General features: G+C 44.8%; 1 protein-coding gene and 1 non-coding gene across 2 annotated transcripts; both read left to right on the forward strand.

The window, feature by feature from the left end:
- Positions 1 to 1,978: 1,978 nt before the first annotated feature.
- On the forward strand, positions 1,979 to 58,403 carry DYNC1LI2 (dynein cytoplasmic 1 light intermediate chain 2). The gene is made up of 13 exons (XM_088458340.1): positions 1,979 to 2,087; positions 8,285 to 8,358; positions 8,796 to 8,912; positions 14,311 to 14,541; positions 35,887 to 36,056; positions 38,137 to 38,230; positions 40,807 to 40,942; positions 41,494 to 41,605; positions 41,691 to 41,750; positions 43,007 to 43,048; positions 46,348 to 46,465; positions 51,057 to 51,176; positions 52,891 to 58,403. The coding sequence occupies exons 1-13, from the start codon at positions 2,002 to 2,004 to the stop codon at positions 52,992 to 52,994; spliced, it is 1,464 nt and encodes a 487-aa protein (XP_088314466.1). The 5' UTR covers positions 1,979 to 2,001; the 3' UTR covers positions 52,995 to 58,403.
- On the forward strand, positions 19,840 to 19,942 carry LOC148474576 (U6 spliceosomal RNA). The gene has a single exon (XR_015872870.1). It is a non-coding gene; the product is annotated as a U6 spliceosomal RNA (small nuclear RNA).
- Positions 58,404 to 72,089: the final 13,686 nt, after the last annotated feature.

Raw genomic sequence — 72,089 nt, forward strand, 5'->3', positions numbered from 1 at the left:
TGTATGATGCAGTGGCAAACGCAGGATTTCTAGAGGGGGGAGGTTCCAAATGCCTGATTTTAGAGTGTGGCCAGTCCATGAAGAGGACATAATTATCACTTAACCAGCTTTGATATGCGTTATACAAAGTGTATTGTGTGTCATAATTCCAGCATATACAGGACCAGCGATCACAGTAATGAGCCATTAAATGCAGCAGTAGGGCCATCCTGCCTAAGCTGAATGCTTTTATTTCAGATGTGGGCACCAATCCAGAGCACTGGACCAGTTCCGGAATGACGCAATGTGGATGTTTGCGCAGTCGAGCAATTTGTGTTGATCTGAGAATGCGTCTGAATCAAGTGTCATTACCGATGTCGCTGGCAAATTGATTGACAGGCAGGGACCGTTGGTGGGCAGCAATGGGGAGGTTGCTACTTAAACGCAGGTGTGATGCGACCACTATCGAGGAGTGTCTCTGCCTGCGGCTGTGACCAGGGTTGTCTTAACAGCATTGTGGACCCTGGGCAAAGCAATGCACTGGGGCCTCTACCCACCCATTCACGAGAAAAAAATGTAAATGGTCAATAAAATTAAACCCTCCTGCATGCCCTTCAGACCTCCCACACATGCAGACTCTGTCTGACGCTGGCGGATGAAGTGAAATTGGGACTGAGGTGAGTACTCGTCACCGAGTGGGGGGATGGGGTGGGGGAGGTTAGATCAGAATACAGTGCACCGGCGGCCGGCTTATAAAAATATCACAAATTTACCAACTGGCCGCGGCTGCAGGGGGGTGGGTTGGCGGGCCCCTACAAGCTTCGGGCCCTTGGGCAACTGCCCAACAAGCCCAATGGAAGAGATGGCCCTGGCTGTGACCCCTTATGCAGTGAAAATTGCTCCAGCGTCTCAGTTCCCGCGGCTATTCTGCGCGACTATAGGGTTGCTCAGAAGTCTGATAATCGTCTGATCTGGTGCCGAACTGCCTCTTTGTACACAATCATTTGGATTTGCGAAGCCGCTGGTGGGCTTTCAATACAAATCATGACGTCTGCGACATTTGCCCATTTTCGCACAGCGTACATCTTTGAATCAGGCCCACAGTCCAGCGCTTGTTCAGGAGCACGCTTACAAAAAATGTTGATGGATTATCATGGAAAATGTCCAAATACTCCAAATTACTATGAGGTTTCATGTTATCTGTATTTTTTCTTATAAGGCATACTTGCCCAGTCTCCCGTAACAGTAGGAAGAGTTGGCACCTTCCCACATCCTGCCCACTTAGTCGGATTGCGTCATCTTAGCCATGCCCCTCTATCATGTGATGCATTATGTTATGGGGGGACAGTATGAAGCAATGTAAATGTATGTCTGTACTAATCCTGATATATTTTTGGATATGTTCTGAATGTGATTTATTATGGGCAGTACATGATGTACAGAGGAACAACTTTTCTTTGCCATGTAACTTATGCTGAATATTTAGTATAGCTTCCATTATTTGTTCCAAGGAATGTGGTCGGTGAATTTACATGAATATAAGTAATGAAGTAATCTGGCTATTTTCCATTCCATGTAACTTATGCTGAATATTTAGTATAGCTTCCATTGTGTGTTGCAAGGAATGTGGTCGGTGAATTTACATGAATATAAGTAATGAAGTAATCTGGCTATGTCTTGACAATAGCTCATGCAGTGACACGAGGTTGTCCAGCAGGTGGCAGTGTGGGAACAGGGCGTCTCCTCCAGCCATGACCTCACCCACTTCCTTCAGGACCCAGACCTTTAGCTGTCCCCAATAGCGCCTGACGATGAGCTGTTGACTTTTCTGACTAGTATTTAACATTAATACGCACATTGAGATATCAGCAACCGCACCCGGACCGTGTCAGGTAAACCTCTCCTTGTTTGCCTTCACGGGAGGCCGCCATGCTGGTCCCCGGCACCTCGCAGGGCCGCCTTAGATCGGGGTCCTCGGCAGCGCCGGGTGATGTCATTCTTTGTGGTGGCCGCAGTGGCAAGATGGCGGCGGAGAGGAAGCTGCTGGGCGCTGACCGGGGGGAGGCAGCGGGAACGGGGGGCGATGAAGACGAGGGGCAGAGCCTGTGGTGAGGAGGAGGTCTTGGCCGGTGCCGGCCTCGGGCGCTTGTACATGGCTGTAATAGGGACCTGTGTGTGTGTGGATGCCTCTGATGATTCTGCCCCTGTCACTGTCTAATGTGAGGGGTGACAGTATCCACCCAGACTGGGGCACATAACGGAGGAAGGTTCGGGCTGGGGCACAGGGTGAATGTTATTACCCCAAAACGGGACCTATCTATTGGTCTGTCTGTATCTGTGTGCGGACACCGGCAGGGAGTGCTGGGACTAGTAGTCCCACTACACCTAGGACCCACATCATGGCCGAGATCAATGTCCCTGTATGTAGAGGTCCACATGTCACTTAGCCAGGACACTACAGGGACATGTTCAGCGGATGACAAGTTGCTTCTAGCCTGGATCATTTATTGTGTGTGCTTATTCTGTAGCAGCACATGGGTGTGCCCATACATTGGTGTGCAGGTGCCCATACATTGGTGTGCAGGTGCTAGCTTAGAAGGTGTGAGCATGGGATGTCCTGCATTATTGCAAATGTATGAAATCTGCAGGAAGAAAATATACTTGAATTCTGTGTTCTATTACTCTTACATGGATTTTGCATACCCTCATTATAATGCTGGTTTATTGCATATATTTACTAAGGTTTTTTCTTGTGCAAATGCAATAATATATATTTTCCTTGTAAACACTTATGAGTGCTATGTCAGACAGTGTTATTAAAATAGAGCATTAATAAAAGGAGAAGGTGTTTAATTTCCCCTTTCTCACTGGTATAAGTTTGGTCAGTTTGAGTTGTCCCTGTTCTGTTGCTGGTGCAGGATAGTAAATCCTCCAATGAAGTGAAGGGCTGATGTATGACAGGGCTGTCACTTAGTCATGCAGCCTGTAACAGAGTGTTATCCTTACACATACCTCTCATATCTGCGTGTGGTCCTCACCGGCTGCTGGTACTGTCCGGGAATACATGGCTTAGGCATTTACTGAGTTTTCCCTGTGTGCACGGCAGACGATGTAATCCTACAGTGTCCGTACATTAATTACTATGTAACAGGGATGCTTCTACTGTCTGTCTTGGTTTGGAATTTATGCATTTTTATCGTTTATAGATAGAAACTTTAATGCATTGTTGTTTAGATGAATAAGACAAATTCAATTCTTAATTTGTCTTGTTCATCTAGAACCAGTCCTGGAGATTTACAAATTGTAAAGTGCAACATAATATACTGATGCTTTATAAGTAACTTATAATGATGATAATATGCCTATTACTAAAAGGGAGGGGGATTGTGTCTTATGCAGACTCTGGTTTGAGATGTCTTCACATTTTTCTATTAACTTTTAGGCGATATGTTGAGATTCGTTTATCGCTCTGCAACTTTTTTTTTTTTATTGGAGTTTCGTAGAAAACTTGTTTTATGCCTTGGAAAATACCACACCCTGGCTTCTCAAGCTGTGTTTAACCTGCTGTTTTTATTATTTTATTATTATTTTAATGTTTATATTGAATTACCATGAAAGTAACCTACAATAGTCATTTGCAAATAGAGAAGCTATTAAATTAGCAGTACTATAAAGATCATCCAGTTTTATAATCGCATTTGTAAATCAGAGTTCATAAATGGAGATCAAATAGTAAATACAATTTGTGAAAAAAGAGATCACCGATTGCAGATAGAAAATTCGAATAATCTTTCCATATCACACAACGTCCTCCTAAAGTTTTGATCCTTGCACAATCCACCTTCATAGATTGAAAGTTAAATGAGAGCGGAGCCACAGGACCAGGAAGCCAACCACCACGCCAAATATAATGACGCCAAGAGAATTTGAATGGGAGGAGCAGAGGAAAAGGGAGAAAAAAAACAACTTCTTAAGAGTCCAAGGGGATCGGAGGGTCATCCGATATCACCCGCAGACAGCACCATTGAGTTAGCTTCATTGACTCATGAATTCTGCGCCTTTGGTCCAGAGTTAAATTGGCGATATAACTTTCCCAGATTTTAAAAAAATGTAGACGTTCGGGCTTCTTTCTCAAGCATTGTCTCAATCCAGTCCGTGTTAAAGACATGGAAGAGTTTCTCCTGAAATAGCCGCAGTGTTGGAGGAGTCGCATCAATCCATGTTTGTAATTTTACCTTATGGGCCACAGCACTAATAATGACGTCAACCTTTTCGACACTCGCTGCCCTTCCAGAAGGGTCCCAAATATCAGCCACACATCTAACTTGCAGCCAAAAGGTCAGAAGAAGAATGCAATTCCAGGAGTAATGATATAGGTCCACCAGAGGGGATTGACCGAGTGGGCAAGAGGCCGGAGAGGACATCCCCCCCCTAAACATTGACGATGAGGGGAGAAGTATGCTTTATGAAAAATTTTCAAAAACATTTCTTGTTTTTTGGATCGATAGGAGCATATTCCGAGAAAGTTTTAGTGTTTTCAATAGAATTTACTCATCCCTGACCGCATCTCCATGTTGTATCTGATGTCTCAAAAATGAGTAGTGTTGCGAAATCGCCCTTTAGCTGCCGATTCCGATTGAAACAATGTGTTTAATGGGTTATCCTAATCCACGTCTGAGAACCACTTAGTTACAGAAACAACATAATGGTTAGCTAGCATAAAAGCAAAATGGTGAGCGTAATGGAAGCATAAGTAACGCAAAATTATTCCTTTATATGGATATGTAGCAAGATTACATGTACTGGACTGCATAATATAGCACTACCATACCTCAAAATGACCACATTCTACTAATATAGGCCATCATCCAAGACACAGGGCGGTATTCAATTGTTGCGCCCCTTGTACGCACCCGACAGGAGCTATTCAATTGTTTCTCCTGTTGGAGCGCGATCAGCTGCTGGCGCAACATTTCAGCTCGCTGCCCCAGGCGGGTGCAAGCTGAAATAGGCGTAAAGTGACATATTTGGGCGCCCAAACATGACTTTTTTGCAATCGCGCCCAGCACTTCGGCGGTAGCTGTTTTACGCGGCTAAACCCGACCACTTTGGGCGCGATCAGCGCGAAAAACAGCAACAAGTGAATAGCACCCCGCAATCTCCCGTCACTTTAGACGGGAGATCGGGCGTGCTATAACAATTGAATACCGCCTATATATTGCACAGGGATAAATAATTATTGCCAATTGCATTGCACTTACATATCTCCAACATTGCAATCTATGTATTGCAGAGAATTAAACCCTAACATACTTTGAAAATCACGTACTGCAGCTCATCTCTGTGCCAGTCACCTGTAACACACACTACCCCACGTTCCAACAACATTTTGCACAGAACTCAGGGGGGGAGATATACTAAGCTCTTGAAAGTTATAAATTGGTGAGTGATAAATTACCAGCCAATCAGCTCCTAACTGTCATGTCACAGGCTGTGCTTGAGAAATGATAGGTGCTGAGGTGGTTGGTAGTTTATCACGCTCCAATTGATCACTTTCCAGAGCTTAGTACATCTGTCCCAGGAACTCTGCTGTGAGACATCACAATTTACCATTGTGCCACCACTTTGTTGTTGGGGAGGGGGGGGGGGTCATACAGGATTAGGGGCATTTAGGGTCTGCTTCAGAGTTGTGCATGGAAATAAATGCAGACATTTACGCTTATATAGTGGCCTTTAAAAGTTGCATGCATCTACTTACCCTCCCTCAGGGGTGCCTAAACCTAACCCTCCCGGGGGGGGCGCCTCAACCTAACCTACCCCCTGGTGGTGCCTGACCCTAAACCCCCTTGCTTCCCCTAGCCTAAACCTAACCCTCCCGGGGGGGTGCCATGCCCGAAGTCCCCCGGTAGTCCCTAATCCTAAACCTCTCCCTGGCGGCTAAGTGCTCTGGGCGCCCGGCTTACCTACGATCGGTATGCCTGGCGTCGGGATTTCGGCTGATAGGTGTCGGTATTTAGTCGCCTATCAGTAGTCCCATGCCGGGATTTCACAGACGGGAAGCCGGCGGTCCGCGTTTCGACTGCCGGCTTCCGAACTACATCCCCCTCAATGCACTTAGCCTATGTGAAAAGGCCTATTTCTGTCTAGTTACATCCATTCAGCCGCAAGCATATATACGACTGAGATGTCTATGGTCCTGAATCTCCTTTAGTTGTGTACAGGGCCACAGAGTATGCACTGTGCTAAAAATGTGACAGCATGGCAAAGATTTAGTGCATCCCTAATTGTGTCACTTATACCCCTGTCAGACAGAAATGTCCCTAAAACCCAGCTTTTACCTGGCATTTGAGTGCTGGGTCGGTTTGCTGGTCCCAACCTGACCCCCCTTTCACACAGAAAAGCAATTTACCCGGTAATTTGCTGATATTTCTTCTGTGTGAAAGGGTCAACCCGGGTCAAAATTGCCCGGTCTCCGACCATGGTAAAAAACCAGGGTCGAAGTCCCAGGAATTTCGACCCGGGTTGAACCATCCATACAGGAAAAGGACCCGCGTTGATCAGCAAATTACCGGGTAAAAGTGCTTTACCCGGTAATTTTCTTTTCTGTGTGAAAGGGGTATTAGAGGCATTGCAATTCTGGGTATTTTGCTGTAAAAGGAACTACCTGTTACTGTGTTTTTTTTTTTTTTTGTGTATGATTTTTATTTTTCATCACACATCAACTATGTTTCAATAGTATCTTCCTAACAAAACTGTAACATTTTGTTTGTAGCATTTAAATTAGTGCTTAGTATAACTTGGCCACATGCAGGTTCAGTGCACAACTTGACGCTGCTCAAATGCCCTTCTGCTGGAGAAATGCCACAACCTCCCTGTGCGTCCGGGGCAAATCCCACATTGTGATCATCCCTTCCTTTTAACAACAATCACAGTGCACACAAAGGAACTACCTGAGCGCAATCATTAACAGCAAAGTACCAATTTACAGTTAAAACAGCTAAGGGTGTGCGGAGCTATGTACCACAACGGTGCAACTGTAATTTTTTTGCCCCAGGAAAGCAAAAGAGATTATCTGCGTTTAAAAAAGACCAATAACAGGCAGTCCCTTTAACCGCAAAGTACCCATTTCTGTTTTCTGTTTTTCTTTTTTTGCAGCTGAGATTTATGCAGAAGAATCTTTTTTTTTTTTTTTTTGGGTGTATTAAGGGCAGATCACTCTTTCATCTTGTATTCTCTTCTATTCTCCATCCAGCAGTCACCCTGTGTTCCCTCAAACGTTTATGGGGCTTTAGTGCTTCCCCAAGGATACCTTGAAGCGCCCCTCTCAGGAGGATGGGATCATATAGTTTAATGTCTGTGTAAATGTTTTTATTCCAGCTTTTCTTAGTTTGTAGTTTACTATGTAAACATTACTTGTAGTTGATTGTTTGCAGTCTTATAATTTTACTTTTTTTATTTCCTCTTATATTAATTGGTTCTATCCTTATTTTGTATTTGTACAGTTAGAATGTTTAGTAATACCCCTGTCACACTGCCATCAAATAGCCTGGGTTATTGCACATGAACGCGTTTCAAACCGGGTTATTGTGCAGTGTGAAAGGGCCCAGTTGAAGTAACCCGGGATGACCCGGCATTTCAACTCGGCTAACGAGCAGGGTTGACCACAAGTTCAACCCGGCTCGCGGTGTGGTGAGAACGGGTAACCCTGGCCCCATTCACTGCATAGGAAGAGCCGTCGCTTGGAGATGATCTCATCTCCAAGCGCCGACTCGGCACTGATGGTGGTGACGTCATCGACCCGGCATTATTGCCAGGTCGCCAGTCTGAAAGGGGTCTCAGGCGGGTCACACCCGGGATTGACGCGTGTACAAATCCAGGGTGCGACCCACCAATTGTGATGTGAGGGTTATAAAATTATTGTATTCTAAATTGTATATTGGTTTTCCCTCATTGTATAATGGTTACAATGTTACATGAGCTGAGGTCAGTAACTAAGGAAAACAGTTGCAATTCAGCGGATCATTAGATTACAATTGCTGTACATGGTTTATGAACTATATGCTGCGCCATTAGGACCTACATATGCTTCTGTGGTTTTATGGATTGGTGCAAACAGCAGCAAACTCTGAGATTGTGCTGAGTCTTTTTCTGCAGAGACTGAATGAAGATGTAGGAAGATAAAGCTGGCTATAGTAAAGCCTTATTAAATTCCCATGTGCCCGGTCATTGTATATAGCCCAGTGTGAACCTCTCAATGTTATCGGCATGATATACAGAAAAATAACCCATTTTTGTAATTGCCTAGGTCATCGATTCTCAGTGATGTGTCTGTTAGGGCAAAAACCAAGTTACCCTCTGGGAAAAATATCCTGGTATTCGGTGAGTGTATAGTAAAATATATCTAATGTCATTGTGTTACACATCATATAGATTTTGTCAACTTCCATACCATTATGATTAGTGGTCTTCTATATAGTTATAATGATATATTTACTTTGTCTCCTGGTCATCTTACTCTCCAAATTACAGACTGATTAGGCCTGGTGCAGGAAGCCAACTGCCCTTGAACTTCAACTCTTAACAGGCACTGCCTTACTGATCATGCTGGGAATTATAGTTACACAGCAGCAGGGGTGCCACATATTGCTAATACTTGGATATACAGTCATTACATGCAGGGGTGGACTTTAAATTACACCCATTACCCATACACCGTGGATGCAGATGTCTTGTGGGCTGGACATTGGTTGCCTACATTGTATGTTAGCAATCCTGCTTCCTGCATTGTGATGCTTAACACTCTTCTGTCTGTGCAGGGGAGGACGGCTCAGGAAAGACGACTCTTATGGCAAAACTACAAGGAGCCGAGCACAACAAGAAAGGACGAGGCCTGGAATATTTATATCTGACCATTCATGATGAGGACCGAGATGGTGAGTGATTGTCCTCTGCATATTATTTACAAGTTGATCACTCAGGTCAGGTTGTCAAAATAATTCTGCTCACCATGTTTTATTTGACCTCTAAGCCTGGTTTTTATCTCACACCCTTGCTATCTGCCTAGTACGCATAGATTCTGAGAGGGCTGCTCAGAAACACTAGAACCCCAGACCAACAGAAGTCCCATCATCCTCTGGAGTCTGGACCTGAACTGACCAGGTTAATACACCCATCAGTCTTCTGGTTTTTGGAGCAGATGGGTCATTGTAGACTTGAGCATGGAAGGAGTGCCTTGTTGGAGTGATGCAGGATTATAATGGTGGCTGCGAGCCAAACAGTGAGCATTTAGTGTGGTTGTCCTTATAACCTGCTGGACTGAATAAGCAACTTTCTGCACAGTCCCCATTACCTACCTTGTCTAAATAACAGAATAAGGGGTGGGCATTTTATCCTGATCAGCCGAACCTCAGCTCACATGTTTGGCTGTGCAGACAAAGATGGGCGCATTGTGACAGCATTAGCCCATAAAGGTCTCTTTTCGGAAGCTCTGCCCAATAAAAGGTAAAGTACGGTGTTAATGTAATGTTTATTGGGCCAATGGTAGCCAAAAACTGAGAACTGTCCAGCACTTTCCCTCTGCCGTTAGATGTGATTTTCTGCTGTCTGTGCCCCTCCTTCCTAATATAAAAATGCAACCGTTTACATCAGAGGGGAAGTAGTACTTCCCCATGTGTTTATTCCACCCAACTCCCATATGGTTTTTCTCTGTGTAAAGTATGAGCAATAGTTTGGAAGCCGTTGGCTCATATATGTCCAGTAATTTGTTCCCACTGTCACCAGAAAGTGCACTGATACTACAATAATATATGAGGGATCTTAAATGTCTTCAGTACTTTTTCTAACTGGGCTGTGCAACATATAGCCCCAAACTTCTGCTTATGTTATCCCTTTACTTCTTTGTTAGATCTTTGCATTTGTTTGTCTATACCAATGTTTCCCAACCTCGGGCCTCAAGGCACACTAAAGCTGGCCACACACTAGACCAACTTACATCCAACCATCCAACTAGTTGATTGGTTGGAATGAAAATCTGGGGAGGTATGAAAGCAAATGACAATCAGCAATTTGCTCCCAAATGCCGGAAAATGGACAAAAACTGTTTGAACAAATTGTTTAGATCAAATATTTAAGAAACTTGTCTGACGACCATTTTCATTTGTTCTCTGGCATTTAGGAGCAAATTGCTTATTATCAGTTACTCCCATACGTTACCAGATTTTCACTCCAACCAATCAACTAGTTGGCTGGTTGGATGAAAGTTGTTTAGTGTGTGGCCAGCTTAAGAATGACTTGAGGACCATGGTTGGGAACCCCTAGTCTATACACACTTTATTATATCTCACTATGTAAAATGAGGCTTTATTAATGCTGTGCATACACTATACAATTATATGGACGATTCGTCTACCATTGGCAGGTAATTGTGCTATGTATGTGTGCGACTGGTCCGAAAATATCGATCATTCGGGCATTCCGAACTATCCAGCATGTCTATCCGATGCAATATTTTGAAGTTACAGGTTGGCCGCACCGGCCAGTGTACGCATTGCTGCGACCAACAGACAAACATTTCCCATGTTCCTTCACAGGGGAGGAATGGGGAAATGTTTCCACCCCTGGGGATGAAAGCAGATATCTGGGCCAATACACTGTGATCTCTGTTGGGTGTCTTTTGGTCTGGCACACATTGTATCTGTCAATGTATGCCCAGTATTAATAATAATATTCAAAGAACTCTAATATTTGTTTCAAAGTGTCCCCTCCTTTGTCACCATTCTTAAATCTATGTATTCCTGGGTTTAACTAATACCCCTTTCAGACATACGACGGGATATTTCCTGCCCAGACCCGGGAATTTATCCTGTGCAAAATCCCGGGTATTTGGTTGAGACCCCCCCTTTCACACTACAGCTTCTACCCGCAAAATTCCTGGGTAGCACCATTCAGACATGAGCAGGGTTTTTCAGTTTTTAAGATTACCTGCCTCTCCTCTGCCCTTCCTAGCCTATCCCCTCTCCGGCTGCCTCTGATGATGTCATAATCAGGTAGCCGGCCAATCACAATGCAGCCATTTTATTTAATTTGTTTATTAAATTATTTATTTTATTACCTATTGGACCTTGTGGTCCAGCAGGAGTGTGGGCAGCCCGCTCTGGCAGAGCCCGCAGGCGGGTGTCCCCGGCGTCTGGCTGGGGTTCTCTGTACCTGAGGACCCGGCCAAGGTCGCTGACTCTGTCTATAGCACCACAGCCATCAGCGCGGTGGACGCTCTGCGCTGCTCACTCAATGTAAACTTCTGGAAAATTTCCTGGTCAATTTGAGGGTCGGCACTTTCCCGGGTAGGTACCTTTCAGACATACACAAGATCCTGGGAATTTGGCCGAGGCAGGCCAAATTCCCGGGAATCTCAGTTTATCTGAAAGGGGTATAAGTGTTTGGTTGCGGAGAACAGTATATCGCACTTCCATGCATGCTCTATGGAGACTGTATATGCAATATGTTAGCTGTATATACTGTATATTGCCACACATCTCATTTCATGCTTTCCAACAGTTTACATTGGATCCACTTTAGGGTTCATGGCACTTTAAGAAGTAGTGACACATTCTCTGTAAGTGTGACTCATACAAACCTATTATCGGCCACGCCATGTATAAGCCAGACCGTGTGTCTCATAGCTTTTAGCCATGCAGATATGGTGAGAGGCTACAGGGAGGTGACACAGCATTCTGCATAACAGCCATTGTTTGCATTGTCTTCTGCCACTGAAGGAGTTACTTAGCTGGTGTAATATATGTTTATTCTACGCTAATGGCTGTCAATCCATAAATTAGTGCTCTTTTTGGGGGGTTTTTTGTTGACAAGGAATTTACATAATTACCAGCATCGGTTCCTATTATTGTGAACCAGACTATTTACGTGGCTCACCGCCTCTCCACAGCAAATTGCCAGCTATTTACGGCACCCGCCGGTGCCAAGCAGCAGCTGCGTGACAAATTATGGTTGATATTGTCCAAAAACAATGAGAGCTTTTATAGTGAGATCCAGCTCGAGAGCCAGGCACATGAGCTCATTTCTGTTTATGTACATCCTATTCTGTGTGCATTTCCATCTGTGGGATGCCGAGAAAAGGACACATCAGGTAGCTTGCTTTGTCAGCCAATTGTAGTGATTTACACAACTGCGTGTGATGTACAGCTAACTGTGGGCCCTGATATCACCATTTACTTAAAAGTATGGATGATCTAAATCTTCGGCTGTGCTGTGCCTTTTCCTTCCCTGAAAAGTGCACCTGTCTTCTCCAATTTGTGGGCTGAATCCATATTCAAAAGAATTGAATTTACTAGGAGACCCCCCCCATGCTCGTATTGTGAGGTACGAGGCACTTTGAAGGGTATTCATTTAGACACTTTTCACCTCATTCGCCTGTTTCAGAGGCGAATCGTTCCGTGTGCATCCCCGCTTTTCGACTAATTAAATTGCAAAACAGTCGAAAAACGAAATAGGCGAATGCAGAACAGGCGAAAAGTACTGAAAGAATTGTGGAAATCAGTCTGTACCCTAGAAAAAGATGCACTAACATAGGGAATCAATATAGATGTGTACTAACAGTCCTAATAAAGCTATTTTGGGTACTTAAGTTGTGTAAATTCCTTGCTATTAGCGTCTATGTAAAAGTGGTGAAGATTAGCGTAAAGTGGTATTTTTGGGTAAAAATAAGTAGTCCTGTCAAATTTGGGGTACCTGAAACTGGGCGCTAGCATCTTTTTATGTTTCTAAAGTGAACTTTTTAAAAACGTGAAAAATCCACCTGCTGCATGCACCTGCAATCCCAAAAACACCTGACCCATCCTAGCAGCCCCCCAAGAACCCCATTTCACTAGGTTTTATGCTTGTCCCCCCACTTTTTCAATTTTCACCCCAAAAATGACATGTCTTTTTTCGGACGTTCTTAGGTTTTTGTTTGATTTTTTTTTTTTTTGCAGATTTATCCTTTGGGGGGCTGTCCCAAGGGTTCTGAGTAGTTTCCCCACTTTTGCACCCCAAAATAAAGATTTTTGCACTTCTTTTCACCTGCTATTCATTGGAGAAACTTTTTTGACGAATTCAATGCATCGAGTTTCCGCTTAGGCGAAATGGTCATGGAATTGAATTAGGCGAAAAGTTTTTAGACAAAATTTTTGCAAAAAAACCCCCCAGGCGAATAAGGCTTTTCGTCTCTAATCGAATATGGCCCTTTGTGTTTCAGTGTGACCTTATTGTTCCCCTTTGTGCTAATAGGCTTTTTTTTCTTGCCCGCAAAATTGCCGCACCCAGTTTATGGAAGCGATGAGTACACTTTTAGGTAATATGCCTAACCATACATGGCCAAATATAATAGGGTGGAGAGTAAACTCTGCCAATGAAATGAGTCCTAGAACAGGTAAACTCGCATGTTTTTCAGACTCCAAGAAACTCCCATGATTTAAACTCTCATCCAGATGTTTTCCCATTTGGAAAATACAACTCGGCCAATGTAATAGTGAGGGTTTACTGCTAAACTCTCACCCTATTACATTTGGCCCATAGATTTGTTTGATTAAACTATGATGTCTATAAAATCATACTAGTTACCATAAACAGTCACATGCAATGCAGGGCAGAGACACTTGATCCAGGGAATGAAAATGGATCTCTGGAAAAAGGAAGCTTTGTTCTTCAGGGTTCATAGGCTCCACAGGGAGACCTTGGGGTGTAGGTGGTGGATGAGGAATCTGGGCACCACGCTGTTAAAGCTCTCAGCTCCAAGGATGCACTGGTACACTCTCCCTATACCCTGAGCCAGAATCACCTCAGTTTCGTTGGTGCCCGGCTGGAGTTGGGTTACCATTACGCGGGAGGGCTGCTCAGGCAGCCCTAAAAGCTGTTTATTTTTTGATTTGTTTTTTTACTTTTTTTCTACTTGGAGCGCGCAGTAGCCGACTGTCCATAGGACTTCTGCGCTGCCGCTTTGTCACCCCTCCGGTGCCGCAACGCCAGTTCCGGCTGGGGATTTCGGCGGGCGTCCCGGGGTCCTTGCTAACCGGCCCCGTGGATGTATATGAAGCTCTGTAGCTGATATTGAACTACAACTCCCAGAATGCCCTGCCATATCACTTTTTCGATAGGGTATGATGGGATGTGTTGTTCAACAGCCATTTAGCCACAGAGTATGTGACGTTGTCCCTAATAGTAGGTGGAGCGATTATATCTCCAGCATGTATGCGATTGGATGGTATCCTCAGTGATTCGGCTCTGCCTATAGGCTGTTTGTGAAGAAACTAATGCTTGTGTCTGCGCTTCCTTCTGCAGATCATACCCGATGCAATGTGTGGATTCTGGATGGTGACTTGTACCACAAAGGCCTTTTAAAATTTGCCCTGTCTGCGGACACAATCCGTGACACAGTGGCTGTGTTTGTGGGGGACATGTCCAGGCCCTGGACCATAATGGAATCCTTGCTGAAGTGGGCCAGCGTCTTACGAGAGCATATAGACAAGCTGAAGATCCTTCCTGAGGAGATGAGAGATCTGGAACAGAAGAGTAAGTGTCCTAGGAAGCGTCTGGTGTGTACAGATATTATATTGGTGGCCTAGCCCATGGGAGGACAAAGTAACGCAGGATTCTGGAGGTCGTCTTTACCTAGCGTGAAGATTTGATTGGAATACAATCTATATATAGGAGGTGTACAGTATGGAGACACAGTCTTCATTTCACATAGATGAGGATAGTGCCAGGCTCCCTGCCTCATGTTAGGTATGTGTGGATAGTTTACATGAAGGGAAATAACTGTGCCACCCAGAGGGTTCTAAGCATGGGAGGCTGAAGCTTCTCTACAGGAAGATATCGGTTGTATGTTGAGCTTTACTGACTACCTCCAGGTATATTAGTAATGAAGTGGTAATAAAATAATACCAAGGCGGTATGGCTAATTGTTCCATCATGTTAGAGAGTCGCAGGCTTCAGCTGAGGTGAGCGACTGCAGGGAGGAGGACAGGCTGCAGATAGAGATTGGTGTGGGAGAGAGGGAAAGGGAGAACTGTAGAGCTGGACTCAGTCAGATACTTGTCCTTTGTACATGCAAGTAGTCTATCAGAAGGAGTGCGTTTTATTGTTGTACATTGCAATTCCCAAGCTGGAGACCGGTCATGGTTGGATTCTGTTCCTGTAAATCAGGGATGGGGGAACCTCAGGCCCGGGGGGCGTATAAGGCCCTCGGAATCATTTGGTGTGGCCCTCTGAGCTTTTTTCTGCTAGCCTCATCTGGCTAACGGGGCCTAGAATGGCACCCTGCAGCCTGAAGCTATGCAGCAGTGCCACCTTGATGCTTCAGACGGTCACACCGCTGCCCTTACAGCTCCCCGGAGCATCATCAGGATGCTACGGGCATTGCTGTAATCACCGGTGATTGTGGCCCCGCCTCTCGTGACACCATACGGAAAGGGGAGTGGTGTGCATCGGGCCCGCGAATAATGTTATATATATCAAAATGACCCTCGGCAGAAAAAAGGTTCCCCCCCCCCCCCCCTGCTGTAAATGTTTGTTGTGTGTCGTCTGAGGTGAAATTACATATATAAGAGCATTACACTTACAAAAAAAAAAAAATCCTTATTTTGGAAATAATCTCTTTATCGCTATCATTATCCATAGTTAGTGTGACCCCAGGGGGGACTTTTCCACTGTGACCTACTATTTATAGGAAACCATTCCCAAAAATTGTCTTAAATAGCTTTACATAACTTTCTCCTTCATCCACTAGGGGACACTGGAGTTCAAGACAGTGGGGTATAGACGGTGGTAGAGCAGAGCCTGGCACTTTAAATAATTCAGAAGTGTGACTGGCTCCTCCCCCTCTATGCCCCATCAGCCCCAGTTTTTAGAATGTGCCCGAGAGAGCCGGTCGCACATCAGGCTGTCTCCAGCCTTTTTCATAGTTTTTAATTTTAAGGTTTATTTAACAAGCATTGAGGACAGGCAGGCTGCTTACTGTGGCAGTCTGCCTGCTACGTGGGAGCCGCCGGGAGGGCACCACACGGCTACTGCAGCCTGTGTCCGGTGACCCTGAGGAGGGGGCAATAACAAATTGAGTCATCGGACTCTGCGAGGCCCGCCACTGCTGACACCGGCATGTGTCCGGGTTCCTCGCCGCCCCCTCAGCCCAGCATCCCGGCCGCAGCAGTCCGTAAGTATCCCACCACTCCTGACTAGCTGGAGTGGTGGGCCAAAAACGCTGGGCTCAGGAACAAGCGGCTATTACAGCCTCTTTCCCCCTGTCAGTAAACTGGCAGTGTCGGAGCTGCTTATGTGACCCGCCGCTGCACTCTGCAGTCAGCGGCCGGGTCTCTACTAGCCACTAATTCCCCCTCCTATTTAATGAGGGGAGGACCGTCTGGCAGTGAGTCACTATAGGTGCCTCTGTGGAGGAATAATTGTAGCCGCACCGGGGCTTGTACCGTAGAAGCTCCGGCGACGGCATTAACGGGGGGCACTTAGACACCGCTTCAGCGTGGCTGTCTGTAATCTAGCAGCCGCTCAGCGGCTGTCAATTATCACAGCGCCGGTGCTTACAAAGAACACCGGCGCCAAGTTAATCTCCCGCGCGGCTGTTATAGGCGCGCTTAAACAGAGTCAGGCTCTCCCTCCTCTTATAAAGAAGGAGACGCTGCACCGCTGACTACAGCGCTGACAGGACGTGAGGCGCGCAGTAGTCCTCCCAAAATGAAGATGGGAGGTGTAGCGCCAAATGCCCGCCATTAGCGGGAACGGTAACGAAGTTAGTGCTATTCCTGGTTGTGCGGAGGCGTGGCTTAGGTCCGGCGGCCATTACTACTCCCGGGGAGCAGGTGCCGCAATTGCTTCTAAGCCTCTCGCTTAGTTGGCGCGCAGTACAGCGCAGGTTTACGCTTGGCAGTGCAGAGAGAGGTCTGGGCCCCTGTAGAGGCTACACCCACTGTAACCTTAAATGCAATTCCGCTGCTGCAGCTAGTACAAGGCATGCCTAATGTAATATGACATGCCTACATGGGGAAGTGTGTGTTTATACATGTATGTATGTGCGGGGCCTTCCTGCATGTGTGTGCATTTGTGTGTATGTGTGTGTGCATGCATGCACACACGCATACACATATGTGTATGTATATATATATATATGTATATGTATGTATATATGTGTATATATGTATATAAAATGTCTGTTATTGCCAGTATTGTCTACTGAATTGATGGTGCAGTGGAATACGCTGTGCTGTGTAGAATCTGTTAAAAAAAAAATAAAAAAAAAATGTATATATGTATAATCCCCTGTGCATAGCAGTAGCATATATGGGCAGCGGCAGAATCTAGATAGAACCTAGTTTGGTCTCTATAATAGTATACTGCTAGAATAGACTATGCTGATGCATACTGAGTGAATTACAGACCTACGCACGCAGTGTAGCAGTCTTCCTGCTTACTGAGTTACGCAGCGGCAAGGTCCATATAGAACTTGAATGGTGGTCAGATTCCACAATGAATTGTTAGAAGAGAGAGCACTGCAAAACAGTCGGCCCCATAACTATCCTAACTGCTGCCCTACGTCATTGTGATGTTACTGTGTAGAGGATAGTTATAACCATTTTACGATTGTCTTATCTCAAGATGGCTGCAGGAGTCTGTTTGATTAAGTTTTAATCAGTACTCCTAGTAAAGAGCAGCACCTCTACATATCATGGGACCCGCCGGCACTATTATAGAGTGAGTGTCTGGGCCCCTGACACTAGCTCAGGGAGGAACATGCCGCAGCCTAATACAGAGGCTGTGTCCGTGTCACTTGCCCTCCGCATGATCTGCCGATTGATCTATGTCTGTGTCAAATAGGCCTGTATACATCAGTATACTGCACTGAGGTCGTCTCTTTGATTCCCACTTTGAAAAAGCGGGTTCAACTGGAGCTCAACTGGCTCACCCAATAAGGCGAGTACACCAGTGACAGAAGGGTCCCAGGATCAAAACCAGTCTGGGACATCACGCTGTTAAAATATCCAGGCCCCTATGCCGTAGCAGAATGACGGCCACACGCGGCACATGAGCAGTCTCCCTGCGTGGAGGTAAGCCACATGTATGTATATATTTGTTTGTTTGTTTTTTTTTTTTTTTTTTTTTTATTTATATACATAAGCCCTACTTTAGAACATATAAATATGTCTGGAGTGAAGTTTGTCCTGGGCTCAACCAAGGTCTTGGCTCAGTTCATTCCATGGCTCTACCTGTTGCTCATGTTAAATATTATTGTCACCTATTGATCTTGATGTAGGTACGCGTATAGTATCGCTTCTTATCCTTACCGTAAAGGCAGTGGAGGATCTGTTATCAGTTTTGTCTGATACCTAGCATATTTTAAAAGAAGGATCCTGCGATTGGAGACTGGACTCTCCTGATGCGGTAGTTTGGTACTATATCCATATACCGTATATATAATATGGTGGCTCTATAGCCTAGAGTCATGTCCTGCAGCTTACATTGTGATAGTCACAATTCCCTCAGGCATTGCTTCTAGTATGGACCCTATGCATGTCCTGGGGCCTTCTTGTATGTCCACACATGTATATTGTGGAGCAAACTATAGGACTCTAAGAATGCAAGATATATATATATATATATATATATATATATATATATATATATATATATTAGCATGCTAATCTCCTAGTACAGGAGTCTGACAAGTAAGTTTCCTATATTGGTGCTAACTCTTCCTTTCAAAGAGATTGCCTTCTCATGCAACTATGTTCTCTGGGTGTACGTGTGTATATATACTGATATATTCACATTCTTTGTATGAATATTTACTAATAATTGGGAAAACCTGTTTTTTAACCCTAACTGGGGTTATCGCTACAGATATATCCTTCTTTACCTGGGATAATTAAGGCACTCTATGTCTATGTACAGGTGCCTTTCTCAGTATAGGTTCTAGTACTCAAGATTATTGTTTTGTCAATATCTCAATTAAACAAGGCTATAAAGTGGCCCCTAGATACACTTCATATCAGTACATGGGGAATCCAGGTTCTACACCATCCTCAGGACCTAATTGTTTAAATTACAACAGACTGCAGTTACTGCTCCTGTGCCTGAAGGCCTAGGGCCACCCGCCGAATAGGCGGGGTCAGGCCTGGCTTGATTAGATGGGTGAGTATCAAGTAAATCCTTGGACCTGCGGTTCAATTTTGAATCCTTCACGTTGTGATCACTATAACTTTCAAGGGTCACTGGTGGGGATCCATCATCAAATATGTAATATTTCTGTGTGTATCTTTACCGGTACAAGGTCTTATTTAAATCCGCCTTTTAACTAATATGCACTTCACCATTATAAGTATGAATGTACTGATACACTAGCAGACCGTATTTAGGGTATATGTATAATCTCTATATGTATACACATCCCTAATGTAACAAGCTCAGGTTTAGAGTCCTGTTGTACAAGCTTCTTGTCTCCACTAACATTTTGCTAGTTTTCTACAGTATTTCCTAAGACAACATCGCCAGACTGAAGTCCGTGCTGTAGAGCATTGCTTTTAGCCCACTGAACTACTCTCTATACCTGACGTGACGGGTTGCTGTGAGAGGGAAAAGGTCAGTGACATTCTACATAGCGTCTAGAGGGCTTCTGGTTACTCACAGGTAAGCGGTACCTCACTAATTCCTCGGAAGAGGCTACTATTTCATGCAACCTGGCATTACAAGTCTCCCGTCCGCACCCTAGCTGCAGTCCTAGCAGCCATCCGCTCTCATGATCAGTTGGCTCTACTACACTTTAGAGCTTTCCTGGCGTGTGGGTGCATAGTTCCAACATTGAGAGTGCTCGCTTCAGCAGCACATTTTCTAAAAATTGGAACGATACAGAGAAGATTTGCATAGCCCCTGCGATGACACGCATTTTCGTGAAGCATTCCATACTTAATTGTCACTTTATTCTACTAGAATTTGTTGGAGTTATAAAGGACTGTAGCACTTCTATGGGCTAAGGCACTTCTTTACATTAAAGTGTGCGGTCATTCTGTTCTGCATTGGGAGCCCGATTCCTGTTCAGTATCTTTGAATATTTTCATCACACTGACAGGTACCTGATGGGTACTTTTATGGTTGTCCTAGTTCTCTAGCCTTGCTGTATGGGATGCTTCTATATATATTGGTAGCTCTCCCTGGGTGGCTGTTGCATCCGTGTTTTTTAACTGCCTGGGTATCCGGGTTGTTTTCATACTATGTTCGGGCCAGCAGTTTGTACTGACTACGCACTTCCATCATGAGGGATGTTGTCTGTTGTTTGGGGTCGTTGCTGTGGTTTTCTTTTCAGGCCGGCACAGGGCGTGTGCCGTATAGTCCCCGCCTGAGGCGCCCCATACACGAGTTTGAGACCCATCCCAAGCGGTAGTGACCTCCCTATAGGCAGGCAACTGATGAGCTGCCAGACACTCTGCCAGTGGTCTGGTATGGGGATTTATTATTGCAGGGTTTCCGTTGCTGTTTGATCTCTCTGTTTCAGAGTGGTGGTACTGCTGTCTGACTCTCTGAAAGAATTGAGACCACAATTCCTTTCAAAACCGCCTCTGCCTCATACCCCGTGGGATCTCTATTTGTTGGAGACTTCCTTCCGCTGGTTGACAGCCTTGTAGTAGTTGGGCCTCGAGAATGGTCCAGGGCGACTGTTCGGTCTTCACTTTTTCCTCCCTGTATACTCTTGTTAGGAGTCTGTGGACAGGATCAGCTCTGTATCTGTAGATTGGTATTCTTATACGTATGTCTATATGTATTCTGTCCAGCACTGCTGGAGGTCTGCTGTCGGCGACTTATACAGCTTCCTATGTTCGACTATGGTTCGGACTTGGTCTGTTTTCAGCTGGGTTTATGCTGCTTTTGATGTTTTCATCTGCGGGTGTTCTTTCGCTAGCTGTTGTTCCATTCGAATTATGCTGTAAGTTGTGGAATTTCTGTGGTTGTTTAGCAGGGAGTTTTGATTGTCTCTTCTGCTCTGCGACACTTGATCCTCAGCTCTTGCCTTTCCATTGAGCCTACGGTTCTTGGCGATCCGGGTTTTCGGTTTTGCCAAAGGGTCTGCAAGTTCTCCGCGCTTCCCACCCGGGAGGTTGGCTTTGGGACGTCCCCACTGTCTTGAACTCCAGTGTCCCCTAGTGGATGAAGGAGAAAACAGGATTTTGGTACTTACCGATAAATCCCTTTCTCCGATTCCACAGGGGACACTGGACGCCCGCCCAGCGCTGCGTACCTGCCGTGTTTTTTTAGTTCCTTATATGGTTGTGTGACTGCATGTGTTCCCTGCAGTGGGTTCCTCGGTTCTCCTTCAGTCGGTATTGTTCCGTTCTGTGTTCATCTCCTTCTCCTCATTTTCCTATTGTCCTCCGTCTCCTCTCGGGCTCAGTTCTTAAACTGGGGCTGATGGGGCATAGAGGGGGAGGAGCCAGTCACACTTCTGAATTATTTAAAGTGCCAGGCTCTGCTCTACCACCGTCTATACCCCACTGTCTTGAACTCCAGTGTCCCCTGTGGAATCGGAGAAAGGGATTTATCGGTAAGTACCAAAATCCTGTTTTTATTAGATCCAAATATATTTTGCTTACAATGTGCACAAAGACTCTTCCATAGCAGTCTGTTCCCACCATTCAGTTATAATGGCTGATCAGATGGTTGCGCATGATAGGTTGTTGTCTAAACACTCATTATTTAATAGTGGGAACTATAGCTTAAGGGCTATTCCTTCCCCATGGACTGAGCACCAATCAGCATAACTGAAGCCTAGTTTGTCTGCACCACAAATCTTAGCACGGAGGCTGAGCAGCCGGACTACTTTCAGATTCTCTGTGAGTGTGGTCATTAGATGACTGCAAACACTGCATGATAGGCGAGATAGGTGTCCTCTTCCAATTGTTTTTACCAAGGTGCCTGACAGTGAGCTGAACAATGTTATCTGATTGGTATTGGGAATCGCGCTCGTTTTGTAGACCTGGTGTGACATCAAGCCGCAGTATGCGGAAACCCAATTAGCCAATAAGCACAGTAATAGGAGCGATCACCAAGTGAGACTTTGATTGCTGTGCAAAGCCCCTGTAGGGAGAGTGGACACAGTGCACAAAGTGGCTGCAAGTCGGCAAGACTGAATAAAATAAATGGATATTGTGTGTAATAATAATTTTCAGGATATTACCATATATTAGCACAGGGCTCGACAAATCCCGGGGGCCAGGTCGCCATGGCTACCAGTATTTGGAGTGAGGGGGGAAAGCAGATCCTCATCAGCTCCGGCGGAGATTCTCGCCTATAGTATTGCGGTGTTTTCTTATCATGCACAGGAATGCATGTGCTGAGTGTCGCCTGCGGTGACTGCTGTGCCTCTGTCCGTCCCGGCCTGCACTGACGATGACTCTCCATCCTGGCCTGCTCTGATCCCCTGCTGTCTGTCCCAGTCTATGCGGATCCTCCTGTACGTCCCCCGGCTGTATGCTGTCTCCTATCTCCGGCTGCATAGAGCTCTCCGGTAGTAGGGTCTATGCGTGGCCAGGGATTGCGGAGCGGCTTCAGAGGGATAGTGGTGTGACCACGAGGGGAGGGGGGGTTTTGTTTTACTTTCTGGCACCATTGTTTTATGTGAAATGTGGTCCGTTATTACTGGAGGGTGGGGGGTGGAGCAGGGGAGCTGTGCAGAGCAGTGAGGGGGCCTCCATGTTACTGTATCCATTCAACTGTGACCATTTTGTGGACTAGTATAATGTGTGTAACAGAGCTGTGCGCCTCACTCCTGTAATTTTGTTTGTGGTGGGCGGTGATCTGGCTCCTACACTTTCATCCCGGCTCCTAGATTTTAGAAAAAATTGTCAAGCCCTGTATTAGCATATAACATTTTTACCAGGGCCGTAGCTAGGGTAGTGCGGCCGGTGCCATCGCACAGGGCACCACAGGTCAGGGGGCGTTTGAGCCTGTCAAATCTCTGTTTGTTATCATTATCACTTGTAGCTTCCTCTTATTTCATCCCCAGCATCTCCTGGCCTCCCCTATCTCTTCCCTGGCCCTTCCCCATGAGTACATTCCCCTTTTTTGGGTGCATTATGTCCCTTTAAAAAATGAGGGGGGCGCCAATGCTCTTTCTGGCACAGGGCACCAAAAAGTCTAGTTACTGCTCTGATTTGTACGATTGTTTTTGTGCTTAATGTCAGTTGAAATAGAAATAATGCTTTGTGTGCTGGTCCTCGTTGGATGGATCAGGCCATAGGGAGACTGTTAGGTTTCGGTGCTTTGTGCCTGTAAGTAAGAGGTGAGAACCAAGACATCTGAGCGGGCTTTCTCTATTGTGGTGGGATCAATCTTTCTAGTTGCAGTGGTATTTACAAAAGGAGATTGTTACAGGTATAATCATTACTCCCTTATAATGGAGAGCTACCTGTAAGCATAGGTCTTGCTGACCTACCAGAGGTAAAAATGTGGCCTCATACACCTATCCTTTTTGGAGCCATATGGCACAATCCGCGGGTAGCGATCCCCATGCTGTGTACTTTCATCCATTGTGCGACTTTTCCATCCGTTTTGCACCTTAGGTTGCCTATAATGTACTAGGTACTTGTGATTCAGCCGCACCAAAACATTATTCCTAAGGTCCATGGCATGATGGGCAGGGCTATTTAGTGCGATTTGAGGAAAGGTGTACATTGACACATCTGTGGGAACATTGCAGCTTTCCAGTGGCTGTTGAACTACATGTCCCAGGGCATATTGGCCATACAGTGGATTAAATTCTTTTTGTTCCCAGTTTAATGTGTTTTAGGAATCTTAGGAGGGAGATTCAACTGTTCGTAGCTCCCGTCTAAACTGCACGGGAACTATTCAGTTGTTTTTCACAACCAGTCACGAGGCTGCACCCATCGCAGATATCTGCTCAGTCCCTTCTGATGTGCGAGCAGAAATCTGCGTAGAGTAGGACTTTGGGGCTGGGTACAAGTGCCGGGTGGATACTGAATTGGTGACATCAGAACTTGCTGTTCATACATATAGTACTATGGTCTATATAATGAAAGTGCTTCTATGAAAAGTACACTAATGTGTAACATTCTAAAGGCTGGTACACATTAGAAGATGTCTAGTGTGTACTGACCACGTTAGCGACTGCACCTGGCGGGGTGCCGGTATTGGCAAGTGCGTACAGACTTGGCGATCCCGGAAGCGACGGCCTTCACGAACGATGTAGTAATGCATGCAGCTCTGACGGGCGATGTCGCTGATGCGCGGGAGCGTGCATCGTCAGCGCCATAGCGAGTGCGCACTAGACTATGTGCCCGATCTCGTCCGGACAGATCGGACGAGATATCGTCTAGTGTGTACCAGGCATAATCCTTATACTGATGGGTTTGGTGTTTGCAAGCTTACAGTATAGGGCCGGATTCAATTAGCTGCAAAAAATGAGATGTTTTTGCCTCATTTGCGTGTTTTGAGGCGAAGTTTTCACCTGCTTACTCAATGCGCGCACCCGATTTTTGCCCTATTCAGTTGTAAAACAGGAAGAAAACTCATATAGGCGAATGCAGCAAATAGCGGAACCGGCGAAAAGGTACATTATTTTGGGGGGGAGGACATTTGTCTGTACCCCGAATAAAGCCTAAATCCATATAGAAGTGTATTATTAGCCATAATAAAAGTAATTAGGGATCTTATATTGAGTCAGAGGGCATTTTTATGCATATTTGCATAAGTGTGGAAAAATTATATTAAGCAGTTCTAATTGGACACTGAAGCCACCAAAATGGGTTCTTACAGCTTCCGCACCATAACTGCAGAAGATGGATTCTGCTCGCAGCCTACCAAGATGCAAACCGAATCTGACTACTGTATCCGCGGGTAAAAATGCGCAACGTGAGCTACCGACAACGCCTTGCGGCTAATTGCATCTGCCCGTGAGTGTGTGTTTTGTTGATCCCAGCACTGCATGAGTTAAAACATTTTGGATTCCGCTTGAAGGCGTCACACCTGATGGTTTCACAGTGCTTGTAACATAGCCTGGCTCCCGTCCAGGTTTACACAGGTGGTTTACTCTTTTTAAAGTGCTTTATAAAACAATGTTGAGAATGGATCTTTAGAAAATAAAGCTTTGTCACCATAGATTCGCTGGCTGGTGTTTGGGAGTGGTCGAAGTTACTTGGTACAGAAGTGTCTGCGTCCTGGGATAGTCACACATGTTTGTGATGAGGCAGACGGCAATCTGTATACTCTTTAGTAGAGACTGGACATTCCGCTACTAGCTGTTTCATTTAATAGAAGTCACTGATGTTTCACAAGCATTTTAGCAGCATACAAAATGCTAATGCTTTGTGTGAAGGGGTATTTGAAGTGTACTGTCCACATTTTGAAGGCTTTTAATAGAAACCATCCTTCGTCTCACCTGGATTGTGCCCTGTATTTTACCAAACTAGAAAAGCTGATTTAGGCCTCTTGTAAAATAATAAAAGAGAGAAAATATAGGAAAACAAATTATATAATTTTATTTATTGGAACTTACGGGGGGGCTTCAATTGAATGCGATGTTGAATAGCGCTGGGAATGAGTTCCCGGAGCTATCAAACCAATTGGATGACTGTTAACCTGCGATTATAGGATTTCTGCTTGCACCTTTTTGATGTGCGAGCAAAAATCTGACTAAACTAGGGCTTCCGATGCTGGGTTCGGGCTTACTGCGTGCACTGAACAGCATCGCAATTGACACTTAAGTCGAAGAATGCAGGTCACCGCGACCAAACACCCGGCATTAGGCGCCATAACTTGCATCTCCGGAAATTAAGTGCAGGACGCGAGGGGGACAATAGGATAGCTCCAGGAACTTATTCCCAGCGCTATTCAACATCACACTGAATTGAATCGCCCCCATAGGATTAAGGAAAAAAATCTCACCATCCAGCACTATTAAATTGTTATATATTTACATCTTGTTTTGTTTCTGAAACTTTTTTACGTATATATTTATTTCATAACTTTTCGACATTTAATATGAAGTGAGTTGCCATCCTGCTGTTGTAGGACAAATAGCCTAAATGTAAAAGTTTTGCTTCTTTTTTTGTTTTTGTAAATTACCCGCTGTAGAAGACTTCTGTGTGATTTGTGCTGATACAGCCGCAATGAGGGGTGTGTATAGTTCATAGCTCCGTGCACGGTATCTGAGACAGCGGTGGAATCACTAGTTTCCTTCCTGAGGCTGTTATCAGCCTGACGTTACGTTTGTCACCTATTTTTGGCCCTGGATTATTTTTAAATCTGTTCCTAGTTAAAGAAATCCATCTGCGAGATGGGTTATTTGCCGATTGCTCTTCAATATATGACTTGAATGTTTGTGCGTGAACGTGTGTTATGCGTGTTATTTCCCTTCCAATAGGTTGTGGGAATCCCAAGCTGACAAATATTTGAAGAAGCAATAAGATGTCCAAACTACATGTTCTGTGCAAATATTGGTATTACAGGAGCTGTTAACACATGTCTAGTCTGCACACACACGCAGGCTCTTTGTCTGCTAAGCATAAGGATTATTACTATTAGTCCATGTAAGGCTGTGGCTTTGTGTTGTGTCCATATTGTTTCCCAGCCTTATAATAGGAAGAGCGGGTATCTAAAACACTGATTGGCAGATTATTGTTTACAAGCCTACCTTCAGTCTTTAAGAATGTGATTTAGCTATAAAGGGTTTTCCAGATCATGTCTTTATGCTGCCACCAGTACATGTTGTCAAATTTTTTTTTTTTAAATCTTGTGACTAAACTAGAGTTGTCCTTTATTTCTGCTATAAATGTATCCCCGATAGTAATACCAGGGATGCCCCATGCCAGCTGACTATCCGCACAGACAGCCAGCAGCTGCAGAATTGTACACACAAACTTCATGGAGAATCCTGGTACTACGTGTTCTGTGGGGATCCCATCATAGAACTGCGGGGCATGACACCCATTTGGGAGCCCTCTCCGTTACATCATTTTTGAGACCTGCTGATGTCAAAATTGGGCAACTTGTGGCATTAGCTGCAACATATCTACTGTAAGTCATTGTCCACACCACCAGCTCCTATACCCCTCTTCTAAAATTTCCAATCAACCTGTCCATATATCTACAACCGTTTGGGGCAATTCCCCGTTCTGCCAATGGTGAGGTCGGGGGAATCTGGACTATTGAACTTGTTGAAAGATCTCAATCTCGATCCCCACCCAAAGGATTACCAATCATCGATGGCCGACGTTTTGGGGCGTTCCTAAGGGAACGCCTACAGTCAGAAGCCGGCCCACTGACATCACTAGTGATGTCAGTGGGAGTGATTTTGGCTCTGATAGAGCCAAAATCACTCCGGGCCTTGCGGTTGAAAACCTCAACCGCAGGGTCCGGCTCGCAGTCCAGACCATCGCGGCCATCAAACTGCACGCTCGTATAGGCTGTGGGTGGTGACCCACAGCTATACGAGCGTCCAGGAGGACGCTCCATAGTTATGGAGGATGGCCCTCATTCAGAGCGTGCGCTCTGCTCAGAGCGTACGGCTCTGAATGAGGGCCTTAGATCTCAGATGTATAGGCCTCTTTATATAGCACACACATCTATTCCACTGTGCTTTACATTGAATATTAGTCATTCACATCAGTCACTGCTTACTTATTAGAGCTTACAATGTATATTTCTACTTCAGGGTCCATAGGGGGTCCACAGGGTTGACCTTGGGGGTATAGGTTGGGAACCAAATCCGGGCACCACGCAGTTAAAGCTTTTAGCTCCCAGGATGCACTGGGTCCACTCTCCCTATAACCCCACCCCCAAGCCAGAGGCACCTCAGTTTAAGTTGGTGCCTGGCCGGAGTCGGGTCACCGTTAGCGCAGGGGGAGCTGATTAGCAGCCCCTAAGCTTATTTTATTTTTTTAGGGACAAAGTTTTTTTTTTTGGACTTTGGACTCTTCAGAGCGGCAGCGTCGGACTGTCCATAGGACGTCTAAGCTGCCGCTCCGTCACCCCGCTGGCGCTGAGACGCCAGTACAGATCTGGGGATCTCAGCGGGACCCCAGAGTCTGTACTAGCCGGACTCTGCGGGAGCCCAGGACTGCTGCCGGATCCACGGGGAGCAGGTAAGGTCGCGGATCACCGCTTGCGGTGATCCACGCATTTCAAATGCAGTCCTGTGCCTCCGGTCTCAGGGGACAGACTGGAGGCGCCGGCAGTGGCGGCGGGCCCCCCATACCCCGTGTGTCCACTAGACCACCAGGGACTTAACGATCGGTGCAGGGAGCCGGCGTCCCGGGGGTTAATAGCCGGCCAGGGGAGGCAGCCTTCCCTGTTACAGCGGCTCCTCCCCTCAGCTCAGCGCGCCTTTCAGTATCCATAGTCTGGCGTCGCTGAGCTGCTTCCTCCGCGGGCCACGCTTCCTCTGAGGTCTCCAGCGGCCATTTTATCTCTGTGGTGCAGCAGAAATCTCTCAGGATGGCAGTGAGTCCAGTCCCCCTGCGTACCTCACCATCAGGTCAGTGTACACAGCGCTGTAGCCTTCCCAGACACTGAATCTGGGCAGTTGAATGCAGTGTAATAGTGCAGTATATTATATGACATGTTTATGTATATATGTATATATCTGCATTGTATGTGACTTATGCTAGTGCTGACTGTACTTTATTCTCTCACCTGTCAGTGTATATCTATCCCTTTTCTTTATCTGCCCTAATACAGCTGTACTTAGGGTGGTTCTGAGACCTCACATTTATATACTTGTTAATATTTGTGTGGTTTGTCACATACTGTTGCGTGCTGCACGTTGCCATATTTTAGATGGACCTGTGTGTTGCATACGCTGAAAATGGGTCCCTGCAGCTAATTTTTGGCATCAGTCAGGACCAGTATAGTGCTGCTTAATATTTCCGCCAAGATTGGTCAGATATGTCTGACCAGGAGATAGAGCGTTATACTGCACCCATTTTTACTATCCTGCAAGTCATGTGCTGCAGGTGTTAGTGCGGAGGATTTGACTCATAAAGGGTTCTGTATGGCGTCATCTGGTGCCGGCCTCTTTCACGACCCCCTTGGGCGGTTTGTTTTCTCGGGATCCTCTCAATTGCGGATCGCCGGGCGGGCCCCATTGTTGTACCTCACTTGGGGTTACTTCACCATACTGCCCTTTTCATCTCAGGGTATCTCGCAGCTTCTTGCACTCTTCCCCTGTGACACAGACTACCGCTCCCTGCAGGGGTTTTTCGCAGTATATGAATTCCCCCTGGTGCCACAATAGTCTGTCATTCCCCTTGCAGGGATTACCACAACAGCCACCCTGGGTGGATGTCGTTTTCTACGAAACGCTAATTGGCGTGGTTGACGCCCTGTGGTTACTTCCCAGTTGGCTCTGCCGTGAACTGGGTACTGTTCGGGGCTCTTTCCCTCTTACACGGGGGGAAGCCTATTTCAGGTATTATTATCCCTGCTTTAGGGCTGGTAGCAGGTCCATTCTGGTTAGAGTGAATGTTGACCTGCACCTGTATCATACACCCTCAGTATTGCGTGCCTTCGGGTTACCTGTTGCTGACTAGCGGGTGGATCGCATAGCGGGACCCTGGATGTTGCCAGATAGGAGGTGTTACGACAGTGTTTGGCCTCCTGTCCCAAATTCCCTGAGGGTCATCACGAGCCCCTCCTGGGGGGGATGGGCGTGTTGCTCGTCTGATTACAGACGTTACTATGCCTCCCATTCCTGCGTGGTCGGATTCTTCGGATCCGTAGGTGGTAACTCTGCCTGAAATCAGTATACTTGCTTTCAGGAGTTGTTACCCATCCTACCATGGCTATAGCATGGTTGGTTAATACTATTGCATATTGGGTTGATGCATTTGTAACGTTTTTTCCCCTCCAACACGTCGGGGGTTCAAATGTATTTGGTCGCTCACGTAATATATGCTGTTGTCATAGGTGGAAATGCCTATATTGGATACCAGTCTCCTAACTTTCAGAGTTCCGGCTGCGACTGTAATACCCTATGGCTGCGCTCTGGGAATGCAGAGGTGCAGATACCATCTTTAGGGTTGATATTGTTTGGTCCTGACCTTGACAAGATTGTAGTAACATTGGCAGTATTACTAACGACAAGTTTACCGCTTTCAGCTATGCCCACTACAAGGCCTCAGACTAAGTCTGTTAAGTCTTTTTTGTCCTCTGGGTCAGCCTAAAGGTCTGTTTCTTCGTAGACTGTCGGCATCTACAAGGGCCGACATATCCAGTACCGAGCAGGCCTGGACTGCCAGCCGATCCTGCTTCTGAACCTACGGATATCTCTTCAGTCTGACGGGACAGGCCTACAACTGGGAGATACCGATTTTCTCAGTTCGCCCGGTATTAGTGTCAAGTTGCCGCGGCTACGTGGGTAGGAGGGTACGCCCTCTTTACAAGGGCCTTACAGATCCAGAAAGCTATGCAGTTGTTGCGGTAAGCGGAGCTAATTAGGCCATCCCCACTATCTCAGTGAGGGACTGGTTGTTCTGCTTTCTTTCTGGTGCGGTGGCTGAATGGTCCTCTTTGGCCTATTCTCTGTCTCAATTCCCTGAACCAGTTCCTAAAGCTACCTGGGCTCAGGAGGAAATCCCTATGCTCCATCATACGATGTTTGGAACCTGGGGACTTTATGGTATCACTGGATATACAGGACGCGTGCCTACGGGTACTTACAGAGACCTTTCCTCAGCATGGGCTGAGGTTTGCTGTATCACAGCAACACTTACAATTTTTCGGGCTCTGCCTGTTGGGACTGTCCTCAGCCCCACAGGGGTTTACCAGCGTTTTGGATTTTCTGACAGTTCTTCTGTTCAGTATATCCCAATGCTCCTGTACCTGGACGGCCTCCTGCTCTTAGCGGGATCACCGGGGTACTTTACAGCCAGGTCAGGATGACTGTGGCTTCTTCAGGGTGCAGACGTTTAATCAACGGGGAAAAAGTCCTCCCTGCATCCCTCTCTGGGTATTCTTCATCTAGGATCCCTGCTGGATTCTCAGAATCTGAGAATTCTTCTGGCGTAAGACGGAATCTCCACTCTTCCATTAGGAGTACATGGTTGTCTGCGCAGTCGACAGATGTCTTTACACTCTGGGATGCATGGTGGAATGGGCTCAGTTCCATTCCAGGCCTTTCCATAATTGGCTCATCTCCAGATGGAACGAGTTTTTTCTGTCGGATAACTGTTCAAACGATGATGCTCTCTCCGGAGGCAAGTCGGTCCCTGTCCGGGTGGCTATGGCCATCTCGTCCAGGGTTTTCTTTGCTATGGACAGTGTCTGGATCGAATCCTTTTCAGTGCAGTTGGACGTCTGTCGATTCCACCCTGTCAATTAACTTACTCTGGCATAACTCTTGTTTCCCGGTGAACCTGAAAAGGTTCAGTCCGACAGGGTCAGGACAGTGGCTTCCTTTTTAGCAACACTGTTCGTTGGGTGGCAATGACAGGTATGTCACATATTCGGACATAGTCCGAGGGTCTCCTCCCGACCATCTCTGCAGCGTTCATTTCAGGAGCTCTCCATTGGGAAGCGGGAGTCCTCAGCCGTCACGACGTGCATCCCGGGGACTAGTCTCTTCCCCAAGAGAGGTTTCATCTCCTGGTGAGCAGGGGGGGCCCCCCTGAGGTGACCCTCATGGCCTTCTGACTTTATCACACTATGGTGTTACAGTCCAGCTCTGGGGATTCTGAAGCAACCTTCAGCGACTCTTTGTCGGTGAAGTGGTCCTTCCAATTAACGTACCTGTGTTCTCCGGTCTCCCTTCTTCCTCGAGGTCTTTGGAAGTGTTTTCAATCGAGACGGAGATGCTTTCCTGCTGGTGGCTCCTGATTGCCCCAGATGTCAGGGGTACTTGGATCTTCGGAGTCTCTCCATCGATACTCCATCCCTGATGCTTCACTGCCCGGACCTGTTGTCTCAGGGTCCTTGGTTTTGCCTTGGACCTGGGTCGTTTGTCTTTGACTGTGTCCTTACAGTGGTCTTACGGCTTCCCTGGCTTTGTCATCGTTGGAATGATTAGAGCACATGGATCAGCTTTTGCTGGGACCTACCACAAACTGTGGCAGCCATAAATCTTATGGTATTGTACCTGTCGATGCAATCCTCCGGTGTCCAGGATTTCCAGATATTCTGGCATTCCTTCCGGCTGGCTTGGGTTTCACACTTGGCCTGGTCTTCCTGACAGTGCGGATCTCTACACTGTCAGTATGGTTAAGATATGGAATTGCTCCACTCTGGTATCCAGTTCATCCTTTGGAGTGTTTTCTTGATTATGCCTCCATTTGTCCTCCCTAGGGACTCCTTGGGAGTAAGTAGTGGTTCTTCGTTACCTCCGGGGACAGTCAATGGAACCGCTGGTTGTGATAGCCATTACATGGTCTATTGCTTAGGCTCTCTCTTTCTCTCAGGGTGTTTATATCAACCAGGAGAGTGTCTGAATTGGGAGCGTTCTCATGTGGCTCCCTCTTCTGGAGGGCATCATGTCAGGGTGTGAGTTGCTCTCGCCCTGTGTTTCTTCTTAGTGGTTTTCAGGTTCCATATTATTCTGGAACTTATGGTACGGCCATTCTGTCCCCAGTCCTCTCGGCTGGTGTGGCCTCATTGACTGTGGTCTGGCCTCTTTGGATTTATGTGATCCGTTCAGGTTCCTTACGGAAATCGGACTCCTTATTGGTGGTCTGAGATTTCTGGTTTTCACAGGAAAGGATGGCCGGCCTATAACCAAATGTTGGCTGGATGGCCTCGTAGGTCTTCCTCAGGGGCCTACCCATGGGTAGGCCTTCCTGTTGTTGATGCTTGTTTTTTCTCGGGCCATGTGACCCTCGTGTGCGGCTCGCTGTGGCGCCTCGGCTGTTTTGCCTTACTAGGTGGCCACGTGGTCTTCTGTCCACACCTTTTTAAGGTTCTAGGCATTGGTTTCCTTTGCCTCTCAGGATGCTTCCTTTTTGGCGACGGATTCTCCTCTCAGCACAGGAGCGTCCCCACCCTTGGTTGAACTGCTTTGGGACATCCCCAAGGTCAACCCTGTGGACCCCCTATGGACCCTGAAGTAGAAAACAAGAGATATGGTAAGAACTTACCTTTGTTATCTCTGTTTCTACGAAGTCCATAGGGTCCACAGGGCGCCCGCCCTGACGCACCTGGCTTCATATGGGCTGTGTGGCTGGTCACCGGTTTTCCGTCTCCCATTTCTGTGAGTATGGTTATTGAGTGTTCCAGTTTTCTCTCTCTTTTTCTCTCCTCCTCCGGCCTTTGGCTACTTACAAACTGAGGTGCCTCTGGCTTGGGGGTGGGGTTATAGGGAGAGTGGACCCAGTGCATCCTGGGAGCTAAAAGCTTTAACTGCGTGGTGCCCGGATTTGGTTCCCAACCTATACCCCCAAGGTCAACCCTGTGGACCCTATGGACTTCGTAGAAACAGAGATAACAAAGGTAAGTTCTTACCATATCTCTTGTTTTCCTACCACATGGAAACACACACACTAGGGATATATTTTTTTTGTCATTAGACAACTTACTAGTATTCTTTTGGAGTCTGGGAGGAGACCGAAGGGGTGTGGATTAACAGACAGTAAAAAGGTTGACAGTGTCTAGATAGACTCCAGATGTTAGTCAATAGGTTGACTGGGATAAAGGTCAACACACTAAAGGTAGGCATGTAAGAAGATCAACAGAGTCAAAAGGTCGACGAGAAAATGATCGACACAAAAAAAAAATGATCGTCTCCTGATTTCCCCCCCACCCCTCCCTTTTTTTTTAGCCCTAATCTTCACCCTAACCCTCCCCTTGGTGACTAACCCTAAATGTCACTCCTACTGCCTAATCCTAACCGTTGGGGTTAGAATCTGGTACCTAACCGTCGGGGTAGGTGTCTGACCCTAACCGTCCCTTCTAGGGCCCAACCCTTCAGTAAGTGCCTAATCCTAACTCTCCCTCCTGGTGCCTGAACCCTAACCGTCGGGGTAGGTGTCTGACCCTAACCGTCCCTTCGAGTGCCTAACCCTAACTCTCCCTCCTGGTGCCTAAACCATAACAGTTGGGGTAAGTGCCTGACCCTCCAGTAAGTGCCTAATCCGAAAAAAAGAAAATACAAATAAATCATGTGGCAACATGGCTTTATTTTTTTTTTTTGGTCGACCATTTTCACGGCAATTTTTTTACCCTGTCGACCATTTGTACCTGTCAACTTTCTTACATGTCTACCTTTAGTGTGTTGACCTTTTGTCCCAGTCAACCTATTAACTAACAGCTGGAGTCTATCTAGACATTGTCGACCTTTTTACTGTCTGTAGTCGGGAACCCATACGAGAATACCCGGGGAGAACATACAAACACCACACAGGACGTGATGGGAATCGAATCCAAGACCTCAGTGGTGTGAAGCAGTGATGCTACTTCTCTCCACAGCCCTCTGCTATAATTCAGTATTACTCACCCGCTGTAATTTATCCCCTTATCGTATATTTACGCAGAGGGCTGAGGTGGACGTGTCACACAGGCTATTGCTCCAGACACTGATAGACAGGAGCTGATGCTGGGTGTATAGATATATAGATAGATATCTAAGTCCAGACATTCCTAAAGGCAATAAAAGTATTTTCCCTACAAGTGAAGGCAATTAGTCTGCCACTGGGAGATGATTATTTTAACAACCCATTACGCACTGTAATACTGACATAATATGAGGCTGCCTGTCAGGAAGAGAGACCAGATAGGCAGGAGGGAGAGGCCAATCACTGCACCCGATCAACTATACATCAGAAGTTGTCCCTTGTTCTATATGAAACGTTAACAGAAAACTGTTTCACCGATTGCTGGGTATACACTGGCTGACACATCGGCTGCTCAATTGAGCGGCCGATATATCGTGTGTGCGTCATCAATTGTGTACAGACGATATGTCTGTGCAGCACAGCCGATGCCCAATATATCTGTAGATATATCGGTGCATCATGCTGTGTGTATTGGTGGTCAGCCGACCTCCTGTACACTTGTTGCATAGGGTGCCGGTGACTGACATAACAAGCGGATAGGCACATGTAAATGCCTGCCCAGTTGTGATGGCAGTTACGGCACATCGGGCCAACGACTGGTAAGTGTGTATGCACTCATACGGCGGCTCATCCTAGTAGTGTATACTCACCTTAATTCATGACTGCACAAATAAGTTTTACTTTTTGGTGGTTTTTTCCTTGGGTGTAAATTTTCTATAAAGTAAACGAACATAAATTTTTGCGATTCCCAATGTGTGGTCATCTTCATCCATGTCCTCGTAGTGTCATTTCTTGCTACGGGATGTGGTCATAATCCCGACTGCGGGGATTACGGGACTCAGAATGCTGGCGCTGGAATTCCGACACCTGTCAGAATCCTCGCGCCGGCCTCCCAACCGCCGGAATCCCGAAAGTAAGTAGCGTGTGGTTAGTGGGAGGGTTAGGGCTAGGCATTAAGGGGAGGTTGTGTTTTGGCACCGGGAGGGGTAGGGAGAGGGGTCTGTATCCTAACCCTGTCGGGAGGCCGGCGTCGCGATTCTGGCCGCCGGATCTCGAGCGCCGCCATTTTGTGCTAAACCCCTTGCTACATCTGTTAGGACATCTTTTGTCCACAAGTAGAGGTTTCATGCGCACATAAGTGCACTGTGATTACTTTTCATTGTCAGGACATGGTTAATTGCACAAAGCCAGGCTCTCTACTTACTTAAAGAAATGTGATGTCAGAAAAACTTCTACAAAAGCAAAGCATTGTAACAACAAAAGCTCAGTGTTGGTGAAACAGATATAGCCGTCTATTGTAGTTCTACTGACACATGGCTTCATCTGTTACGGCCTTGGGTCACTGACACCGTTTCATGTTTCTCTGCAGTTGTTAAAGACTTTCAGGAATACCTGGAACCTGAAGACACATCCTCTGGTTCCCCGCAGAGAAGAGGTCCCTCCGTGTCTGGCCCCGATGATGAAAATGTTATCCTGCCACTTGGGGACAATGTTCTGACTCACAATCTTGGCATTCCTGTGCTAGTGGTTTGCACTAAGGTCAGTTCTGCTGTGATGTAGAAACTGGGCTTACAGCACTTACAGCCTCATTTATCAACGAGTTTATCACTCACAACTAGTGATAGATGTCACTGTGTATGATAAATGGTGCTCCAGCCAATCAGCTCCCAACTGTCATTTTTCTAACAGTTGACAGTTGGGAGCTGATTGGCTGGAGCACCATTTATCATACACAGTGACATCTATCACTAGTTTTGAGTGATAAACTCGTTGATAAATGAGGCCCTTAGTATATTGTTTGTAAGTAGGTGATGTTTTGTAGGAACACAAGCTGTCTTTAAAGCTCGTAAACCTAAAAAGGAGCTCCACATGTTAGTGACATGCAGTGATAAGACCTATTACAGGAGAACCTGACGTGCCTCTATGACCTCTGCTGTGTTTTACGTTACATCTCCAGGTCCTGCTATCACATTCTATTTATACTTTGCCGAGTGCCCTGCGCATGTATTCTAACAATTGTGACTTGCCGCTGTGCTGTGGGCCAGGATGAGTTTGTACAGTAGAGCGTCTGCTCTGGTTCTAAGTCATGCTGCATACATTACAGCACTGTGTTCTCTCCCTGCTGGCTTCCATATAAGTGCTGGTGAGGCAGAGGTACTATATGGAGGAAGCCATCTGATGCCAGAAAATGAGCTTCACTGTGTGCCACTGACAGTATCAGAGTGTACAATTTATAGTATACAGGTCCTGCTCTACAGTGAGTAGGTGCAATGGGTTTCTCATTTTAAATCATGTGCCTAACATAGCTGTAATATGTAAGTATTTCTAGCGCCCCTGTGTTGTGGAGGCCGCCCAGCGCCCCTGTGTTGTGGAGGCCGCCCAGCGCCCCTGTGTTGTGGAGGCCACCCAGCGTTACACCTCGCTCGCTGTAATGAGCTTACAGACTTTATCAAACTAGTTTTGGTTGGTCCAGCTGAGATTTGTTTCTTAGTACATAACAAAGCATTAATTATAGAAGTGTTTTATCATTGATAAAGATGTTCGGTATTTGAGATTATGAATACTAGCAATCTTTGTGCTGACACATTGAAGTCCATAGAGAGCTCATCTCCAGTCCCATGAGAGCGATTACACCCAGAGGACATTGTATGCAGCATTCTCACAGCTTAATAGCTTCAGAGTGTCAGCACGGTGATATGAACGTTAGTAATTATCTAGCTGGAAAATGTTTGCATTGCTCGCATGACCCCTCCATACAGGAGAGCTCCACCTAAAATGTTTTACTTGTCCTACTGCCCTTTGGTGACTGTATTGTAATACCAGCCCCAGCAATGTTTTACCTTTTTATAACTACTTTCCAGTGTAGATCGCTACCAAGAAACGCTGGGCGCTTCTGCATATATTGCCAGTAAGAGTTCTACTTGCTGTAATTCCTGGGTTACACTCCTCTATGCTGTCATTACACCTATAAGTGACTATAATGTGCTGTACAACCATGGTACAATGCAGTATAGCTTGTTAAACTATATACCATAATGCCAATTGTAAAATCACATTTCAATCACCATTATGTGTCGGGAACATGGTGCAGCATAGCAGCGTGCAACCAGGACTTGGAGCGCTGCAGTTTGTACAGTTAATATGCTGAGCTGGAAAAATAATTGTTCCATACAGTTGTACTATATTCCACTAGCTGTGTATGTGGGGCTCACTGCTATCTGACCTAACTGCTCCACACAGCTCTGCACAGAATATTGTGCAGTGTGTCCTGCAGGATCATCATTACAAGATGTTAAGCTGGGTACTCGCTGAGGCGATGTCTGCACGATATGTCGTTTCTGGCAGAATCAGAACGTCGTAACGGCCACATCGCTCAGTGTGGACGGCCAATATGCGCTCTCCCTCAGCAGCATGCGACGACGTCCGGTCGGCCGCGCTGCACGTTCAACCGGACAATATCGTAAGTGGCCCCGTTACAGGTAATGAAGGACGGAACGAGGTATTGTTCATTACCTCCTCCTATATGTTGGCCCGGTACACATCGCTCAGTGTGTACACAGCTTTAGAACAATTCCTGCACTTAATATGGTGCTAAGTGTGTCTCTGTCTTGTGTCTTAGTGTGATGGAGTGAGTGTACTGGAAAAGGAACATGACTACAGAGATGAGCATTTCGACTTCATCCAGTCTCACATTCGGAGTTTCTGTCTGCAGTGTATCCTTAACCGCAATATACTTATGATCTGCCCCCCTCTATCTAGCTGTGTTGTAAAGCAGATGCCTATTGCTTTCCAAAAAAGACTATCGAATTCAGTTTTAGATTGTGTACAGATCATATGCCTCTGAATTGAAGTCTTGAATGCAGGTGGTGTGTGTATGTATAATATATGGGCACGATTCTATTCTATGCGATGTGAATAGCGCCGGGAGTGAGCTCCCGGAGCTATTCAATAAACCGCGCTGCCAAGTCCGACTAGGATTTCTTCTCGCATCCCCCCGGGGATGAGAGCAGAAATCCGACAAAAGTCACGGCGCGAGGCTGTTTTTTGCCCATCGCGCCGGGAAGTTAGGTCGGGGAATGCCCGTTATCGCGCCTTAAACAGGGTGTTTAGTCGCGAGAACGGGCATTCTCCGACTAAACACCATGCACAATTGAATAGCTCCGGGAGCTATCTCCCGGTGCTATTCACATCGCATAGAATAGAATCGTGCCATATACACACACACACACACACGCATAAATATTGGGACATTGATAGAATTTTCAGATTTTGGCCTCTATTCACCACCACAATGGCTTTGAAATTAAACAAACAGGATGTGCTTTAACTGCAGACTTTCAGATTTAATTTGAGGGTAATTACATCCAAATCAGATGGTGTATGAATTACAACGGTTTCTATATGTGCCTCCCACTTTTTAAGGGGCCAAAAGTAATGGGACTATCAACTCAAAAGCTATTTCATGGACAGGTGTGGGCTATTCCCTCGTTATTTCATTATCAATTAAACAGGTAAAAGGTCTGGAGTTGATTCTAGGTGTGACATTTGCATTTGGAATCAGTTGCTGTCGACTCTCAATATGAGATCCAAAGAGCTGTCACTATCAGTGAAGCAAGCCATCATTAGGCTGAAAAATCAAAACAAACCCATCAGAGAGATAGCAAAAACATTAGGTGTGGCCAGATCAACTGTTTGGAACATTCTTAAAAAGAAAGAACGCACCGGAGAGCTCAGCAACACCAAAAGACCCGGAAGACCACGGAAAACAACTGTGGTGGATGACAAAATAATTATTTCCCTGGTGAAGAAAAACCCCTTCACAACAGTTGGCCAAATCAAGAACACTCTCCAGGAGGTAGGTGTATATGTGTCAAAGGCAACAATCCAAAGAACACTTCACAAGAGTGAATATAGAGGGTTCACCACAAGATGTAAACCGTTGGTGAGCCTCAAAAACAGGAAGAGCAGATTAGAGTTTGCCAAACAACATCTAAAAAAGCCATTACAGTTCTGGAACAACATCCTATGGACAGATGAGACAAAGATCAACTTGTACCAGAGTGATGGGAAGAGAAGAGTATGGAGAAGGAAAGGAACTGCTCATGATCCAAAACATACCACCTCATCAGTGAAGCATGGTGGTGGTAGTGTCATGGCGTGGGCATGTATGGCTACCAATGGAACTGGTTCCCTTGTATTTATTGTGATGTAACTGCTGACAAAAGCAGCAGAATGAATTTTGAAGTGTTTCGGGCAATATTATATGCTCATATTCAGTCAAATGCTTCAGAACTCATTGGACGGCGCTTCACAGTGCAGATGGACAATGACCTGAAGCATACTGCAAAAGCAACCAAAGAGTTTTTTAAGGCTAAAAAGTGGAATGTTATGCAATGGCCAAGTCAATCCCCTGACCTGAATCCGATTGAGCATGCATTTCACTTGATGAAGACAAAACTGAAGGGAAAATGCCCCAAGAACAAGCAGGAACTGAAGACATTTGCAGTAGAGGCCTGGCAGAGCATCACCAGGGATGAAACCCAGCGTCTGGTGATGTCTATGCGTTCCAGACTTCAGGCTGTAATTGCCTGCAAAGGATTTGCAACAAAGTATTAAAAAGTAAAAGTTAGATTTAGGATTGTTTAGTTTGTCCCATTACTTTTGGCCCCTTAAAAAGTGGGAGGCACATATAGAAACCGTTGTAATTCCTACACCGTTCACCTGATTTGGATGTAATTACCCTCAAATTAAATCTGAAAGTCTGCAGTTAAATCACATCTTGTTTGTTTCATTTCAAAGCCATTGTGGTGGTGAATAGAGGCCAAAATATGAAAATTCTGTCAATGTCCCAATATTTATGCATCGGACTGTGTGTATGTGTGTATGCATGTATGTATATATATATATATATATATATATATATATATATATATATATATATATATATGTGTGTGTAATCTGTGACTACTGTGCAAGTTTATAGATAAACACTGCCTGAATTATATGGAGTTTCCACTGTTTGTTACATTAGAGTAGCTTTATTTAAAGCTCTAAGAGAGCTATTGTGTATGCCAGACTTGTCACCTTGAGAATACAATACAACACATACCAGCGTGCCACTAACTAATTATCTTGTGGAGAAAAATGCATTTTTCCCTGTATATTTTTATACACTATTTGTGTGTAAATGATGTCCTGCTGTAAACTTATGTGTATCACAGTGAGGCATTACTGTGTGTGTGTGTGATTGCACTATTTGCCCTCCTCTTTCCTTAAATAAACATGACAGATGGAGCTGCCTTAATTTATACTTCTGTAAAAGAAGAGAAAAACTTGGATCTGTTGTACAAATACATTCTCCATAAAACCTATGGATTCCACTATAACACGCCTGCCTTAGTGGTGGAGAAGGACGCCGTGTTTATGTAAGTTTGATGGGTGCTTTTTCTGTTTCATTTGTCCTTGAATGACGTCATTTTAGCCAGTCCCTCTTTGGATAAACTTCAGAACTATAATTGGTGCGTACACACTAGACGATATTTTACACGATTCGCCCAATTTCAACGCATCGGAACGACAAATCGTGTAAAATATGCCCTAATCGCGAGTGTCCACTCGCGGTCACGATGCCAATGCTCGTACCTATGGGTGGTACATTGCATCTTCAGATCTTGCCTACTGCAGGCAAGATTTACCAATCTCATACACGATTTTGTGCAGATTGATCTTTAGTCAGATTGGACACTTTTTAGCACCATATCGTATCCTGGAGTGCCAGGGAGAGTTCAAGGGAAATCACTCACGATATCTCATCGTGAACACACCGTCTAGTGTGTAGGCACCAAGACTTCAAAGGTCACCTGGATCAGTGGTATTTGGACTGTGAATCCCTCTTCTTGTATGAAACGATTTGAAATTTCTGTTTAATGCTCCGTAGGGAATTCCGTGCCATCTAACATTCTGTGTCTCCTATTAGTCCTGCTGGCTGGGACAACGAGAAGAAAATAGGAATTTTGCATGAAAATTTCTCTAGCATCAAACCGGAAGATGCCTTTGAAGATTTTATTGTAAAGCCTCCTGTCAGGAAGGTCAGTGTGTGTCTTCTGCTCGCTATCTGCCGATAAAACTTCTATCACGCCGAGACTCCATTGTGACCCATGTTCTTTTCTCCAGCTGGTCCACGATAAGGAGGTCGCAGCGGAAGATGAGCAGGTCTTCCTAATGAAACAGCAGGTTTGGTGGCAGCTTTTTACTTTCATTCCAACAACTTATATGCTTGTTCTCTTTTATACAGTTAAACAATTATTTTGCCATTATTGGGGGGGGGCGCGTAGGTTGTACAATTTGGTCCTTATTCCTTGACAGATCGGCAAGTGGAACTTCCAGGCATGCCCGTGTTTGTAGAAGGTACCAGGGCCTATAATGGTAGGACAACCGTTTTAAAGGGCCAACAACAGACCATAACTGGCCTTCAACTACTCGGAGAATATATTTAATAAAAAAAAAAAAAGATTCTTAAATTCTGTTAATGTATTTTTGCTTCTGCATACGAATGTGCAATAGACTTCTTATGTGTTTTAGCGGTTAAACTTGTATTTCTTCTTCGGGGTACATAGGGATCCACAGGGATACCATGGGGATATTATTGTTGGCAGACCAGGCACCAAACAGTTAAAGCTCTGGCTCTCAGAATGCCCTGGGTCCTCCTCCATATATACCCCGCTCCTAGCCTTAGGACTTCAGTTTGGTGTGGCAGGACTCAGTCATAAGCCTTTAATTTGTGTTAAGTTGTGTTTTTTTTTTTTTTAGTTGGCAGTACCAGGCGTCTGTATTAAGACGCATGTGATGCGGCTACATCTATCTCCGCTGGGCCGCAACATCCGTAATTGTGCTGGGGATTTTGGCGGGTCGTGGCTGAGCTTAGCTACAAGCGAGGCTGCGACCTGTACTGCACCGGATGCTCGGAGATGTCAGGTAAGGCGATTCCTCTCTTACGGGGAATCGCACGTGGCGGTCCTTGCTTCTGGTGTCTGAGACTCACCAGTAGCTGCTGCTGGTAAGGACCAGGGATTGTCCGCATCCTTACTACAACAGCCGGGGCCCTATCGTCTGACGCCGGAGGCCTGCGTTCCTTGCTGATTAATGCAGCTTAGGGGAGGTAGGCGCCCCCCCCGGCATCTCCTCCCCGACCCATACACAGTCCCTAGAAGGGTTTCGCGCGTCTGGGTTGCTCCGCCTACCCTCCACGTGCATGAGATGCACGTGGTGCACCCGGTAGCTGTGGCCTCAGGAGGGTCTGGGTAAGTCTCCCTGTATACCTCTCCCTTGGTTAAGGTATACGGTACTCCATGTCCTACCATTCCTTTGCGTAGCTGTAGCTGATTTAGAGCCGTTTATAAGGATATTACATGTGCATTGTATGTGAGATTTATTGGCCATTTAGTCAACTGGTAATTTTATAACCCTTTTTTTTTTTTCTTTCTGTGTAGTCTTACTTAGCAAAGCAGCCGGCCACTCCTACAAGAGCCTCGGTGAGTACAACTATCCATGACTGAGAATTCTGTCTCTTGCAGCTGCCGGACGCTCTGTCTTTACCTTAATGTCTCTTCATGTGTTTAGCTGCAGTGTTGCTTGCTACCCCATTATACTGGTAAATGTCAGAAGATTATAAAAGTTTCATTGCTGCTGGGGGCCACAGAAATGTCCTGCAGTGGAACAGTCCTGGCTCCATTTGCCATGTGCATTACCTTACTTGGCAACAAGTGTTTCATACCCTGAAGTTTATACATATTTCCAGCTATTGGACACTTGTACTAGTCTCGCTGACAAAGGACAATTGTCCAGTAACTCCTATTAACCAGTCAGGTGCTGGTTACTGTGGTATACGTTAGCGCATCTCAATTCTGATGCAAGCAAGCACACGACTGGTTGTGCAGCCCTTACGACCTCCCTAACCTCATCATGGTTTGTTAGACGCCACATAATTGTGCAGCACCAGACAAAGGCGGTGCAGGCATAAGACACAGGGTAGACTGGTCCATGCCAGTTACAGCGTACGGTCTTGAGATGGTTGCAGCTAGTGGAACTCCTCGTGTGACTTGAGACTTCCTATGGGAAACCACCCAGTGTGCGGCAGCCTCTGGTGGGGATATAGGATATGATACAGTAAAGAGATGGGTTTGAGAACTTGAATTGGCTTCTGGAGGTAATTGGGAGGCGGTGTAAGGATTTCCAGATGATGTGGAGTGACGAGAGAGGATTAATAGTCCCGCCTCAGCATTTAGGATGGATTATAGCTCGGATAAACGGGTGAGGAGGAGGCTTAGACAGTAGGAGGTTGCATTAGTGATGGCAGGAGATAATGAACAGAAAGGAGCTCATTCGGGAAATGTTACGGTGTAAGCAACTGGGTGGCTGGAATGATGAGCTCCATTTAGGACTTGAGCATTGGGTAGCAACCAAATATCAGCCTACAGGGTTGGGTTAGCTGTAAAATCTTGAAACATCATATATTGTTACTGCAATTTATTTTTTTTTAAATCATTACAATTATTGTAATTATTATTAGGTCGGCGCTACACTTAGTGTAATATATACGACTAACACAGTGGGTAGAGATAGAGCTTGATAATTTATTGGTAAAATTGGGGTCACAATGCCCCTATATGTGGGTAAATAATGCAAGGTAAATAAGTCACAGCGTGGATACCCTGGTTTTAGGACAGGGTATGGTATATAGTGGTAGGGGGGTATATACCAGCTGGAGTCCTGGATGAGTTAATATTGCTACCTAAGGTAGTGCAATGGTAGTAAGATGCAGCTGTGATAGCACCACCAGCAACTCTTCTGATATTATGAGTCAGTGTAAAGTCCTATACGCAGGGTGTCCAAGTCTGTGTCTGGCAGGGCGGCGTCCCGTATCCCCCAGGTGCACAAAACTTACCCTCGGCGTCCTTTTCTGATCATCTCCAGGTGAGCGACGTCCTTTTCTCCGGTCTTGGATCCTCCGGTCCTTTGTTCCGCTATGGTTGGCAGTGTGTATGGATACGTGCGCCGCTTGGGAACAGTATCCCCACCGGCGGTCCACGAGACTTCCGGGTATATGCACTCTCGCGAGATCGTGCAAATCCCCGGGCTCAGCAGACACTGCACGGTGGCTCAACTCGGCACTGCGAGGAGACTTGGGAGTGGGAGTCGGCGGTGTGTACGAGTCTGTAGTTAGAATCCTGTGTAACTTCCCAACGCGTATCGGCTATTGCCTTCCTCAGGGGTTTAACGCACTACCTTGGGTAGCAATAGCGCCGTGTTTGGGTTAGATATTCCCAGGGAGGTCCGCAGCAAGCACTGAGTATATACAGCCACATACTAATCTTAGCGCAGGTCTCCACCTCCTCCTTGTTACATTACAATTATTGGTCTAATATTCTCTATTTAATTTTTATTTGCACCAAGTCACATCTTCCCCTGGTTATTTTTGGTCTGCGGACCTAGGCTGGTCTCCTCGTGTATAGACCGCATCTATCATCTTAGGCGGTCTCACATCCCTCCTTATGTGTTCATCTGCCAGCACAGCCCCAATAGCCTGAGTACATAACAGCATGTTGGTCACAAGCTGAGGGGGTGTGAGTCTGAGACCTAATCATTACAAAACCCCTATTCAGTCAGTACAGCTGGGAAGATCCCATCTGTGTGCATCAGTTTGTGAGGCTCCATCCATCGATTACTGCATCGTGCACATGTTTTGTTTTATTCAATTGCCTTCTTATATGGTTCATACGCCTTGTTTATTTTAGCCTATGCTATTGCCTATTCTAGAGAATCCTAATAGTAGACACTAGTCGTAATTAGCTTATAACCGTGGTCCAGAGTGAACAACACTTGTAGTCCATCATTATGTGCAATACTGAGAGCACCTTGTACAATATGACCTTCTGTTATGCATCATGATGGTGTAGGCCCTAATAGGAGTAGGAGAGACCCAGGAAGACGGACTCAGGGACTCTGGACCTAGTCGGCCGCGAGCGCTGAGCGCTCGCAACCGACTCGATGTTGGTCCACAGGGCATGCACACGACGGAGACTGCTCCGTCGTGCACATGCGCGAGCCCCCGCTACCGACAGATCACCCGTCGTTAGCGGGGTCGAAGCAGACGGAGCGAGCTGTCGATGTTGATTATATGTTGCGCCGTTTGCTGGGCGGGCAGGGGGCGTGCCCGGCCAAACGGAGGCGTTCCTTTCGGAACGCTTGCCGTTTTGTGGGCGTCCCCACTGACATCATCAGTGATGTCAGTGGGGAGCTTCCTGCTCAAACAGAGCAGGAAGCTCCCTGGGGCTTAAGGTTGATGAGACCCTACCCTAGGGTCTCGTCGTAAGCCCCGATGGTCGCGATGGTCTTGACCATCGCGCCCATCTCCCTTACCGGTTGTTAGAGCTGTAGGTGTCAACCCACAGCCTAATGACCGACATGGAGGCGGCCGTTCAGGATGCAAGCGGCCGCCCTGTTTCTGAGCGACCGCTTGCATCCTACGACCGCCTCTGAATGAGGCCCTCTGTCCCAGGACCTATGAGTAGCCATTGTATCGGTGAGAGCTAGGGTGTGTTTACATACTATGAGGCCTATCTACGTATGTTGTGATTGGATGATGAATAGATCAACTTTGTGGAGAAACCTTTTAATGTTAATGTGTCATTATCTGTGCGTGGTTAAGCTATTTGCTGTTATGTGCTACACACCTCAATTTCTCCTGGTTGATGGGAAATGTCCTACAGTGTTCTTACCCACCCAGTACATTTCCTGCCAACAAGAACTCCTAGATGTCTTTGTCTTTCAGGAGTCTCCAGCCAGAGCTCCAACAGGTTCCCCTCGAACCCCCGGCCGTACTGGTGCCACCACTGTTCCCAGCTCCTCGCCCATGGCAGCTGTAAAGAAACCAGATCCTAATATTAAGAGTAAGTGTTGTACAATGATCACTCTTTCAATACCAGCCTGGTAAGTCATCAGAGGGAAATCTCAGCATCACTAGCTGAGACTTATAAAGCCGTAACTTCCTTAGCTGTGAAACAAATCGCATTTATAGAGGATTATGATAAGCTGTTTAAGGTTTGGGAAACTCATTACAGATGGAACACGTTAGTGTTTGTGGTGCAGTTTAGCTCACCCTACTGTATTCTGAAATCTTGCTACCTTTCAATGTAATCCAAGCTAAATGCACATAAAAAAAACAAACACATTAACGTATTGTTTATATTTGTTTGAGTCTGACCAGGGCATTGTCTGTGTGGAGTTTGTATGTTCTCCCCATGTTTACAGCCGTTTTCTCTGGGTGCTCTAGTTACCTTCCACAGTTCAAAAACATACTGGCAGGTGGCAACAAGTGGACCCTAGTGTGTGTTACTGTGTGTGCGCTTGGGAAAATAGGGGTCTATTTACTTAGCCTTGGATGGATATAAAGTACCAGTCAATCAGCTCCTAACTGCCATGTCACAGGCTGGCGTTTTAAAAAATGACAGGAGCTGGTTGGTTGGTACTTTATCTCCGTTCACTTGATCTCCAGCCAAGGCTTAGTAAATAGACCCCATAGACCGTAAGTGCTGTGTAATAGGAGGTTGAATATAAATAAATGTACCTACATGATTTCATTTTGCAGTGGGAAGTATACAAAAGCCATGAAACATACATAATGCACAACAAATGACATTGTATTATCACATCTAACCACAGTACCTTACTCTGCATTAGGAATCAGACAAAAGGGATTATCGGTCCAAAAGAACTTCAACCAAGGACCTCTATAAGGGTGCACTCAGCTTGAATATCATAAATAAAACATAACTTTTATTAATATCTATAATAAACGAAGTATAAAAAGGACTCACACAGATACTAGAATATCAGACAAATAGAGTGATGAGAGTGAGGTACGGATCCCGGGTGCCCCGTGACTGCGCAGTACAGGACACACACCACCAGGTCATATAGCATCTTTTTTTTTCTTTTTATTGACAGATTGACAAAAAGAACAAAATACAATGTCAGATACAAATATTTGATATAAAATATCCAATAACATACAAACAAATAAATATCCGTAAGATATACAGCAGAAAGCGGGTGTAAACAAATATATGAATCCCATATAGGAAACTTGGAAATTTGGTCATAAGGCCATCCGCATCATTTAGAAAGGTATTCCTGAACCCAGAACTTCCAATTGATACCATTCCGTTGAACCAAAGCACCGTCTTGATGCTTCTTTCAATACATCCGAAACTGTGTGAATATAGGGGAGCCATGTTTCAAAAAAGATTTCCGTCTGTTTTTCTTTATGTAAAGAAACTTCTGTCCAATCCATATAAAATAAAAGGAAAATTTGGTATACAATAAATTTACGGGAAGTGGATCAGATGAGATCCATTGTGATAAAATGACCTTTTTAGCAGCTGCTGCCAATTTAATAAGTAAAATGTGGTTGCCCTTAAGGTCCCCATACATCAGAGATTGATTGCAGCAATCGTGCAATTTGCAATCGATTGTGTATAAAAATCTTTCCCTTTTTCAATCGATTGCTGATTGCAGAGATGCCACAATCGATTGAAAAAGGGAAAGATTTTTATACACAATCGATTGCAAATTGCACGATTGCTGCAATCAATCTCTGATGTATGGGGGCCTTCAGTCAGACCATCACTACTTCTAATGGAGTAAATTCCCCAAAAGAACCATTCTTTAGTTATTTTAAACCTAATCTTCAAACAGTTAACAATATAATCCTGAAGGAACCTCCGGAACACCCGAACCCGAGGGCAACACCAAAAACAATGCATAATATCCGCCTCTGGAGCACCACATTTGTAGCAGTTGGAATTTACTGCGTCTCCAATAATACATTTTAATTTTGGGGTGAAGTATTCTCTGTGTAACATTTTCTGGTGCATTTCGGTGTAGGAAGATGAGGACAAAATTTTATTAAGTTTTATATAGGCCTCTAGAATACCTGTCATTGAAAGGTTAGGAAAGTCTAACTTCCATTTTAATAATCCTGTCAAACCAGTTTCTAAATTTAGAGTAGAACGTGAATGTGTATAAATGGATGAGGTGGAGAGGGGGTCTTTAGGCTTAAAAAACAACATTCTGTCTAGGGAGCAAAGTTGATCTAACTTCAAGCCTTGTGATACTTTTTGAGCATAACTCACGGCTTGTAAGAAGGGAAATAGGGAATGGGTATGAAATACCGCCGGCGGTTCGATTCCCGTCAGCCCGACAGGAGCAGAGTGCGAAGCAGCAGAAGCCCGACAGCGCTGGAAATCTCTATCGTGGATAGGTAAGTATGTACTAACCTCACCCCCCTAACCCTGCTTAGGGGTGCCTAACCCTAACTTCCCCCCTAAGTGCCTAACCCTAACCACCCCCTTCCCCGCTGCCTAAACCGAAGTCCCCCGGGGGGGTGCCTAACCCTCCCTCCCCCTAGCCTAACCCTCCCGGGGGCGTGCCTAACCCTAAGTCCCCCCTGGGAGCCCTAAACCTAACTCTAGCCCCCCACCCCCCGCGGCTGTCCGCTCGCGGCGCCCGGCATCACTACGATCGTGATGCCGGTCTCCCGGGGTCTGGGAAATGCGGGCGTCTACATCTAGACGCCCGGCATTTCACCCATGCCGGGATAAGACAGTCGGGAAGCCGGCTGCCGGTATTTAGGCAGTCTGCTTCCAGAATGCTTCCCGGGAAATAGTGGTATTGGAAGAAGAGGGAATTTATCTTGTAGCTGTGAGCGAGAAATCATCAATATTTAGGAACTGATGTACATAGCATGGTCCTGCCGTGTGCCACACCTTAAAGATTGATGAGGTTACGTTTGGAATTAAATTTGGGTTACCCCACAGTGGTAAAAATAATGAGTTAGATTTTGACACCTTCAAACTAGATCTAGTTAATCTCCACGCCATACATGTGGGCTGTATTAGGAGATTTTCCTTTATCGAGACTGGGAAAGATATTGAGGGGGTGTGCAGCAAGGAGATCAGGTTACGATCAGGGATAATGGCCTGTTCTATATGTCGCTTCGTATACACATCAGAGCCTCCTATCCAATCAAGTGCTACTCTATAGTTTGCTGCCAAAGCATAGGTGCGCAGACATGGCAGATTAATACCTCCCAGGTCCCGTTTTTGCTGCAATTTAAACAACGATATTCTCGGGCGTTTACCTGCCCATATCAATTTTGTCAGGGCTCTGTTTAAAAGGACTAGGTCTGATCTGGATGGTATTATTGGGAGCATTTGTAAAACATAGAGAAATCTAGGAAAACAGATAATTTTGTACAAGTGACATCTGCCCAGGTAGAACAAAGGAAGATGTGACCATCTATTAAAATCCGATATAGTCCGCGTCATATTGCATCTTACAAGTGATATGCTTAATACGTTACTGTACCTTAGGAAATACTTGCTCTGAGAGAGAGAACACGTTGCGGCAATAGGATTTAACCCTTTCAGTGCCACTACGCTACATGCTCTCCCAGATTCACTGAAAGATTGTTTGACTTCATGCAGATAGAGATTGCAATATGTCCTGATTATTCCTCACCATGTCAGTGTATTAATAATTTGATTGCTACAATCGCTGTTTGCTGACACCAGATGGTGTAAGAATCACCGTTTATATAGGCAATTTTGTTGTAGCATGATTCAATCTTTGTCTTTTATCTGACACCATATGGCAAGGAATTTTGTCATCCTAATACGATATCCGTCATCTGAACAATCCAATTTAATACTTTGTTGCCTTAATGGTTGCATGATAGACAATCTTGCTTACAGAGTTTACTGTGTAGGATATGAATACCATATATTTTTCCCTTTAGAAGAGGGTGTTTAATCAACTGGGAGCGCGGCTGTTAGCGCCGTGCTATGCAGAAAAACAGCCGCGCGCCCAGCACTTTGGTCGGATTTCTCCTCACATCCCCAGGGGGTGCGAGAAGAAATCCTTAGCCTGACCTAACAGCGCGGTGTATTGAATAGCTGCGGGAGCTCCCTCCCGTCGCTATTCAACATCGCGCTGAATTGAATCCACCCCCCCCAAAGTGTCTATAGCTTCTCCAGACAATAAGGTCTTGTTTACACTATATATAGACTCCTATTAATACTTGTTTGTTTTCTAATAACCAAATATATCTTTGAACTATTAACTTTATATGATGTCTGTTAATGTTTTTTTTTAAATGTTTTATAGTTATATTTACACATGCAAACATCATTTATTCACACGCAGTTTTAGTGCATTTGGTGTGGCTGCTATAACTGAAATGAATGCGCATTAAAGATAGTTTGGAAAATCGTTTAAAATCCTAAGACATTTTGCTGTGTATGGCCCCTTTAAAACCAATTAATCTCTAAAGCGCATTTACATCGGACTAGTGAGAACGAGCTTTCAAGAGCCTTTACTTCTTGCTTCTGCCAGCTGATCTATAAAACACAGAATCCCTTTTCCAAAGGGTTATTAGTACATGTTGGTGATTTCACATTTCCATGTCATTGCCTGTTACAGATGCCGCAGCCAGTGAGGGGGTTTTGGCCAGTTTCTTTAATAGTCTCCTGAGTAAAAAGACAGGATCTCCCGGTAGTCCAAGTGGGCCGGGGTCCGCACAGAGCTCAGCCAAGAAGTCAGGTAAGCAGAACACTCTGCAGCAAGATATCGCATACCCAAAGAGTCACTAAACCCAAATATGTACATGTCTGGAGATTAAGCATGACTGTTCAGTGTTACCCTGATGTCACACTGCAGCTTTGTTCAACAGTGTTATATAAAAACTGCACGCGGGGGTTGTTTTGTTGATTGAGCCAACATTTAGTGGGTCACGATGGGAACCAGTGACATCACTGAAACACTGCCTATCCTATTCATAACTCCTAGTGAAACTGTGGTCACAGCTGATGCTAAATCCCACTTTTTATTAGGATTATCAGACCTTGAATGTGATACATAGGTCATTAAGCTAGAACATGAGATAAACTGCTGGCACCCACACTGGTGCTTTTCTGTAGCCTGGCATTCACACTCTGCCTTCTCAGACATGAAATCACTTCCCTCATAGCCTGGTGCAAGGGAGCGTCATTTTATTATAAACCCTTTCGGTATTTCATGGCTGCTGTCCGCACAGCTCCTGATTGATAGATTACAGTATGAAAATTGTCATCTTCTACAGCATTAAACCTTTGTAATTTTGTAAAGGTGGCTACACACTGCAAAGATCTAGCTGTAGATGATGGTTGTTCATATACACTGAACGACCATCATCTTCCAGGCAGCCGCGGGTACTGTTGGCCCAGGGGCAGGTCCGCCCCGCAGCTGTCTCTGCATGTGTACGGGTGACCGGCTGATCGTGCAGCACAGCCGACTCGATATGTCTATGAATCCACTTTCTCCTTTCAGTTACAGTAGGAGTAATAGATCATATCTATTTCTAAACATACATCTTTAAAGAAACTCTTAAAGGGGTCAATCTGTTAGCTGCGATCTCGCGAGAGCGAATCATCGTGGCTAATTGGATTGATCCTTAAAGCTGGGTACACACCTAAAAGATTTAGCTGCAGATGATGGTGGTTCATACACACTTGAATAACCATCATCTGGCCATGGGTCACACTGCGACCCCCTCCCCACAGCCTCCGTTACAGGCGTACGAGTGGTCGGCTGACCGCACGATGAACAGATATATCTGCCATCGGCTGTGCAGCGCAGACTATTCCTTGTTTCTGTGAACAACGTCGTTCAGACATATTGCTGGTACACACTGGCCGATGGACACGCGATATATTGACCAATCAATTGATCGGCTAATATATCCGCCTGTGTGTACCCAGCAATAGCCTGCAATGACTTTTCGCAGCTTCCCTTATATAAATAAATGAGGGGAAGGTGTTTTTAAAAAAAAAAAAGTGGTGTTTTCTTTTTATTTGCATGATGTAATGGCCTGCAAGAGGCATCAGCAAGATTCCGGCGAGCCTGCTCATTTAAGGCGGCAATCATTTAAAAGTCAAAACCAACCTGCTTTTCCCTTTTAAATTATTGCTGCATTAAAAAAAAAAAAATTGGCTGGAAATCTCGTAGACTGTTACATTTCCCCATAATGTATAAATGTGTATAATAATCTGGGGTTCTAGCTTTATAATACCGTACATAAAAGCTCAGTCAATCTTTAATGTATTTAGGGCTTATAAATGGAAAGTAAACTCTTTTGCACATGTAAAATGAAAGCGTCACAAAGGTCTACTTATCCCTTATATATTAAATTCATAAATCAGCCTTTCGGTGATAATAAACCTTAACAAACTTCCCCTCATTTGTCTGCTTTAATAGGTTTGTTTTCTTCCCCGCACAGGACAGAAGCCCGTACTGACCAATGTCCAGGAGGAACTGGACAGGATGACCCGCCAGCCGGACACTGTGTTAGCGAATTCTTCCCTGACGGAGAATGAGGCCTAATCCGCTTATGAAGCAAACTATTATACATTTATGTAAATGACCAAATAATAACAATGTATATTGGACTTGTGATACAAAGGCTGCTCTGACAGAGAATACTATAGGTTTCGTCGTGGAATGAGGCAGGCCAACTGGCTTGTCTCCAGTGTTGCGTGCCCCCAACCGGGAACCTTGCCTTGAAATATTCAACCTAATTAGCCCATCAAGTGCAGAAAATGGCCAACGCCTCTCTGGGTTCTGCACCCGTAAGCACTTAAACAGTTTGCAGCCCAACTCCTGAGGGTCAAATATAAGTTTATAATTTGACGCATTGTCCTGTTGTAGCTTTAAACAGAATCTGTTCTCTTACGTTTACATAACGTGGCTGACCCTGCGGATGGGAGAGAGGGTGCTTGGGCGTTGGATCTTATGATGAAACAAGAAAGTGCTCCTATGTTTGGAGAAGGAAGGCTTGCGACTGTAAGTTTTGCTAGAAAGGAAGAGCAGCAGACTGACCACTCCCTTGTGTTTTTAACCCCTCTGATTTCCTCTGGGATGCTTTTGTGGATAGGTATATAATTCCTTTTCCATCCAACTCTTCCAGAGAATCCCTTGCCTTACCCCAAGCAAACTGCAGCAAGGGAATTTCAGGGTAGAATTCGCTCGTCCGTTTAGAAGTTGTGGGAATTATACACGGTGGGTGGTACGGTGGCAATCACATGGGGCAAACGAAGCATGTTTGGTTATTTCCAAGTGCCTAGAAGGGTTCAGGATGTGCCACTAGGAGGCGCTTGGAGGATATATGCACTGTATTAACAGTCACTTTTATATGCATATATATTATTTGCAAATGCTCTAGCAGCAACCTTTTGTTATCTGTTTTTTTATTTTTCACTGTGCATTCACTCCTGTTAAACCCCGTGGTCTCTGGATGCGCTTGTAGATCTTGGCATATGGGGGTTTTAATGCAGATTTGCCATTTTTTTTTTTTTTTAGATAATTATTTTTTATTATTATTAATGCCATGGACTTTTTTATTTAGTTTATCTGGTAAACAAAGCTGGTATCTTCTGCATGTTCTATTGCGGTTAGTAATACAGAGAATGCTTTAAATGTCAGAGGCACAAGGGGGGGTCACCGATTAATTCCATGAATGGTTTTATGGGTAGTTCAGCAAAGCACTATGGGAATATATTGCAAAAGGTAAGAACAGGTGACATTTTCTCCAGCTTGCTTTCAAACCGCCTTGTACCGACCATAAGATTTGTTCGTAAATTTATTTATTTCTACCATCCATATTGGCCGGCCAGTCAGAACATGAATTACAGTTTTAATAAAGCATAACAAACTGTATATTTTTCTTTAATGTGTATAAATACACCCCAGAACCTCCCCTCCCGCAATTGTGTACCTGTGTATAATATAACCCCATTCAATGTTTCATCATCCTGTTTTGCAGTTGTCATGTTTTTTTTTTGTTTTTTTTTACACATATGTTGCATTTTATTTGGGTTCTTCTCTACGATTGGCAAAACACTCTCCTCATCTTTGCTACAAGTTGGTAAAGTCCCTGTAAAAAAAAAAAAATCGCTAATCGGCTAGATTGCTTGAAAACAAATATTTAGATGTCTAGATCTTGTAGGTTATTTTTTCTTCAGATTTTTAAAATACTTTTTTTTTTTTTTTTTTTTATGCAGGGCAATCCAGCCAAAGTATTATGGTGGAAATAGGATTCTGTTTGCCACTATAATTCATCATATAGGGTTTTCTTTATGGTTTATGTCCTGTTAATATAATCTGAACACTAGTAACTTGTTAGAGTTATGTCCTCTGAGTGATAAGTGCGTTACCTGGCGTTATAGGCCATAATGACTGAAGCTTGCTCTGTAGTGTTATAACATAACTGTTTCTAGTAGATATTTGAGAATAAGAACTGGACCTGGAATGTAGTTATCAATATGTTGTTGCTTTTGTCTGCACCCAGTGTGGGTGGCTGGTTTGTGCCTCCTGCTGCAATTATGTCACTAGTTTTTAGTGAGTTTCAAGGACCACATGTGCTCCCCCCCAGTCATTCAAAAGACATACACATTGCAGTAAATATCAGTAGTTAAATTAGAACCGTAGACTCTACATACTTCTGGTTTCACACTCAAAACTCTTATTAGCCCCAAAAGACCCCTCCCAATACACACTTCTTCGAAACACGGTCATAATGACCTTTTGAGCTCCATTTATCTCAAAGCACCTCTCATACCACCTAGTTATCCTAAAACATCTCTTGACTCCCCTCTTACTCATAATAAGTGCAAGGGCCATAGGGAACGCATGGTGGGGTGGGGGGGGGAGGAGAAGAAGAGCAGGGACTGATGTAGATTACAGCAGAGTAAAACGGCCAGCAAGTCATAAAGCAGAAAGTGACGGAAAGTTGTGAGTGAGGGCTCCGCGGGCTGGATGTGACATTCGCTGGTTTAAATTGGTTTTCTTTTTAAAACAATATATTGTAGCGCACCTGGAAGTTTGTAATACATAGCTGCTGGAAGTTTTGTGTTCCTTGCCCGGTATCGGTTTTTCATGATCTGGTATGGGCTGACTACTGGGCCTACAGGCTGTGGGTACATTTAGTTTGCAGTCACTAGTGAGTTGATAGGTCGCGTTTTAGTCTACCCTCAACACACAGCATATCTGCTCTGTTTTATTTTATTTTTACTTATTTATTTGTATTAGTGCAAAGGTTCTGGGGTACAAAAAAGGGAAAGGTGACCAGATTGTTATAGTGGTAGGAATACTAAGGGATAATAGCCGACTCTATTAATTAGAACACTAATAATGCAATATACACTAATGATATATTGGGTAGGTAAATATCTTGGCAATGGACACTGTAAAAATATATAACACACTTAATAAGACCGCACAGAAACCTCTTATCGATTTGCTGTCATCACCTAACTCCTAGACGGGATGTAGTCAGCATACCGCTAAATACCGACCGTCGGGATCCCGGCTCCAGAATACTGAATGTCGGCATCCTGAAGGTAAGTATCAGGAGTTAGGGGGAGGGTTAGGTTTAGGAGGGGGGAAGGTGACTTAGGTTCAGGCACTAGGAGCGGAGGTTAGGGTTAGGCACCAGGAAGGGAGGGTTAGCATACCGACCAACAAGTGTCTGCATGTTATAACCCTGTCGGGATCCCGACTGCCGGCAAGCCATACCCAATCCTAGACTACTAATATTTGTTGTCATCACCTAACTCCTAGACTATTACATAAAGATCACTAAACTTTATCCCTTTAAAATAATCCAGATTTTTTTTTTTTATGCCACTATTAATATTTATTTGTTGGTGTTGTACGTTGTAATTAGGCCATTTTTAGATCAGATAAGTTATGTATAATTACTAGCCATCCCAACTACTGAGTAGTATCATTAGATACCGGAGGACATGTAGAGGGATGACGTGTGTGCTGTGTGTTCAGTCACTAGCTATCCCCGATATGTGGGAACCATGGCATCTCGGCACCAGATCTGTTCTGGGTGCCTGTGTCTTATGGTCCATTTGGGCTACTTGAGTGAGTGAAGCAAGAGAAGTCTCTGACAGGGTTCTAGGTGTTTCCAGGGCTCTAGTAACACAAGGAGACGACCTTGCATGCTATTAATCAGACTACTGAACCTTCTTACCAAAATTTACATTTTACAGAATCTATTTTTTTATCTTTTCCAATTACCTGTTTTAAAGCATTTTTCCATGTGCTTTGCCACCATCTGATTGTCATATGTTCCTATTTGGCATGAATGTGTGTCTTATGCTGGCCGTACACCTGCACGATTTTGGACCGTTTGCCCGATTTTTGATGAGTCATCAGATGGATCGTGTAAAAATCGTGTATTATTTTAGTAACATAAGATCCGATGTGCGCTCCCGCAGCTCCTATAATCTGATCTTATGATCAGATGTGCAGCACATCTTGTCCATCGTATCGTGTGCAGATCGTGATGTTTATTTTGTTCATGTGATCCATCGTGCAGAAATTCAAGTCATTTCAATGACTGTTTCCCTTATGAGCCTGTGAGAGACAGGATTGATCTTACGACAGATCCTGTGCTAAGAAATACAACAAACCTGCTGCCGGGGAGTCGGAGGGAAATCGTATGATGTATCGGATCTTATGCTGGTCGTGTAGGTGTATGGCCAGCATTATACTGTATATGGCCCAGTATCTGTTCTATGCATCATTGCAGCTTGCATGGGCCCTCAGTGCCTACAGTAGTAGTTGCAGAAAGAGGCACTAAGTTATTTGCTGGGACATATGCAGTTCTAGATAACGTGCTGCCTATAATGAGCTTATTTGATAATACAGTATGCAAGGCATGTACAAGTGGTTCTGATGATGGCTTTGGTTACCACTTATATCTCAGTGATCTGAACCCAGATTTTCAGTCAATAAAGGAGTGATTTGCCAGTTTCTGCCCAGGAAAATGTTGGTATTTGTATGACTAAAAACCTCAGACTGACCTGCAGCAGTTAGCCCAGATGTTATTCTGGTGTGTCCATCGCTGCTTCGGATAAGGGTGCCTTCTGGTTCAAAATAAATAATTGCAAAAAAGAAAAGAACAAAATGGGAGGTGTTTTTTTTTTTTTTTTTGTTACTGCAAATTTTATTTAAATGTTGGATCCCACAGACTAAATTGCTTTGTCTACACCTAATAAACTGCGCTGCTACATTTCAGAATGAAGAGGAAAGGTGTGTAACGTTATTGTCTTTCTAAGTCGCTGTAAACTGTTTTGTATATTGTAACTTGTATATAAATGTAGCATGAACGTATGCAGGACAAAAGGCTTGGAGGAAAACAGAAACAGCTGAATGTGTTCTGAGCGGACTTCTACAGACATTAGGGGCCTCTTTTTGTTCCTGGGAACAAAATGAGCCTACATAGGGCAACTTGGCACTTTTGCAGATAACCTAGTTTATTATACTCCTGCTAAGACATGCACCCCTCCCTTCAAATTTAGCCACGCATTTTAAATGGCAGCAGTTCTCAGGTCTGCCCTGATAAATGGAAATTACTGACCAACTCCAACATGTGATTTTTCTGTGTAGTTATCTGCATGTTTATCCAAACCCCACCATGGGACTAAGCAAGGCTGTCGGAGGTACAGGACAGTCACGCACCTACTTCTTTATGTAAAGTACTGGCTGAAATCACTACAACAATAAGAATTCCTTCATTTGATAAAGCATTAACCAAACCGTATTTCTCATCCAATACATCGGCTGTAAATCCGGTGCTGGCATTAGTCAGCAGGGACTGTGATCTGTACTCATCTAATGTCCGTATCTAGAGGAAATGTCATGTCAGACCTCCTCTATAATGCTCTGAAACACACTGCCAAAATTGTAACAAGCTATCCAACTCTTCTCACTATAGTGTAACCCAATAAATACTTTTTTTTCAATTGATGAAGTGAATATATACCTTGATCCTCCATGTGTCATTTTGCCGCCTTCTCACGTCCTTCTGATTCAACATTTTACAGTTACAAATAAGCATATATATTTATATATATATATATATATATATATATATATTATTTACTTTTGAATCTGTTAGAAATGCTAACGAGCTGGTTGTGCAAAATGATTGTGGTCAGATATCTGTTGTGTTTCTATATAAGAGTTATTGCCTGCAGGGAGAGTGCTGTAATATATGGGGCATGGTTCCCTGTAAGGCTCTGCACAGCACAGGGAGTAGATTTACTAAAGCTAAAAATGAAAAGTGATGCTGTTACCCTTAGCAACCATACAGATTCTGCTGATCATTTTCTAGGATGCAATAGAGAAATTATAGCGAGAATCTGATTGCTATAGGCAGGGTTGCATAAAATCGGATTGTATTTTTATTTTTTTTAAATCAAAAACGGATTTATTTGATTTAAATAGGATTTTTTTTTTATTAAAAATTTATATTTTTTTTTAACAAACTTGTAAAACTTTAAAACATTTACTTTAGGATTTTTTTTATGATTTTTTTTTTCTTTTTGAAGTAAACGTTTTAAATTTTTAAAAGTTTATTTAAATAAAAAAAAAAATTTTTATTAAAAAAAAATCCTAAGTTCAAAAAAATCGGATTTAAATCAAGTCAGTGTTTTTTGTTTTTTTTCTGATTTTTATGCAACCCTGGCTATAGGGCAACACCTCCACTTTTCATTTCTAGAAACATTCTTAAATGTACCCCTTAGTATCCCGCAATTCTAGGCTTTACTAAAATATCCAGGGGCTGGCCTATTCCAGGTGCAGGTTGTGCAGTAACTGATAACATTACTACTCTTTCAGCCCGTAGGGCAGGGGGTCTTCAACCTTGGCCCTCCAGCTGCTGTGGAACTACACATCCCAGCATGCACTGCCATAGTTTTAGCACGCTGTTATATCAAAAAGGTGGCAGTGCATTCTGGGATGTATAGTTCCACAGACAAAGTTCAGAGGGCGTGTCTAGGAAACTGCAGGTGATGCAAAGTGTTTTCAGATCATTTCTCTCTTCTGTACCTAGGATGGGGCCTTTGCGAATGTGCACTGATGATACTGACAGTGCACCAACCCAAGAGTACGGATGGGGAAGTTCCATTCACAAAGATGTATACAACTCAGCATAAGAATTTATTTCCATGTGCTCAATGTGGGAGCATCTACAGCTGAGTTGCATCAGCCCAGGGGTGGCAGAACTTTTGTGACCTAGAATCCACTTTTTGTTCACTTAGCGGTGATCTACCGGCGACAATGGGCTTCATTCAAAGTTGTACACTGCTGGTTTGTGCTGTTGAGCTATTTATTTTTGTTACTGCGAAATCTAACTGTTTAATGGCGATCACAGCTGCTTATGGGGTCGCTGGCATTAGAGACGGTGACTGCATATTTTTGCAGATGTAAATCCGTAAGAAAACGTAGCTGTATCAGGCCCACAGGCGCTATGCTTAACACAGGCGCACTGAATTTGTTTTCCCAACAGCTCTCGCATACATAAAATACAGTAGTATTATACCACACCTCTCACATACATAACATACAGTAGTATACCACAGCTCTCACATACATAAAATACAGTAGTATTGTACCACACCTCTCACATAACATACAGTAGTATACCCATACTTGCCCACATTCAGCTCCCTCCTTCCTGGAGGGAGCTGAATGCCTGCATTGCGTGGGGGGTGTGGCCGGGCTATGATGCCGTTGCGGGGGCGTGACCGCACGATCGTGTCATCGTGGCCCCGCCCCCTCTTCACAATTCCGGAAAAAAGGCATTGTGAAGCAGGGGGCGGAGCCACGATGACGCGATTCAGCGCGAATCGTGTCATCGGGCCCCCCGCCAGCGGGGGTTTTTACTATTAGTCTGGGGGGGTAGGCGGCAGCCGGGAGGCTTGCCTGCCTTTCCGGGGGGTCGGGAGCGGCACCCGATATTCGGGAGGCTCCCGACCAAATCGGGAGGGTAGGCAAGCCTGAGTATACCACAGCTCTCGCATACATAAAATACAGTAGTATTATACCACACCTCTCACATACATAAAATACAGTATTATACCACACCTCTCACATACATAACATACAGTAGTATACCACAGCTCTCACCTACAGTCAGGTCCATAAATATTGGGACATTTACAGAATTTTCAGATTTTGGCCTCTATTCACCACCACAATGGTTTTGAAATGAAACAAACAAGATGTGCTTTAACTGCAGACTTTCAGATTTAATTTGAGGGTAATTACATCCAAATCGGGTGAACGGTGTAGGAATTACAACAGTTTCAATATGTGCCTCCCACTTTTTAAGGGGCCAAAAGTAATGGGACTATCAACTCAAAAGCTATTTCATGGACAGGTGTGGGCTATTCCCTCCTTATTTCATTATCAATTAAGCAGATAAAAGGTCTGGAGTTGATTCTAGGCGTGACATTTGCATTTGGAATCAGTTGCTGTCAACTCTCAATATGAGATCCAAAGAGCTGTCACTATCAGTGAAGCAAGCCATCATTAGGCTGAAAAATCAAAACAAACCCATAAAAGAGATAGCAAAAACATTAGGTGTGGCCAAATCAACTGTATGGAACATTCTTAAAAAGAAAGAACGCACCGGAGAGCTCAGCAGCACAAAAAGACCCGGAAGACCACGGAAAACAACTGTGGTGGATGACAAAATAATTATTTCCCTGGTGAAGAAAAACCCCTTCACAACAGTTGGCCAAATCAAGAACACTCTCCAGGAGGTAGATGTATATGTGTCAAAGTCAACAATCAAGAGAAGACTTCACAAGAGTGAATATAGAGGGTTCACCACAAGATGCAAACCATTGGTGAGCCACAAAAACAGGAAGACCAGATTAGAGTTTGCCAAACAACATCTAAAACAGCCATTACAGTTCTGGAACAACATCCTATTGACAGATGAGACAAAGATCAACTTGTACCAGAGTGATGGGAAGAGAAGGAAAGGAACGGCTCATGATCCAAAACATACCACCTCATCAGTGAAGCATGGTGGTAGTGTCATGGCGTGGGCATGTATGGCTGCCAATGGAACTGGTTCCCTTGTATTTATTGATGATGTGACTGCTGACAAAAGCAGCAGAATGAATTCTGAAGTGTTTCGGGCAATATTATATGCTCATATTCAGTCAAATGCTTCAGAACTCATTGGACAGCGCTTCACAGTGCAGATGGACAATGACCCGAAGCATACTGCAAAAGCAACCAAAGAGTTTTGTAAGGCTAAAAAGTGGAATGTTATGCAATGGCCAAGTCAATCCCCTGACCTGAATACGATTGAGCATGCATTTCACTTGATGAAGACAAAACTGAAGGGAAAATGCCCCAAGAACAAGCAGGAACTGAAGACATTTGCAGTAGAGGCCTGGCAGAGCAACACCAGGGATGAAACCCAGTGTCTAGTGATGTCTATGCGTTCCAGAATTCAGGCTGTAATTGCCTGCAAAGGATTTGCAACAAAGTATTAAAAAGTGAAAGTTAGATTTAGGATTGTTTAGTTTGTCCCATTACTTTTGGCCCCTTAAAAAGTGGGAGGTACATATAGAAACCGTTGTAATTCCTACACCGTTCACCTGAGATTTGGATGTAATTACCCTCAAATTAAATCTGAAAGTCTGCAGTTAAAGCACATCTTGTTTGTTTCATTTCAAAGCCATTGTGGTGGTGAATAGAGGCCAAAATATGAAAATTCTGTCAATGTCCCAATATTTATGGACCTGACTGTACATAACATACAGTAGTATACCACAGCTCTCACATACATAAAATACAGTAGAATTGTACCACAGCGCACTACATACAGTAGTATTGTAGTACCACAGCTCTCACACTACATACAGTAATATTGTAGTACCACAGCTCTCACACTACATACAGTAGTATTGTAGTACCACAGCGCTCACACTACATACAGTAGTATTGTAGTACCACAGCGCTCACACTACATACAGTAGTATTGTAGTACCACAGCGCTCACACTACATACAGTAGTATTGTAGTACCGCAGCGCTCTCTCACTACATACAGTAGTATTGTAGTACCACAGCGCTCTCACAAAACATACAGTAGTATTGTAGTACCACAGCGCTCTCACTACCTACAGCAGTATTGTAGTACCACAGCACTCTCACAAAACATACAGTAGTATTGTAGTACCACAGCGCTCTCACAAAACATACAGTAGTATTGTAGTACCACAGCGCTCTCACTACCTACAGCAGTATTGTGGTACCACAGCTCTCTCTCACACTACTGAAACAAAAAATATTCAGCCATTTTGAGGTGTACAGAGTTGCCATAAATCTGCAATCTCTTACATTCCCCCCCCCCCCAATACCATAAACTGTAATTCTCTCCACTGCTTAATAATATAAGGGGCTGTATTATTTTTTTAAAAATAGTCAGTGTTGGTGTGTCTGGGGGGGAGCCGGTAACAGTAGGAGGGCTGTGCCCTGGCAGCGTCACCCTGCAGCTCCTTTACCACACATACAACACAATCACTCCTCTCACACTACCTCCGGGAGCGGCTCCGGCACTTGCAGACAGTTTTCTGCTATCAGTCCAAGGATGTGCTTGGTGCTGTGTGGAACCTATGTGCTGCAGGGACTGTAGCTCACCATGACACTCAGCACGCTCTGTGGGGCCAGGCAGGCATATAGCTGCAGCGGTGGGCTCCTTACAATGTGTGGGTGATGTCACCCGCGCACTGCACTACTGGGAGCTGCCCTTCTGATGTTCCAGAAGCTGTTTCAGGTTTATTTTACTTCAATTGATCGCAATCTACTTTTTGGCCAGGTCTGCATCAGCCCCTCTATGCTCTACCATTGAGGAAATGGCCAGTTTCCTCGTTCTTCTGTTACAGTTTGGAAAGCAAATGCAAAAATCTCATTGGTTGCTATAGGTCACTTTTTTTCTGCAGATACCAATTTTCATAAATGTCTTCCAGTCTGCACTGGGCACATTGAGAATAAAACGATTCGGTTGCATCACTCTTTGTATGTTAAAAATATAAGAATGGAAGTAGTGTTGGCCCTTTTGTTTTCAAGACCTTTGCACAGAAAGATTTGAAATCGGGCACCTGACGATGAGCTGTGCAACACTGGCTGCTAAACTTGTGTCTTTCCTCTTGTTACAGATGAGTAACCAGCAGTGCCTGCTCCTACCTTATAGAGAGTGAGGGACTTCCCGCCTGCTATTCATTATAGGTGGTAGGTGTCCATTGCACATACAATCTTACGGGACGGTAGGGAAAACCGCCCATGTGCACAAAACCCGGCTTCTAGGGACTGTCTCGGCTGCAGCTCCTAAGCATGGTAGCTGGCCTACTCAATGCAGAGGTGGCTTCCCATTGGAAGCCCTTTCTGCTAACAGCAGTCCAGGCTGGCAGACCCAGGGGGCGAAAACTCAACGCCCATGCGACTGATGGTGCAGCATGTAACTAGCAGAGGACACTTCCAATGGGAAGCCTGCCAGCTGCCAATGCACAGACTGGGGGCTGTGGTGGGTTTACGGTGGGGAAGCCCCTAGGTTACATCCACCACTGATAACCGGGTATGAATAGTGCAGGTTAACTATCTGGCTACTATCAATACCATGACAGAACACACCTCTGTGTTTTATTATTCCCTCTGTGCAGTAAATAATGCACTAGCAAAATTACAGTGACTTGTTAGGGAAGCAGCGCCATCTTGTGTAAGAATTGTGCATTTAATGCTTAAAATGACAAATGAATAAAGGAAAACACATGGGGCCTAGTGCTGTAGTGGGAAGTACCACGTTAGAGTAATGTGTATCGTGCGGGATATTTTCATGAAGTACGCTCCTGATTGCCACCCAATGCAACTCCAGATGTCAAGTTGCGGTTGTTACGTGTTCAGTCTGCAGTGCAGTTCTCCAGGGTGGTGAAATCATCCTGATGCCCCAAATAAGCTAGTAGAACAGTGTAGAAGGCTGTTTGTGGCCATAAGCGCAGTGTGCTGCAATTCATGCATTATGTTACAGGGGTGAGGGTCCCAATGATAAATTTCGTAATTACATGCTCCCACCTGGACCTGACCCTCCTCTTGTCTCCTGGAGGCAAAAAGAGAGAAATTGGCAAGAATCAATGTAACCTTGGTGCCCAATTTATCTTAAAATTGTTTTTTTAAGTGAATTTTATAAATATGTACGGTATATACTGTTTTTTTTTTTCTCCCCCTTCGTCAGCCAGATCACAGACAGGTATGTTTACATAGAATCAATGTCATTTCTTTGTTCTGTTTAATCTAAGTACATTCCCCCTCATATCATCACTACTTCCGGTAAATCAACGCTGGCTATATCATTCCTGGCTGTGGCGGATGTTAACAGGTGTCTTTCCCAAATGGGAGACCTGGTCGGGTTGCTACTGGCCGGATTACTGATGCTCTATGCCTAATTTGGCCACATATACTGCAAAGATATGGTTATTCAGTAAGTAAATCAAAGCATTAGATCGGGAGCACGTTGCTGCTAATTGAATCAGCCCCAAAGGCTTGAGAAGTCATATATAGGAGGTGAGGGAGCTCCCTGTCTAGTGGGAGGTTGCACAAAATTATCCTCTGCATAAACTATTTTTCATTGTACCTGGATTTTGAGCTTGGGTGTAACTCAATACAAGCAAGTAACTATGCACCTGGACAAATCATGCTGCAGTATAAGGGGTGTAAATACATTTATTATATTTGCATGCTGGGTAAATACTGGCTGCTGTTGCATGTAGCCCACAACTGCTGGACAGAACTTTTACATTGTAATTTAGATGATTTTGAACACACCCCTCCCAAATCTCAATCCCTGCACATCTTACATCAGCCCAGCAGTGAAATTTGGTTTTACCAAGGTGAAAAGTTACTTGCAATTTTGGCGTACTTTCAATGCACTTCTATGGGTACTTTTTACCAATGTTATAACTTTCAAACACACAAAAAGGACAGGTACAATCCAAATGTCTCCTCACTTTCATGACTGTGGCCCGTATTCAATTAGAGGCGAAAAGTCGGAAAGGTTTCGCCTGTCCGACTTTCCGCCTCCTTTGTCTGTTTCAGAGGTGAAAACTTTTCGTGCGCGTCCCCGCTTTTCGCCCTATTCAATTCCAAACCACGCGAAAATGGAAAGCGGCGAATGCGGAACAGGTGGAAAGTACTGTCAGGAGTGGGGAAGTCAGGCTGTACCCCAAAAAAAGATGCACTAACATCGGTAATCAATGTACATGTGTTCTAATACCCCTAATAAAGTGTTTGGGGTACTTAAGTAGTTTCAATATATCTTCTTATTAGCGTCTATGCAAAAGTGGTGAAGAATGGCATAAAGCAGTATTTTTTGGTGAAAATAAGTAGTCCAGTCAAATTTGGGGTACTTGAAAATGGGCGCTAGCATATTTTTATGTCTCTAAAGTGAACTCTTAAACAAAAATGTCAAAAACGCACCTGCTACATGCACCTGCAATCCCAAAAACACCTGACCCATCCTTGCAGACCCCTAAGAAATCTATTTTGCTATTTTTTATGCTTGTCCCCCACACTTTTTACTTTTTTGCCCCAAAAATGAAAGTTCTTATTTGGAGTGTTCTTAGGTGTTTTTTTTTTTTTTTTCAAGATTTGGCCTTCGGGGGACTGTGCCAATGCACTTCTTTTCACCTGTTATTCATAGGCAAATCTTTTTCGCGTAGGCAAAATCCGTCTGGAATTGAATTTGGAGTTAAGTTCCGACCAGGCGAAAGCGGCAACAGGGAAAACTTTTTAGTTGATTATGGCTTTTCGTCTGTAATTGAATACGGCCCTGAGACTTAAAACAGGCTAAAACAAGCAACATGTAAGAAAATGAAGTTTAAAGGAAGTGTGGGGTCTGTTCTAGGAATTTGGGCTTAAGACACTTTTTATTTTCTTCACTGTGCAAACTACCAGCTAAACCCCCATGGCATCAAAATATTGCTAATGGTGCATACAGACGGTCAGATTTTTCTTTAGATCTGAACAATAACAATTTTAAATAATCGTTCATATCTGAAGGAAAATCTGACATGCCTGAACGATGTGCGTTCCCGATGGTCAGATAACGATATTTGATATCTGATGTGTTTGCAGTCAGACCTGGACGATTCCATTCATTTTAATGCAGTCAAAAATCGTTCAATCGTTCAAATCTTTGGTAAAATCATTAAAATCAAATCAAATCAATTTTATTGTCACATCCACATCAATGCGTCAGCGAAAATTAAATGCAAGATACTCACAATCAAAATTACATAAAACAGTTTAAAATGTTTAAACTAACTATAGCAGCAGGGAAGAGACTATTACGCATCCTTCTAGTACGACACCTGAGACATCTAAAACACTTTCCTGAAGGCAAAAGAGAGAACAGAGAATGGCAGGGATGGCTATGATCGGCAACCATCTTATTTCCTTTAGAAGCGCACCTTTTAATATAAATATCTTCTAACCTAGGAAAAGACTGACCAATAATTATTTCAGCTGCCCAAATCACTCTAGACAACGATCTGTGCTCCAAACATGTAGAATTCCCGTACCAAACAGTGATCGAATAAGTTAAAAGGCTCTCAATTATACCGCAGTAGAAATTTACCAGCAACGGCCTAGATAATCCACTTGCTTTTAATTTCCTAAGTAAATACAGGCTTTCCTACCACTGAAGAAACATGCGACGACCATGACAGGTCCTCTGAGAAATTAATACCAAGAAACTTAAAACCACCCACCCTCTCCACTTCGATACCATCCAAAAATAAGGGACCGGGAGCACTTTTCCTGGACCTCCTAAAATCAATCACTACCTCTTTAGTTTTTTTGCTGTTTAACAGTAACTTATTATCCTCACCCCATCTAGTAAGTCGATCTACCTCCGTCCTATAGCTATCCTCATCCTCATTAGTAATCAAACCCACAATTGTATCGTTAGCAAATTTCATGATGAAATTAGATTCAGAACTGGAAACACAGTCTGAAGTATACAAGGAGTAAAGGAAGGGACTAAGGGGGTCATTCAGACCCGCTCGCGAGCGTGGGACGCTCGCAAGCGGGTCGATGTTGCCCCACTGCGCATGCGCATGATGGAGGGAGTTCCGTCGTGCGCATGCGCGAGACCCGGATAGCGACGGGCTCTCCGTCGCCCCGGGTCTCGCACCAAAGGGGGCGTGCTGTCGATGTTGATTGACAGCACGCCCCTTTTGGTGGGCGTGTCGGGGGCGTGGCTGCCAGACGGAGGCGTTCCCATGGGAACGCCTACCGTCTGAAGCCGGCCCCACTGACATCACTAGTGATGTCAGTGGGAGTGATTTTGGCTCTGATAGAGCCAAAATCACTCCTGGGCTTGCGGCAGCGAGACCCTACCGCAGGGTCTCCGTCGCAAGCCAGATGGTCACGATGGTCTTGACCATCGCGACCATCATCATGGACGCTCGCTATAGCTGTGGGTGGTCACCCACAGCTATGCGAGCGTCCAGGAGGACGCTCAATTTTCATGGAGGAGGGCCCTGATTCAGAGCGAGCGCTCTGGTCAGAGCGTTCGGCTCTGAATCAGGCCCTAAGAACGCAACCTTGAGATACTCCTGTATTCACAGTAATTGGAGATTAAAACAGATCTCCCAACCTAGCCGACTGCGAACGGTCAGACAGAAAATCCAATAACCAGTTGCAGATAGACACATCAAAACCGACTGCTAGGAGTTTTGCAATGAGTAAAGACGGTACTACAGTGTTAAAAGCAGAACTGTAGTCTGCGAACAATAGTCTGACATATGAATCCTTGTTCTCTAGTTGACTAGTACTTTATGAAGAACCATAAGAGCCGCATCTTCAGTAGATCTATTAGATCTATATGCAAATTGATAATTATCAAAAGCATCTGGGACGCCACCCCTAAGGCGTACTAAAATCAAACGCTCAAGCACTTCATAATTAAAGAAGTAAGGGCAATAGGGCGAAAACCATTTAAACCAGAAATGGACGTGGTTTTAGGGACTGGAATAATTGTGGTAGTCTTAAAACAACCCGGAACAATACCTTGAGTAAGAGACAAATTAAAAATAATCGTGAGAATGCCAGATAATTGATCAGTGCACTCATGCAAAACCTTCCCGGGAATACAATCAGGACCAGCAGCCTTCATAGAACTGGTTCCCCGCAGGCAAGACCTAACATCGGCCTCATCCAAGATCCAAGAACCCCCTGGATCATTAATCGGGATAGCACAAATATTATCCACAACACCAAACCTAGCATAAAACGTATTAAATTCATCAGCCGAAGGGCCACCCACCTTGGGACCACCTGAATTTGAAGCTTTGTAGTCGGTTAAGTGCTTAATTCCCTGGCACAGGGATCTAGAATCACCAGATTCACTAAATTGACACTCTATCCTATCAGAATAGGCCTTCTTAGCCAGTCCAATACCCTTCTTCAAGTCAGACCGGGCAATGGAATATGCTAAACAATCCCCAGATTTGAAGGCGAGGTCTATAGCTCTCAACAAAGGACGTACATCGCCATTCATCCAAGGTTTATAATTGGGGAACAAACGTATAGCCTTTCTGAATGTTACACTTTCTATACAACAGTTCAAGTACAGTAGACCCATCGAGGCTAACTGGTCCACATTAATATCAGAACCTATCCTAGCGTCCTCTAAAAACAAATCCCACTCTGTACAATCCAAACAACCCTGTAGTTTCAGTAAGGCCCCTTCAGGCCAAACAGTAACATTCTTGGTGACCGCACTACATCGCCTAATCAGAGAAAAATACTGAGGCACTAAAAAAAGGGAAACATGATCAGACTGCCCTAAATGAGGACACAAAAAAGGTTTATAGGCATTCTTAATATTAGTATAAATGTGGTCCAATATAGTAGAACCACGCGTTGGTAGCTCCACATTCTGAATTAATTTTGGAAAAACCAACTTCAAATTAGCCTGATTAAAATCTCCGGCAACAATAAAAGCACAATCCGGATGTAGAGACAGTTGTTTTGAGAAATAATTACAATATCCAAAGCTACAGTGACATTAGCCTGAGGCGGGTTATATACTGCTGCAAACAAGACCACAGAAAATTCCCGGGGTAAATAAAATGGCCTACATTTAAGTAGCATACACTCTACATCAGCTGTGCACTGCGACTCAATCATAATAACATTTGTGCCCTATTTATCATGGACATAAACACAAAGTCCACCACCTCTTTTCTTTCCGGACTCCAGGATCCTATCGGCCCGGAACAGAGTTCTTTCTGGTAGCTGGAAGGGATAATCCAAATCACAGTCACTCAGCCAGGACTCAGTCAATATTAATAAAGAACAGTTATTAAGAGACTGATTGATTGCAATTCAATCTAAGTCTAATCTCATCCATTTTATTGTGGAGGGATCTGACTTTGGCCAAAATAAACTAGAGAGAAGGATTGAAAGGATGAGAAATAAGTCTCACCTGAATGCCAGCTCTCTTACCCCTCTTTTGCCTCCTCTGCCTGCGAGGATGTCTCTGGAACAGTCCCTGTTTCCACTGCCAATACTGCCTCCACCGCTGACCACCTCGAGCTCCATTCCTATCCCAGTGTCTCTAGCTCTGCTCCTCCTGGCTGCCCGACTGGCTATTGCCTGTCTCTCCGGAGACAGCGGCATCGACACCGGCGTCTTCAGTAATGGCTCGATCCGGACCTCCCCAAAGCCAGTCACCTGCTGTGGAAGCCTACGCAGCAGCCTCTGCGCCGGCAATGTCATCAAACCTGGATGACGGGAGGAAGGACCCCATCGAAGGACCCGCAAACGTGCCAGCCCTCATGGATCCCGGACCACGAAGCATCAACAGAGCCAGCCGAGGGTAGCAGATGCGACCGGAGCCTCCCAGGGGACATGCCTGGAACACAAGGAGGAGCAGCAGCAGCGGCTGGCAACCTCCCCAAACCCCGGATGTGAGTACAGCAGGCGCAGCGTACAGACGCGCCGTCATCTTGGAAGACCTGTGTTTTGGATGGGGATCACTGAAGCACAGTTTATAGTGTCATCTGACAAATCTGATCGTGTGTATGCATCATAAGCCTTTCTACCTGGACAATTCCAAAGTGTGGAACGCAGATGTGTCCACATACATCTTACCTCTGTGTGCTACAAGTCTCGTTAAACATGTGAGCGCCATGCAACTCTGTAGCAATGTGCCTCTTTTCGTGTGACCTTTTACCTTCAAATGAGGTTTATTCGTAAAGCAATGCGAATGGTATGCACGAGCATCGTCTGCTGATTAAAATGATATGTGACATGCCTATATTCTATGTGTGACCGGCTGTATCGGCATGCGAAATGCTATGTTACAGAGGCACTGCTGCTGACACTGTAACGTAGCATTTCGCTTGCAAATACAACCGCAGTCGCACACAGAATATAGGCATACCGCATATCATTTTAATCAGCAGAAGATGGACAATAGGGCCATTTTATCTGCTAAATCTGCTCGTTTGGGGATAGTTTTATAGGAGAATTGACACTTTTCTACGAGTGTCTTCTCTTTACTACACCTGTCGTGTCTCTGTCCTAATTGTTGGATACAAAGTCCACCTTACTTTTGTAGCCAAAAACAAAATAAACATTTACCCAGTATTTTATTGTGAGACATGAAGTTAAACATTGCAAACAACATGATATAAAGCGCTTATGGCACGCGCGTCATGGGCTTTCTAAGAGGGCAGGAAGCATCTAGACCACAGGTTCTCAACTCGGTCCCCAGGACCCCTAACAGTGCATGTTTTCCAGGCCTCTTCACAGTCAGAAGTGAAATAATTAGCTCCACCTGTGGATCTTTTAAAATGTGTCAGTGAGTAATGAAAACACCTGTGCTCCTGCTGGGTGACCTGGAAAACGTTACCTGTGTGGGGTCCTGAGGACCGAGTTTGAGAACCACTGATATAGACACCTGGTCACAAAAGTGACATTATCCTTTTTTATTTTCTGATATTTAATCACATTAACAAAGACCTTCCCCCCACCCTTGTTATGGAACAGTTCTAAGTCATAAATATGGATGGAAAACAAATGTGTTCACTAACAAGTATGTGGTGATTGGGCTCGCTGTTCGCCTTTCGGTATAGATTTAATTTCCTGCTGCTTTCAAATTACTGACATGAAAGTTAAAAGTAATATGATGCTAATCTCAAAAATCGATATTTGTTTTTGGTACAACCACTATAATGTTTAGTTGGTATCCAGATGGAAGATCTGCTGTGTCTAGATAGACAGTTGGTCGACATGATATGGTCGACAGGGTTAAAAGGTTGACATGGATTTAGGTCGAGTGTGTCAAATTATTGACCTAAGTCTGTCCCCTTCCACAGCCTAACCCTCCGCCAAGTGCCTAACCCTAACTGTCCCCCTGGTGCTTAGCCCTAACCGTCCCCTTCCGCAGCCTAACCCTCCACCTGGTGCCTGACCCTAACTGTCCCCCTGGTGCTTAGCCCTAACCGTCCCCTTCTGCAGCCTAACCCTAACTGTACCCCTGGTGCTTAGCCCTAACCGTCCCCTTCCGCAGCCTAACCCTCCACCTGGTGCCTAACCC

The sequence above is a fragment of the Taudactylus pleione genome, unplaced genomic scaffold, assembly GCF_031769625.1.
Source record: "Taudactylus pleione unplaced genomic scaffold, aTauple2 ptg000828l, whole genome shotgun sequence".
NCBI classification, from domain to species: Eukaryota; Metazoa; Chordata; class Amphibia; order Anura; family Myobatrachidae; genus Taudactylus; species Taudactylus pleione.

Excerpts from the sequence above, each read along its gene's own strand:
- DYNC1LI2 (XM_088458340.1), top strand. The coding sequence starts at position 2,002 with ATGGCGGCGGAGAGGAAGCTGCTGGGCGCTGACCGGGGGGAGGCAGCG. Across the intron at positions 14,542-35,886 it reads GAGAGATCTGGAACAGAAGA|TTGTTAAAGACTTTCAGGAA; the intron begins GTAAGTGTCCTA and ends GTTTCTCTGCAG. Across the intron at positions 41,606-41,690 it reads TAAAGCCTCCTGTCAGGAAG|CTGGTCCACGATAAGGAGGT; the intron begins GTCAGTGTGTGT and ends TCTTTTCTCCAG.